General features: G+C 42.1%; 1 protein-coding gene and 1 long non-coding RNA gene across 3 annotated transcripts; both read right to left on the reverse strand.

Annotated features, from left to right (window-relative positions):
- Nucleotides 1–23,359: 23,359 nt before the first annotated feature.
- On the reverse strand, nucleotides 23,360–32,798 carry LOC122564820 (keratin, type I cytoskeletal 18-A). 2 transcript variants are annotated; one of them, XM_043720112.2, is made up of 8 exons: nucleotides 32,392–32,798; nucleotides 31,181–31,263; nucleotides 30,838–30,994; nucleotides 28,998–29,162; nucleotides 28,415–28,540; nucleotides 26,710–26,927; nucleotides 25,967–26,016; nucleotides 23,360–23,659 (listed from the first exon to the last, which is right to left on the reverse strand). In XM_043720112.2, the coding sequence occupies exons 1-8, from the start codon at nucleotides 32,773–32,775 to the stop codon at nucleotides 23,547–23,549; spliced, it is 1,296 nt and encodes a 431-aa protein (XP_043576047.2). In that variant the 5' UTR covers nucleotides 32,776–32,798; the 3' UTR covers nucleotides 23,360–23,546. The 2 variants fall into 2 exon arrangements, with proteins under 2 accessions (XP_043576047.2, XP_043576048.2); XM_043720113.2 differs by having other exon boundaries at nucleotides 25,967–26,013; nucleotides 32,392–32,795.
- A 3,288-nt stretch (nucleotides 32,799–36,086) lies between these two features.
- On the reverse strand, nucleotides 36,087–49,669 carry LOC148146115 (uncharacterized). Its single transcript, XR_015760719.1, has 3 exons — nucleotides 49,541–49,669; nucleotides 49,248–49,323; nucleotides 36,087–36,278 (listed from the first exon to the last, which is right to left on the reverse strand). It is a non-coding gene; the product is annotated as an uncharacterized LOC148146115 (long non-coding RNA).
- Between the last annotated feature and the right edge of the window lie 22,420 nt (nucleotides 49,670–72,089).

Below are 72,089 nucleotides of genomic sequence, written 5' to 3' on the forward strand. Positions count from 1 at the left end.
TACATGTGAACATCTGCCCCCAGTCAGCTTTTGAAAGTTCTTGCCTAATACCGTCAAAATTGGCCTTTCTTCAATTTAGAACTTCAACTTTTAGATCTGGTCTATCCTTTTCCATCACTATTTTAAAATGAATAGAATTATGGTCGCTGGCCCCAAAGTGCTCTCCCACTGACACCTCAGTCACCTGCCCTGCCTTATTTTCCAAGAGTAGGTCAAGTTTTGTACCTTCTCTAATAGGTACATCCACATACTGAAACAGAAAATTGTCTTGTACGCACTTAAGAAATTCCTCTCCATCTAAACCTTTAACACTATGGCAGTCCCAGTCGATGTTTGGAAAGTTAAAATCCCCTACCATAAGATTAGATTACTTAGTGTGGAAACAGGCCCTTCGGCCCAACAAGTCCACAGCAACCCGCCGAAGCGCAACCCACCCATACCCCTACATTTACCCCTTACCTAACACTACGGGAAATTTAGCATGGCCAATTCACCTGACCTGCACATTTTTGGACTGTGGGAGGAAACCGGAGCGCCCAGAGGAAACCCACGCAGACACGGGGAGAATGTGCAAACTCCACACAGACAGTCGCCTGAGGCGGGAATTGAACCCAGGTCGCTGGCGCTGTGAGGCAGCAGTGCTAACCACTGTGCCACCGTGCCGCCCTAACTACCCTATTATTCTTACAGATAGCTGAGATCTCGTTACAAGTTTGTTTCTCAATTTCCCTCTGACTATTAGGGGGTCTATAATACAATCCCAATAAGGTGATCATCCCTTTCTTATTTCTCAGTTCCACTCAAATAACTTCCCTGGATCTATTTCCGGGAATATCCTCCCTCAGCACAGCTGTAATGCTCCCTTATCAAAAATGCCACTCCCCCAACTCTCTTGCCTCCCTTTCTATCCTTCCTGTAGCATTTGTATCCTGGAACATTAAGCTGCCAGTCCTGCCCATCCCTGAGCCATGTTTCCATAATTGCTATGATATCCCAGTTCCATGTTCCTAAACATGCCCTGCGTTCATCTGCCTTTCCTGTTAGGCCCCTTGCTTTGAAATAAATGCAGTTTAACTTATTAGTCCTATCTTGTCCCTGCCTGCCCTGACTGTTTGACTCACTTCTGTTCTCAACTGTACCAGTCTCAGATCGATCTCTTTCCTCCCTGGGACCCACCCCCACAACATACTAGTTTAAATCCTCCCAAACAATTCTAGCAAATTTCCCTGCCAGTATATTAGTCCCCTTCCAATTTAGATGCAATCCGTCCTTCTTGTACAGGTCACTTCTATCCCAAAAGAGATTCCAATGATCCAAAAATGTGAATCCTTCTCCCATACACCAGCTCCTCAGCCATGCATTCATCTGCTCTCTCCTTCTATTCCTGCCCTCACTAGCCCGTAGCACTGGGAGTAATCCAGATATTACTACCCTTGAGGACCTCCTTTTTAAATTTCTGCCTAACTCTCTGTAATCCCCCTTCAGAGTCTCAACCTTTTCCCTTCCTATATCATTGGTTCCAATGTGGACAATGACCTCTTGCTGGCCCCTCTCACCCGTGAGAACATCCTGCACCCCCTCTGAGACATCCTTGGTCCTGTCACCAGGGAAACAACACACTATTCTGTTTTTTCGCTGCTGGCCACAGAAACGTCTGTCTGCACCTCTGACTACAGAATCCCCTAACACAATTGATCTCTTGGAAGCCGACATACCCCTCATTGCATTAGAGCCAGTCTCAATACCGGAAACTTCGCTGTTCATGCTACATTCCCCTGAGAATCCATCACACCCTACATTTTCCAAAACAGCATACCTGTTTGAAATGGGTATATCCACAAAAGACTCCTGAACTAGGTGCCTACCTCGCTTACCCTTCCTGGAGTTAACCCATCTATGTATCTGAGGCTTCATTACCCTGGTTTTATTTTTTTCTTTTTCCTTTCGATGCTCATCCATTTCCATTTCAGACTCTGCTGCAATAAAAAGGTTGGATGCCATGACAATCTTTTTATGATTTAAATTTTTAGTCTGAGGAAATTGAAAATTCTGAGTAGTACAAATTTGGTGGAGGCCCATTCATCCAAGATGCATCTCCATCCACTGAACTTTAAAAATGACTTTATTGAGAACAAACATTAACTAAATATATTATTATTTATCCTTTCTTTAAAGGAAAGGATACACCTCTGGCAATGACACTATAGTACCTAATCTTAAATGCTTAATTTTAACCGTAGCTCCCAAAGTACAAGTCTTCCTCAATCTAACGTAAAATGCCCACAACAAAAAAAAATGCAGAAAACATTCCTTGTTCCTTGACATTTAAACAAATTTGTGGAAATGATTAACTGCCAAAACGCATTATTTTTTCTATAGATTGTTTTGAAATGTAATCTGGAAAATTAATCATGCAATAAGAGATTCTCTGAGGGCATATTGAGGATTGTCTCAGAATCGCTGTTGTAATCTGTTCAGGGCTGAAGCCTCACGTCAAGTAGGAGACATTGAATAATTATTACTTCCCCTTATGTGAATCTCAGCCCAACCCAGCCCAGCCCAGCCTCTCTCACACCTAGACATGAAACTCTAGCCTCTCCCTGAGGCATATGTGATGTAATACTAATTATCACCTGATTTGTGGGGGTCGATTGTCTGGTTATGTCTCAGTGAAATGCCATTTGAAGCTATCACTAAGTTAAATAATTTACATAAATTCAGACGTTGTCTTTTCATTAGCTCTTTAGTTTTCATTTATCTTAACCTTAAGTTAAACCAGTAAAACCTAAAATAGATATGATAATGAAAATATTCAAAATATTTAAGACTCTGAAAAGGAAAATGCTGATTTCTTTAAAATATATGTCACAATTGTAACTGATCTCATCTTCTATATTTATATTCAATCTGTCCCATGTTTTACATTGTATTATTTTGAAAAGGTTGATGGAGGAAACTAGCAGTGAAGTGTGCTTTTACACTACTTAATGCATGTTTGGTAATGTTGGGGTTAAAGAAATTTCTAAGTTCAGATGATGTGGAGTTGCCACTATTGGACTAGCTTGGACAAGGTCAAAAATCACACAACGCTAGGTTATAGTCCAACAGGTTTATTTGAAGGTGAAGGAGCAGCACTTGAAAGCTAATGTTTTCAAATGGACTATAATCTGGTGTCATGCAATTTTTTAACCTAATTTCAGATGCTTTGTGCTGATGCAAGTCTTTTTTGCTCTTGCAAGTTTAGAAAGCTTATCTTTCACAACTTGTTTCTTCTCTAACTGAACGTTTGCGATGGTTCCAACTCTACTGCCAAGTTAGTCATTCCAATCTACCCAAAAGAAACTCATTACTCTTTGGTTACATAAATTTCACTCTACATTACCATTTAAAATTATAATAGGGAGTGGATTTTTTAGTGCAATTGACAAATCCGATATACTCTTTGCTGAATCTGCAAAACTTCATCAGAAGAGCAAAGCTGATGGAGCTGTGGAACCATACAATCTTATACAGGAGGGAACTATTCATTATATGCCATGAGTTCCTACTTTCCTAATCTTTATATGGCACCTTGTCAAATGTTTTCTGGAAAGTACAGTTTGTTAGTGAGCTTGCCTTTACCCACAGTGCATGTCACTCGTTCAAAGAGTTAACATGATTGTCCTTTCATAAAGCCATAACAAGCCTTCCTGATTATCTTGAAGTTTTCTAAGTACACAACAAAGCTTTCTTCATGATCAATTCTAACGCTTGCCCCACAGTAGCATTGATTGATTGCTCCATGGATTCCTGTTTTCTGGCTTCTTTCCTTTTTGAATAGAGGGGTATTTGCTACTTTCCAGTTTGATGGAACCTTTCCAGACTCTCACAAATTTTGGATACTTAACACCAACACATCTATTAGCTCATGAACCACCTCTTTCGAGGCTCAAAGATGAAATTCATCTGTACCCAGAAACATGTCAGCCTGCAACTTCAGTGATTTGCTCAGTGCCACTTTCCTGGAAATTGTAATTTCACCAACTTCTTCTTTTTCATCTCTAGATTTACAGTTATTACCGGGATGTTTTTGTATCCTTTATGATGAAGATTGAAGTAAAATGTTTATTCATTTCATCTGTCATTTCCTTCTTATCCATTATTAACTCTCACTCTTGGAAGGGCAAGCATTCACTTTAAACGAGTTTCTCCTTTTAAGAAGCCTATGGAAATGTATGCTTTCGATTTGTATGTTTCATGCTAGCTTCGTCTCATACTCTAAATTCTTTGGTCTAATTAACTTTTAATCCTTCTCCATCATTCTTTACATTCTGACCAATTATCTAACTTATTCCACTCCATTGAACAATTACATGCTTTTTCTTCAAGTTTAATATTTCCTCAAATTCTTTCATTAACCAGTGATTGTTCATCCTTACTTTGGATTTTTTTTATGGAAGGAATATATTTATGCTGAGTATTCTAAAATATCCCCTTAAATGTCTGCTTACTATTTACTATTTAGTCTATTCCCCTTTAGTTTATTATCTCAGTTTACTTCAACCAGCTCAACTTTTATTCCGACATAGTTGCTTTCATTCAAGTTTTTAAAAATGCTACTCTTAGACTCATTCTTCTCCCTTTCAAATTGGATGCAAATTTCAAAATCATATTGTGGCCACTGCTGCCTAGAGGTGACAAATGCTGAAAACTGAATATTAAAGGATGTTTCATATTTAGGACGGATAGAGATAAAAGCAAAAGGAGGTGGGGTAAATATCACCTGGCTAAACCCATCTGGCTAATGACCATGGATAGCTATCCATGATACCAGGATGACTATTGCGTGTTCCCCCCACCCCCAGCTCCGCCTCCATCAGAGGGTTAGTCTATCATTCTTTCAAAGAACAAAATGGTGTTCTTAGAGTATATTTGGCATCAGATAAATTGCTGATACTAGCTTAATGGGGCATCATGACCTCAGTGCCTCTTGTAAATCTTGCCATTTATTTTCATATGCTAGAAGTTTGGAAAGTGAATTACTGCTGTGATAGCGGCTAAGTGGAATCTGACTCTCGACATTAAATACTGGGAAAATTCAGCCTTTAAGGGATTTCAAATGCAATTTCAAATCTGTATTGTCAAAGATTTCCCCAATGACCTTTGCTTAATAAGAATCTATCCACCTCTAATTTAAAAATATTCAGGACTCTGCTGCCATCACCTTTTCAGGAAGAGTTCCAAAGACAAAGTGTGAGAAGCGACATGATTGAAAGATATAACATCTCGAAGGCTTTTGACAGGATTGGTGTGGCAATGTCATTTTCTCTTATGGAAGAATCTAGAACAAGGCACTACTATTTAAAAATCAGGTGTCACACTTTTAAAAATAAGACATTAAGAAAACTGCATGCAATTCTGGTCTCCTTCCTATCGGAAGGATGTTGTGAAACTTGAAAGGGTTCAGAAAGATTTACAAGGATGTTGCCAGGGTTGGAGGGTTTGAGCTATAGGGAGATGCTGAACAGGCTGGGGCTGTTTTCCCTGGAGCGGGGCTGAGGGGTGACCTTATAGAGGTTTATAAAATCACAAAAGGCATAGATAGAATGAATAGACAAGGTCTTTTCCCTGAGGTGGGGGAGTCCAAAACTAGAAGGCATATGCTTAAAGTGAGAGAGAAAAGATTTAAAAGGGACCTAAGGAGGAACGTTTTCACCCATGTATTGAATGAGCTGCCTGAGGAAGTGGTGGAGGCTGGTACAATTACAACACTTAAAAGGCATTTGGATGGGTATGTGAATAGGAAGGGTTTGGAGGGATATAGACCAAATGTTGGCAGGTGGGACTAGATTAAATTTGGATATCTGATTGGGATGAACTATTTGGACTGAATGGTCTGTTTCCCTGTTATACATCTCTATGACTCTATAACTTGTTCTCTTAGAGGGTGATGAGTCTTTGGAACTCTTCCTGAAAAGGTGATGGCAGCAGAGCCCTGAATATTTTTATATTGGAGGTGGCTAGAATCTTGTTAAGCAAAGGTCATTGAGAAAATCTTTGAAAATGCAGATTTGAAATTGCAACCTGATCGGCAATGATCTTATTGAGCGGTATAACAGGTTTATTGTATTGAATAGCATACTCTTGATCTTAATTTATATGTTCATATGTTTGTGTAGAGGAACAAACTGTAATTATAGTTATCTTGGAGATGCATCTATCTAATGTGTGCTTCGGTAAATAAACTGCATATACCCATTCTAGATTAGATTCACTACAGTGTGGAAACAGGCCCTTCGGCCCAACAAGTCCACACCAACCCTCCAAAGAATAATCGTCCCAGACCCATTTCCCTCTGACTAATGCACTTAACACTGTGGACAATTTAGCATGGGCAATCCACTTGACCTGCACATCTTTGGACTGTCTATCCTTCACTACATGCAAGTTCAATTATTAAGTATTCAATACAGAAATTAGTAAGTTTCTGGGCTCTAATGACGTAGAAATATTCTTGAAAAAACTCATCTGGTTGAAGGTTTTCATCTGACACGCATAATGCTCTGTGAACTGTGTAGTTTTCTTACATGATTGCTCACAGTATGAAGTGTTTAGTCTTTCTGAGTTTCTTTAATAGTCAGCTGATTTCTGATCAAGCATTCCTGATCTAGAAGTTTCACAAGCTAAACTTTTACACCAAGATAACTGAACTTTCCCTGCATTTCCTATACTCCTTTCCAGGAGGAAATACATATTTGCTTCTGACCTCAGTCAGGTATCAAAAGCCTTCAGGTTCTGGCTTTTTTTCGAAGTTAAAATCAATCATTGATAATTCTGAATCAAAAGTGAGTTAATAGCTTTCAATATTTAGAGTGTAAACATACTTCTATTAACACTTCGGGGAGTATGCAATCACCTGATCTCTGACATGTCCTGGATTAAGTTACCAGAGAGGACGATCTGACCTTTTTTTTTGAGCCCTTCACAGAACCAACACAATTGGCCCCTAGCTTCAAATCCAAACTCTAAACATTATGTATTATGGATATAAATTACACACCTTTCATCACACCATGTGACAGCTAATGCTTTTTCCTCTGTCACTGCACATCTCAGTTCATTCCGTCAAGTGAACAGCATGTGCAGGAAATTGGTCTACACTCTTCACCTGTCTATATCTGAAAGAATTTGGCTCCCAGTCTTGCAGAAGATATATTTGAGCAATGATTAAAAAGCAATTCTGGGTCTTAGTGTGCTAAAATATCAGGCAATATCAGTATTCATTGATTTTTTTTCTCAAAAACTTTTCTGTAGTTGCTCCTGAGTATCGTCTTGTCATAGCAGCTGGTTCGATAGCTCATTGATGATAGATAGGGCAAGAATTTTTTGGCTTGGCTTACCATTCCCATGAATCTTTGGATCTCAGTCACATTACTAGGAGCTTGTAAGTCTTGTTTCCTGGAAGTGTTGCAGCACAGCTTGCTAATTAGATAAGTGGCACTGACAGGATGCCAAAGGGTAATCTATCAAAACAAAACATTTCAAACAGAGTAATGAAGGTTGTGAGCAACTTAAGAATCTTTATTAAGGGAAAGCTGCCAAAAAACATTATTTGTATATAGCTGCATACAGATTGAACTCTTTCCCAATTTTGCCAAGCTCTTGCCTGCAGAAGATAAAGGATGAATTTTGTGTTCAGTTTCTTTGTTCAGCTGGATATGGTCTATACAGATTCTGGTAAATCCATTGAGCTTTGGTATGGGCTCCATTACAACACTTTGCTTTGACAATCAGTTTTCTTCTTTACCATTGGCAAGCGTGGTTGAGGATATTTTCTGGGTGCAAAGAGACACACTGGCTTTGTTTCAGGATATAGAGTAATGTGTTAGGCTGTATTAAGGTTTCATAGAGCTGGGAACAGAATTCGAATCCCGACTGTGTGGAACAGGCCCTTCGGGCCAACAAGTCCACACCGAACCTCCGAACAGTCTCCCACCCAAACCCATTCCCATACAATTTTACCCATGACTCATGCACCTAACCTGTACATCCCTGAACACTATGGGCAATTTAGCACTGCCAATTCTCCTAACCTGATCATCTTTGGATTGTAGGAGAAAACCCACTCAGGCACTGGGAGAATGTGAAAATTCCACACAGACAGTCGCCCAAGGCTGGAGTTGAACCTGGGTCCCTGATGCTGTGAGGCAGCAGTGTTAACCACTGAGCCACCGTTCTGCCCCATCAGCTGTGGAAATTCACTCTGAAGTTTCCAATTCCTCTACTCTGTACATTATATGTTTAAGCATGAAGACTTCTGTTTAAGGATCACACATCAGGTTCTAGTAATTTTTATATTGAAAAGTTGCATTCTATTATATTATGACCCAGAGTACAATACCGACTTGCCCATATATTTTTATGTTTGACGGCTGACGAAAATATTTCTCCAACCACAGTTCAATATCAGAAATAACTGCAAGTGCTGCACCTATATTCAACTTTAAGTATATTTCATTTTCCTCTATCGAGGATGTGAACAGCCCAGTAGTTTCTGTACAGTTCCTTCACCTCATCATGGTAAGGCATGTCATTGATATTTATTATTTCATAGATCTCACCATCCTCTGAGAGCTTCTCTTTTGAACTATTCTGTAAAACCCTCTTGCTACTGTTGTGGAGAAAATATAGAGAATCACCAGGAGACGCAGAGAGTTCTTCAAAAAGTAGGTCTTTTATTTGCAAACAAAAAACCATGACACTGAGAAAGCAGATTCTCAAATGCCCTCGAACCTCAGGATCTGTGGTTTTTTAATATCTTTTTTTAATCATGTTTCTGTTAGCTTATCAGCATGTCCAACTATATTAATCAAAGTACCTCACTCTAGCTACACAATGAACCAGTGATGCTAGTTCCCATTATCTCTTTAGTTGTACATTCTACTTAATGTTATTCTAATGTCACAGTTAGATATTTATTGCTAACTCTGCTACAGTGAACCTCCATTCCAGACTAACCTGTCATGATAAATACTTAGCTATTCCATCTCTTACAATAGTCTCCTGTCTCAAGCTGACTCTACTAACTATTAATTAGATATTCTAATGTCATGTCCCAAATATTTATGATCCCAATCCTGTCATAATAACAATTAACAGAGAAACTTGCTTTCTTACTTGTGTTACCTCATCTCGCCATAGTTACCTTTCAGCCTTAACCTCACTCTGCTAATTGGTGTAAGAGCATTCCACTATTCGTAATGCATCCTGCCTTCCACAGACCACATATTGCCAGTGGTCTTCATGCTTTAACCCCTCCCATGCTTTCATGTTCTTTATTTTCCATATTCCCCCCCTTTGAGACCTACTGGTCTCACCTAGAGAAAGAGGACAATAAGCTCAGCCTCTCTTGTGCCCAATACAAACAATGTAGGTCCCAACATGGACTAAATATTGTTTGACATCTGAGACTTAAAGGGTTCTTCCTCCTTTCCTGCGGTCCCTCGGGCCAAAAACTTGTCCTCCAATAATCAGAATAAGAAAAAAGACCCAAGATCCCTCACAATCTAGGACCCACACGTTCTTCAGAAGTATCATCAATGTCCCCATGTGGACATATTTCTTGCACCGTGGTGGTTGTCAGATCATAATAATAGAGTGGTGGGTTTCCGTCAGAGGAGTAAGCACTTCCTGGGGTAGCTGAAATGACCACAAGTTGCCGCAGAGTGATGCGAACTAAAAAGGATTTAATGAAAGGTAAAGCACAGCAAAAGACGAAAGCGACCAACAAGCAAAACCGCACCTACAATAAGACCAATCTTGACAAACCATGCTCCCCAAGACCCTAATATATTATTCAGCCAATCAAAAGCCTGATGACCAAACCCCGCATTGTCTTTTAGCTCCCGTTTTAGATTCTTTAGTTTTTCCATGCTTTAGTAAAAGATCCCCCAGACTAGTGTTGTTAGGTATAAAGGTACAGCAATGTTCCCCAAACATCATACAAACCCTGCCTTTTTCTGCCAGTATCCAATCTAAAGCCTGTCTGTTGTGCTATGTCATTTTGGTAGTAGCATCCAATTGGTCTCCCAAGGCCACAAGGGCATCGTCAGTATAAATGATAAATCTCTGCTGGTTGTAATAAATGTAATTAATCCATTCAGCATTCTTGCTAACCCCTTTCACTGGGATAAAAGCCTCCCAACCCGCAGCAATCTCATTGCGGGCCTTAAACTCATTAGGAATACCTCTTGGCTGTCCTATGCTATCAATCCAAATTGTCAGATCAGGGACATACCTTTTCTTAGTTTGGCGCAAAGCTGACTGTAACGTAGCATCAAGTCGGGTGTGTGGCGATATAACTACCTCGTGTAGGAACATTATACAGGCACAGCTGCCACTCCAATCAGTAGGCAGCGTCGGGCGCAACCCTCCATTCTTACCACACAGCCACCAAGTATCTGCCAGTGGGACACGTTGAGAATTTAAGACAGCCCCAAATGTGGTGTCCACCTCTAGTTCAATCGTATTCCTGCAAAGACCCTTAAAATAACCTACTGATGTGGAGCCATTTCGCTTAAAGCATTCAAAACTCAACCCTCCCCGTATCCTGAAAGCAGCCACGGGGAAAGTGTAATTAGTCTTACTGGTGGACCAAGGGTACTATAGCCACACCATCGTTGGAGTTGCTGCCTGCCCATGTCACCGTGAAGTAGGAGGCAACAAAATGGGCAATGGGATTGCCTGTAAGTTGATTAATCATCCGGGTTAAGAGATCAGCTAGAGTGTTGCAAATACCATTGAGTATAGGTGGTCGAGTAAGGCATAGGGACAACATAGTATGAGGGGGTTGCCTTAGTTCACAAGAAACAGCCTTGTCTAGCCATCATTACAGCTGTATAGTTTGCCTATTGATACCAGTGATTGTCACGGGTGTGTTCCCATGTTAGGGCAGCAAGGTCTGCACTTCTAATACGTCTTTGCCTCCTAGCCTGAATGACCCTAGCATTACCAGTCCAGGTCTGCCAAGTTAATGGTCTCCAAGTCTGAGTATGCAGGCCTGGCATCAGAGAGGGGGGTATCAGGGGCATTCCCCATGTCTTCCCCATCCCCGCTGCCAGGAGAACTATGCTCCATATTTTCATCACAATCATTTCTGGAATGATCAGTATCCCCAAGAATTTCACCTGTACCTTATTCGGAACCCTACTGAGGGGTACCAGCCTCCTGTGTGCCCTGCCCGTGTCCAAGTTCCTCAGCATCAGCTCCACTTACCTCAGTGTTAGTGTTAGTTTGTGCGGGTGGGAGAGCTTTAGTACAATGATTAAGGTGGTACTATATGTGTTGTACTTCCACTTAGATGGCGGTAGGTGATGCCTTAGTCACTACGAAAGGCCCCTCTGTCCTTAGCTTATTCCAGCATCTCCAAAAAGCCCTACATCTAGCCAATCCCCAGGTTTAATAGGTCCTTCCTCATTGACAGGTGTCGGTTCCCTTTGTAGTTCCTGCAGGTGGATAATCTCATGTATCATAGTTAGCTGCTGCATATATTGCTTAAGTTCTAAGCTTAACCATTCCAAGCTAGGCCCTTTGTATGGGCCTCTTCACCTGGGCACTGGCATAGGTCTACCTGTGAGCATCTCGTGGTGTTAAGTTGGTCATGCGATTAATCTGCATGCGATAACTCATTAATGCCAGTGGCAGTGCATCAACCCAATTAAGGTTGGTGCTTGCGCAGATCTTGGCTAATTTGGCTTTCAATGTCCCATTAATCCTTTCCACCATACCCTGTGACTGGGGATGATACACACACCCAAACCTCTGTTTGATTCTCAAAGACTGCAGCACTAACTTAACTACTTTCTGAATGAAGGCAGACCCATTGTCTAAACTAATTTCCGGCGTTTTACCAAACCTTAGGATAACTTCATTCGTTAGAAATTTCACTACTGTCCCAGCTTCTGGTTTCAACCTTATTTTAGCTGATTTCACTCTCCCCAGATCTGTACCATGCTGTGACCACAAAGTGGCTGGTAATGCATCCAATCACTCATTACCATATTGATCATCTTCCTCCACTGTCACTGGCATGCTCCGCTGGGGTGTTACCTTGACTTCCTTCGGATTTCCTGTTGAGTTGCAGCATGCTAGGATTTTAATATAGCTGCCATCCCCAGATTCTCAAACCCCTGTCATGAGCATATGCCATTCCCTGACTGTTTCTAAATGCCTGGCCATCGGTCCTATGTCTTTAGATTGATATCCCTTATTTACCAGTAAGGTTACATGTGGTACGGTGCCTGATACATTATACCACTTTTCCAGGAATGCGTTTCTCTCTATTTGCAGGATCATGCCCTGCTCCCCTAATACTATTGCTTCACTTCTCAAATGTTGTGGAGCAGTGACTTCCTGCTGCCACTGCCTCTCTAACACCTCATCCTGACACTCATCAAATATCACTGTACAGTGCAGCTCAGACTTAGGTGGTCTTGCTTTAGCCAACATCGTCAACACTTCTGCTTCCCATATCTCCCAAATGTCTTGAATATCACTTGCTGTATCCCCTATCCAATAAACATTAACATATTTAACTTCTTGCATCACTAATTGTGTATTGGCCTTTTCTGCGACCAAGCCTTGCTGTGTGCACTCCAATCTTACCTCTAACTGTAGTAACGCATCCCTACCTAACAAATTAATTAGTGTCTTTAGACACTAATATTGGCAGAAGTATCTCCCTACCTTCTATTTCTAATCTTACTGGAGCTGAAATCGAGTTAACTGTGATTTCCCTGAGAACACTACAGTTTTAACAAATTTACTTGACATGGGAAGGTGAGAGGCATACCATGGCTGTACACAAGAGTATGTAGCTCCAGTATCTATCATCACCAGTGTCTGCCGCCCTTCTATATTAACTTGTATTACTGGTTCTTGATCAGCCTTCCATGCTACTACAGGGTAGTGCCCCTTCCCACCCACATTCTCAAGGCATCCCAAACACAATGTTTGTGAGAAGATTTGTAGCTCGGGTGCTCGTTGCTGTGGTTCTGTTCGACGAGCTGGAAGTTTTTGTTGCAAAAATTTCGTCCCCTGTCTAGGTGACATCCTCAGTGCTTGGGAGCCTCCTGTGAAGCGCTTCTGTGGTGTTTCCTCTGGCATTTATAGTGGCCTGTCCCTGCCGCTTCCGGTTGTCAGTTTCAGCTGTCCGCTGTAGTGGCCGGTATATTGGGTCCAGGTCGATGTGTTTGTTGCTAAACACATTGTTTGTTCTATGAGAAACAAAGAACAGCCAGGGAATTCCTAGAAGCATGACACTCATCCACAAACTCCATCAACAAACACATAGACCTAGACCCAATATACCGGCCACTACAGCGGACAGCTGAAACTGACAACCGGAAGCGGCAGGGACAGGCCACTATAAATGCTGGAGGAAACACCACAGAAGCGCTTCACAGGAGGCTCCCAAGCACTGAGGATGTCACCTAGACAGGGGACGAAACGTTTGCAACAAAAACTTCCAGCTCGGCGAACAGAACCACAGCATCCCTAACACATCCCATACAAGTTAACAGGTCCTGCTGGGCCTGTAGGTGTCTGGGAAGTGGCTGTTGGGGATTCCCACTGTCCAGGCTCGCTGTAGGACAGAGAGGACCCAGTCCAATAAGGGTAATTCCTCCTAACGTGGCCTGGTTGATGGCATCCCCAGCATCTCATTTCTGATCCCCCATTGAGCCTGATTATTTATCATGTACCTTAGTCCCCCAATCCTACATCCTTGTCCTTGGGGACTCCAGTTCTGTTTAGGCTGTTATTTAAATCTGCCCTGCCCCGGATCTGTCACCTGCGGGAAAGCTTCTCTAAACACCTCCATTGCTGGCATGGGACTTCCTGGGCCCCGTCTGGCTACCTGATAGGACCCTCCCCTTGCACTGGCACTTGGTTCACACCAGTGTTGATTACTGTGTCGGTTCTTAGCCTTCTCTTTTTCTTTCTTTTTTAAGCACGTTGAGCTGTATTTGTGCCAGCTTCCTTTGCACCTCCTCCTGCTGTTCAGACAGTTTCTCTTTGTCTTTTCGAAACCTTTCAACTGCATGAGCTACATGATCTCTAAATTTCTGTGGCTCATTGATGATGTCAGACCCACCACCTCCTCCAGCCTTGACCTGACTTGGGAGGGCATTGCCTCAATGATGGAATTTCTGAACATTGTGGTCAGCAACTGATTAGTCTCTATGTCTTGCTCTGTTTCTAGCCTCCATTTCTTTAACTGTTTCTCCAAGCAGGCAGCTGGGTTTTCACTTTCTCCCAGTGGATCCCCTCTCAGGGCCTGGGGGTCCATTTTGGGTGGATAACAGTCTTTTAAGGCCTGCCATACATTCTATCTCACTCAATCAAACCCGACCCCATCAATCAATGGATTGTCTGCTACATTTTTCAAACGGGCTCAGACCATTATTTCCTTTAACTTCGGGAGTCCTAAAAACCTCACCAGCAGTGTCTTCAAGTCTCCTACAGCCAGCAATCAGGTTTCATCTTCAAAAGCCCTGATCCACTTTCCCGCTCCCTCATGTAAACTGGGCAGCGCATTCTTCAGCCCTTCCAGATCCTGAGTTCCCCAAGGAATGTATTGTGGGTTTCTCCCCTTTTTTATAGGGAGTGGTAGCAACCTTCCCCGTTGGCCCTTTTTTCCCTTTGCCGACACAACTTCTCAATAATTTCCCCTCGGACTTTGAGTCCGATGCTATTTCTAATTCCTCCCATTCTTTAGGTACTGGGGCCTTTTTATTTCCTTACCTCTCATCATCCCTTTCTGCTTGCTCTGCATCACTTTCACTGCTTTTCTCTTCAGCCCTTCTTTCATATTGCAATGAGTATTCCTCAATTGCTTTTTGCTCCCTTAGCCCACGCAGCACACTAATCTCATGTTTCAGCTTTTCTTGCTCTTTTTATACAGCTTCTATTTGCTCCTATCTGTCCCTTTTCTCTCTTTCTCTTCTTTCTCTCAGTTCATTTTTGTTTTCCGCACTTCCATTCCCATTCTAACTGTCCCTCTATTTCTACTGTTTCTTTTATTACTAAACACTGCTTCAATGTCTTTTTATTCAAGTAGGGAGGAGGTCTATTCAACTCCTCCACGTCTGGGTGTGTGGGGGGTGGGGGGAGGGGGGGAGGTGGGTGCTGATTCCTGCTTTTCTGTTTCCCCTAACTGCTCAGCTTGTTCTTTTACAGCTTTCCTAGTCACCACTGGTGCCTGACAAGCTACTTTCAGTTCCTCACCCTCTTTCCTGAAAAGTTTCAGTATTTCCATGTCCTGATCCCTCTTTTGGTTTCTATTTTTAGATTTATCTTTCGGCTTATAGTCCTTCCATCTCATAGCACAAATGTATATTAAAGGTATCTTCTTTTGGCCATTTAGTCAATAAATCCTTAGTTCTTTTTTCCCATTTCTTAGAAATTTTTACAATATCATTTCTTGCCACTAGAAATTTCATTTCCAAAAGTCCTATTATCCTACAGGCCTTATCTAAAACATTTAACAGTCTAGTAACACTATAACACTATGACTATCCTCTGGTATTTTACTTTTAATCATTCACTACCAATTTGCTGGCTTTCTAAACAGGTCTATCAGCTCTTCCAGTAAAACAATTTCCCCTTATTTATTCTGCCCTATGTATCTATAGGGTCTTATAAGACAATTTCATAGAAGATAGAACATTACAGCGCAGTACAGGCCCTTCGGCCCTCTAGTAACTATAGGCCGGTGAGTCTCACTTCTGTTGTGGGCAAAGTCTTAGAGAGAATTGTAAGGGATAGGATTTATGCACATCTGGATAGGAATAATGTGATCAAGGATAGTCAGCATGATTTTGTGAAGGGCAGGTCGTGCCTCACAAACCTTATTGAATTCTTTGAAAAGGTGACGAAGGAGGTTGATGAGGGGAAAGCGGTAGATGTGGTATATATGGATTTTAGTAAGGCGTTTGATAAGGTTCCCCATGGTAGGCTACTGCAGAAAATACGGAGATATGGCATTGAGGGTGAGTTGGAGGTTTGGATTAGGAATTGGCTGGATGGAAGAAGACAGAGGGTAGTAGTTGATGGCAAAGTTTCTTCATGGAGTGCCGTCACTAGCGGTGTTCCGCAAGGATCTGTTTTGGGACCATTGCTGTTTGTCATTTTTATAAATGACCTGGAAGAGGGGTTAGAAGGTTGGGTGAGCAAGTTTGCGGATGATACGAAAGTCGGAGGAGTTGTTGACAGTGAGGAAGGATGTGGCAGGTTACAGCAGGATATAGAGAAGCTGCAGAGCTGGGCAGAAAGGTGGCAAATGGAATTCAATGTAGCTAAGTGTGAGGTGATTCACTTTGGGAAGAATAACAAAAAGATGGGGTACTGGGCTAATGGTCGGATACTTGGTAGTGTGGATGAGCAGAGGGATCTTGGTGTCCATGTACACAGATCTCTGAAAGTTGCCACCCAGGTAAATAGTGCGGTGAGGAAGGCATATGGCGTACAGGATTTTATTGGTAGAGGAATTGAGTTCCGGAGTCCTGAGGTCATGATGCAGTTGTATAAGACTCTGGTGCGGCCGCATCTGGAATATTGTGTGCAGTTTTGGTCGCCATACTATAGGAAGGATGTGGAGGCACTGGAACGGGTGCAGAGGAGGTTTACCAGGATGTTGCCTGGTATGGAAGGAAGATCGTATGAGGAAAGACTGAGACACTTGGGGCTGTTTTCATTAGAGAAAAGAAGGTTTAGGGGTGACTTGATTGAGGTGTACAAGATGATTAGGGGGTTAGATAGGGTTGACAGTGTGAACCTTTTCCTGCGTATGGAGTCGGGTATTACAAGGGGGCATAGCTTTAAATTAAGGGGGGGTAGATATAGGACTGAAGTTAGGGGTAGGTTCTTCACTCAGCGAGTCGTAAGTTCATGGAATGCCCTGCCAGTAGCCGTGGTGGACTCTCCCTCTTTATGGGCATTTAAGCGGGCATTGGATAGGTATATGGAGGATAGTGGGTTAGTATAGGTTAGGTGGGCTTGGATCGGCGCAACATCGAGGGCCAAAGGGCCTGTACTGCGCTGTATTCTTCTATGTTCTATGTTCTATGTTGCGCCAACCTGTCATACCAATCTGAAGCCCATCTAACCTACACTATTCCATGTACATCCATATGCTTGTCCAATGACGACTTAAATGTACTTAAAGCTGGCGAATCTACTACCGTTGCAGACAAAGCATTCCATACCCTTACTACTCTCTGAGTAAAGAAACTACATCTGGCATCTGTCCTATATCTATCACCCCTCAATTTAAAGCTATGCCCCTTCATTCTCGCCGTCACCATTCTTAGAAAAAGACTCTCCCTCTGATTATCTTATATGTCTCTATTCAGTCACCTCTCAACCTTCTTTCTAATGAAAACAGCCTCAAGTCCCTCAGCCTTTCCTCGTAAGACCTTTCCTCCATACTAGGCAACATCCTAGTAAATCTCCTCTGCACCCTTTCCAAAGCTTCCACATCCTTCTTATAATGCAGTGACCAGAACTGTACACAATACTCCAAAGTGCAGCTGCACTAGAGTTTTGTACAGCCGTAGCATAACCTCATGGTTCCGGAACTCGATCCCTCTGTTAATAAAAGCTAAAACACTGTATGTCTTCTTAACAACCCTGTCAACCTGGGTGGCAACTTTCAAGGATCTGTGTACCTGGACACCGAGATCTCTCTGCTCATCTACACTACCAAGAATCTTACTATTAGCCCAGTACTTTGCATTCTGGTTACTCCGACCAAAGTGAATCACCTCACACTTGTCCGCATTAAACTCCATTTGCCACCTCTCAGCCCAGCTCTGCAGCTTATCTATGTCTCTCTGTAACCTACAACATCCTTTGTCACTATTCACAACTCCACCGACCTTAGTGTCATCTGCAAATTTACTAACCCACCCTTCTATGCCCTCATCTAGGTCGTTTATAAAAATGACGAACAGCAGTGGACCCAACACCGACCCATGCGGTACACCACTGGTAACTGGACTCCAGGATGAACATTTCCCATCAACCACCACCCTCTGTCTTCTTTCAGCAAGCCAATTACTGATCCAAACCGCTATATCTCCCACAATCCCATTCCTCTGCATTTTGTACAATAGCCTACTGTGGGGAACCTTATCGAATGCCTTGTTGAAATCCATATGCACCACATCAACCGGTTTACTCTCATCTACCTGTTTGGTCACCTTCTCAAAGAACTCAATAAGGTTTGTAAGGCACGACCAACCCTTCACAAAACCGTGTTGATCATCCCTAATCAAATTATTCTTTTCTAGATGATTTTAAATCCTATCTCTTATAACCTTTTCCAATACTTTTCCAACAACTGAAGTGAGGCTCACTGGTCTATAATTACCAGGGTTGTCTCTATTCCCCTTCTTGAACAGGGGAAACACATTTGCTATCCTCCAGTCTTCTGGCACTATTCTTGTAGACAATGACGATATAAAGATCAATGCCAAAGGCTCGGCAATCTCTTCCCTGGCTTCCCAGAGGATCCTAGGATAAATCCCATCCGGCCCAGGGGACTTATCTATTTTCACACTCTGCAGGATTTCTAATACCTCCTCCTTGTGAACCTCAATCACACCTAGTCTAGTAGCCTGTATCTCAGTAATCTCCTCGTCAACATTGTCATTTTCTAGACTGAATACTGTTGAAAACTATTCATTTAGTGCTTCCCCTATCTCCTCTGACTCCACACACAACTTCCCACTACTATCCTTGATTGGCCTTAATCTTATTCTTGTCATTCTTTTATTCCTTAAACACCTATAGAAAGCCTTAGGATTTACCCTGATCCTATCCACCAACAACTTCTCATGTCTCCTCCTGGCTCTTCTGAGCTCTGTCTTTAGGTCTTTCCTGGCTATCTTGTAACCCTCAAGCACCCTAACTCAGCCTTCACATCTCATCCTAACATAAGCCTGCTTCTTCCTCTTGACCAGAGATTCCACTTCCTTCGTAAACCACGGCTCCCACACTGTACAGCTTCCTCCCGGCCTGACAGGTACATACTTATCTAGGACACACAGTAGCTTTTCCTTGAATAAGCTCCACATTTCTAATGTGCCCATCCCCTGCAGTTTCCTTCTCCATCCTAAATCTTGCCTAATCGCATCATAATTGCCTTTCCCCCAGCTGTAACTCTTGCCCAGTGGTATACACCTATCCCTTTCTATCACTAAAGTAAACATAAATGAATTGTGATCGCTATCACCAAAGTGCTCACCTACTTCCAAGTCTAACACCTGGCTGGGCTCATTACCCAGTGCCAAATCTAAAGTAGCCTCGCCCCTTGTTGGCCTGTCTACATACTGTGTCAGGAAGCCCTCCTGCACACACTGGACAAAAACTGACCCATCTATAGTACTCATACTATAGTGTTCCCAGTCAATGTTTGGAAAGTTGAAGTCTCCCATGACAACTACCCTGTCTCTCTCACTCTGATTGAGAATCATCTTTGCTATCCTTTCCTCTACATCTCTGGAACTATTCGGAGGCCTATAGAAAGCTCCCAACAGGGTGACCTCTCCTTTCCTGTTTCTAACTTCAGCTCATACTACCTCAGTTGATGAGTCCCCAAACATCCTTTCTGCAACTGCAATACTGTCCTTGACCAACAATGCCACACCTCCTCCTCTCTTACCATCTTCTCTGTTCTTACTGAAACATCTAAATCCTGGAACCCAACAACCACTCCTGTCCCTGCTCTATCCATGTCTCCGAAATGGCCACAACATCGAAGTCCCAGGTACCAACCCATGCTGCAAATTCACCCACCTTATTCCGGATGCTCCTGGCGTTGGAGTAGACACACTTCAAACCAACTTCTTGCTTGCTGGTGCCATCTTGCGTCCCTGAAATTTGATTTTGGACCTCCCTACTCTCAACCTTTTCTATACTTGAACTACAATTTTGGTTCCCACCCCCCTGCTGGATTAGTTTAAACCCACCCCAATAGCCTTAGCGAATTTCCCCCCCGGAATATTGGTACCCCTCTGGATCAGATGAAGACCATCCTGCTTGTAGAGGTCCCACCAACCCCAGAAAGAGCCCCAATTATCCAAGAATCCAAAACCCTCCCTCCTGCACCATCCCTGTAGCCACGCGTTCAACTCCCCTCTCTCCCTATTCCTTACCTCACTAGTACGTGGCACGGGCAACAAACCAGAGACAACAACTCTGTTCGTCCTACCTCTAAGCTTCCATCCTAGCTCCCTGAATTTCTGCCTTAAATCCCCATCTCTCTTCCTACCTATGTCGTTGGTGCCTATGTGGACCATGACTTGGGGCTGCTCCCCCTCCCCCTTAAGGATCCCCAAAACACGATCAGAGACATCACAAACTCTGGCACCTGGGAGGCAACACACCAACCGTGAGTCTCTCTCGTTCCCCACAGAACCTCCTATCTGTCCCCCTAACTATGGAGTTCTCAATGACTACTGCTCTGCTCCTCTTCCCCTTTCCATTCTGAGCAGCAGGGACAGACTCTGTGCCAGAGCCCTGTACCCCACTGCTTTCCCCTGGTAAGTCCCCCCCACACCACAGCATCCAAAATGGTATACTTATTGTTGAGGAGAATGGCCACAAGGGATCCCTGCACTGCCAGCCGGTTCTCTTTCCGTCTCCTGACTGTAACCCATTTGCCTTTTTCTTGTACCTGAGGAGTGACTACCTCCCTGTAATTCCTCTCAATAACCCCCTCTGCCTCCCGAATGATCCGAAGTTCATCCAGCTCCAGCACCATTTCCCTAATGCAGTTTTCGAGAAGCTGGAGTTGGGTGCACTTCCCGCAGATGTAGTCAGCAGGGACACTAGTGGTGACCCTTAACTCCCACATTCTGCAGGAGGAACTTTCAACTGCCCTAACTGCCATTCCCGCTATTCTAAATTCCCAAAGAGATTGATGAAAAAATAAGGAATTTAAAAAAAACTCATTACCTTACCAATCTGGTGCACAGGTCCTTTTGTTTGGGTTAGAGAAGAAGGATGGGTGGGAGACACTACCCAAGTAGTGTTTCTGGTAATGCAACCACACAAATAAATGTCTTCCCAGAAGTCCTTCGCTCCTCCCTCGCCTCTTTGGCAAAATGGAGGCCCAACTCCCGAGGTAAGTCCCTTTTAATGCTGGAAAACTCACCCTTCCCGGCAATGCTCGCTTCACCTCTCCTTCTCTCCATGCCGCTCTGGCACAATTTCCCCTTCTTTATTCTGCCCTATCTATAGGGTCTTATATACACCACCATGGATTTTTTACTCAGACAATTGCTATGTTCTGTTCTTACTCACCCTTTACCCCCCTACGCAGTTTTCTTGACTAATTCTCCATGTCTCCTTCAGCAGCAATTTACCCCTCACCTTTGGATCTTGGATCGGAGAGACCCTCCGGCAGGTTCCCACACCTCTGAGTGCCCAAGGACCACTCCAAGCCAACAGAATATAGTCCGAATTCACAGCAAAAATGCTAACTTTTTTTTGTTGGGTACCCTTATTCTGTCAGTCTCGGGAGTACCCCCGGTGGACCAAGAAGCGCCCTGTTACTGCTGCCCTCTGTCCGGGTGGATCTCTGCATGACCCTGCTCGCAGTGCCAAATTTGTTGTGGAGAAAATATAGAGAATCACCAGGAGACGCAGAGAGTTCTTCAAGAAGTAGGTCGTTTATTTGCAAACAAAAAACCATGACACTGAGAAAGCAGATTCTCGAATGCCCTCGAACCTCAGGATCTGTGGTTTTTTTTATATCTTTTTTTAATCATGTTTCTGTTAGCTTATCAGCATGTCCAACTATATTAATCAAAGTACCTCACTCTAGCTACACAATAAACCAGTGATGTTAGTTCCCATTATCTCTTTAGTTGTACATTCTACTTAATGTTATTCTAATGTCACGGTTAGATATTTATTGCTAACTCTGCTGCAGTGATCCTCCATTCCAGACTAACCTGTCATGATAGATATTTAGCTATTCCATCAATTACATTAGTCTCCTGTCTCAAGCTGACTCTACTAACTATCAATTAGATATTTTATTGTCATGTCCCAAATATTTATGGTCCCAATCCTGTCATAATAACACTTAACAGAGAAACTTGCTTTCTTACTTGTGTTACCTCATCTCGCCATAGTTACCTTTCAGCCTTAACCTTACTCTGCTAATTAGTGTGCACTCCACTATTCGTATCCCATCCTGCCTTCCATAGACCACAGATTGCCAGTGGTCTTCATACTTTAACCCTTCTCATGCTTTCATGTTCTTTATTTTCCATACTACAACAAATGATAATTCCAAAAATGGCATTCAACACCTCTGACAGGACTTTTGCATTGGCATTATTTTCAAACTACTCCAATATAAATTAGCTGGATCAGCCAATGCACTCTCCTTTGCCTCCCCTGTTTTTGTACAGCCACCTCTATGCTTTTAACTTACCATGCTCTGCTGGCTTGGTCATTTCTGCGATCTGGCACTTCATCACTCTTTTGACCAGATTATTGTTTTCTGACCTTAGCTTGGCTGTTTAATTTGCCTTTGTTTACATTAATCATCCCTCAACTATACATTATCAATGTTTAATATAAAACTTTTGTTTGTACCAGTTCTCTCCCTGATTTGTTTTCCCTTTAAGCTGACATATTCACAGTTCTCTGCATCTCTGTACAGATCAGTAATAAAATTATCAATACTTGTCCTTTGTCATTAGGTAAATTTATTCAATTTAGCCCGTTCAGCATTTTCACATATTGATATAGCCATAGAGTGCCTTCATTATTTCTTCAAAAGTAGTTTTATCTTTGTTGACCTTTTGGGATAAGATTTGTACAGCCACACATTGCATGCAATTATATATTGGCTTGGTCAATGCTCGACTGTGCAGTGAGACCAGATGTAGTGAGATGTCTTTTTAAATCTTCAGCAGTAATTCAACCAAGCTTCTGCTTGATTGGGACTTGCAATGTGCTTGAACCTTTCCAGTAAGTGAAAGACCCATCTGCACTGATGTTTCCTGTTTAGCTTTGTGTGAGCTTTTGTCCGATTAAATTTTTGTGAAGAACCTTGAGACATTTTGTTTATATTAAAAGGTGCTACATCAATGCAAGTAATTGTACATAAAATAATCAATCACCAATCCTGTAAGTGAGGCAATATTGTTTTCAGTAAAAATGTAAACTTACTATGGAATCAATATGCAACCTAAAGGAGCATCTAGTATGTTGGATATGAAGGTCTTTCCTTTGAGTATGTTCATGAAATTTTGTTGCTTGAATGGCTGTAAGAGGAATGATTTGTACACCAATGCAAATGGACATGAAATATGATCTTTATTAGACATTATATAATTGAATATAACTGTTGAAGTAGAAACTTCAAATTCTTTATACAAGGTTACTATAGTAGTTCATTATTTCAGATACCCATTATACCCAGTAACAGTTTCCTTATGATGCATAACACTTCACAAGTTCATTGATTTTACATGTTAGAGCATTTTCTATGCATGCTTTTTCTCACTAATTTCTTCAACTTCACTCGATTCATCAACCACCTTGCCATCAACTAATGTAGTTGTGATGACTTTGACAATTTTCCTTGTTGTGACTTCAGCTGTTAAGATAAAAGGAAATTTGATATTGTCATTTAACTCTTAAGACTATGGACATGTATGACTAACTTGATAGATTAGATCATAAACACAGTCATGATGATGATATAGCTTGAAGGTAATACATTTTTATTCAGTCACAGAATCAAACTGATAGGATTTAAAGAGATGGAGAAGCAAGCAATGTGTGAGCGATTTGTACATATTTCAGGAGATCAGAATGGACAAAGAAGTTAATGATACAGCAGTAATTGGAAAGGTTGCAGATGATCGAGAACAAGTGTTTTGAAAAATGATATTAATGTAGGAAGAATGAATCCTGCAAAAAGAAGGCTCATTGGTTAGCACTGCTACCTCACAGCACCAAGGGACCTGGGTTCGATTCCAGGCTCAGGTGAATGTCTGTATGGAGTTTGTATGTTCTCCCTGTGCTTGGATGAGTTTGCTCCAGTTTCCTCCTACAGTTGAAAGATATGCAGAAACGGTGGATAGGCCATGCTAAATTGTCCATATTGTCCAGGGATGTGCAGGCTAGATGGAGTAATCATGGGAAATGCAAGAATAGGGTAGGGAGTGTATCTGGGAGGGATGCTGTTCGGAGTGCCAGTGTGGACCCAATGGGCCAAATGGCCCGTAGCCATACTGCAGTCAGTGGACAATATGTGAGCATTGGGCCTGGAAGACAGAGTTGTGTAGGTAGGATTTATTGTTAGACGTGACTAAAATATGTCTGATGAAGTCAAGGGGGATGCTGGTGAAGAGGTAACTGAATGTTATGAGATGGAGACTGGGATTTCTTTGACAATAAAGAGTGAATGCAACTTCTAAGCAAAAGGTAATATTTATTGATGGGCTTGCAATTAGTGGTAATGCAACAGGGATTCAGTATTATGACCACAATTATTTACAGTGTGTATAGTAATAGCTCGTATGAGGAAAATGAATGTACAATAGCAAAGTTTGCAGATGGTACACATAGGTGGAAAGGCAAGAGGTGTGGATGTCACAGTCTGTAAAGGGATACACACTGGTTCAAGTAAGTGGGAAAAAAGCTTGGAAACTAATGTGGGAAAACGTGAGATTATGAACTTGGGAAGCAATAGAGGAACTAAATATTATGGAGAACTCATCCAAGCAGAAAGCTATAGTACAGAGGGATGTGGAAATCCTTGCACATAAATCACAAAAAGCGAGCATTCAAGTTTTGCAGGTAATAGAAAAGGCAAATGGACTGTTGGGCTTTATTTATAAAATTGGGGAATTCTTGCTGAAACTATACAAGGCACTAGTCAGACTACAGCTGGAATACTGAAGAACTGTGACCTTTTCTCGAAGGAAAGTTTTACTGGCATTAGAGGCAGCACAGAGAAGGTTCACTAGGATGATCCTGAGTTTGGAGGGTCTATTTTATGAGGAGGGGTTGATTATGTTGCGCCTGTACCTGTTGGAATTTAGAATAATGAGAAGTGACCTTAAAAGAACATTCAAGATTCTTAGGGGACTTGACAGAGTAGATGCTAAAACGTTGATTCCCTTTGTGGGAGAGGCTTGAACCAGAGGGCATAATCTCAGAATAAAGAGGTTGCCCTTTGAAACTGAAAGAGGAGGACTTTTCTCTCAGAAGGCACTGAATTTGTCAAATTCTTTACCATAGAGGGCTGTAGAGGCTGGGTTGTTATGCATAGTCAAAGCTGAGGTCGACAGATTTTAATCAATAAAAACAATTAAGGGCTATGGGGTAAAGGCAGAAAACTAGAGTTGAGCATGATTAATTAAGCTAGGATCTAATAAAATGATGGAGCAGACTCAATGGGCTGGATGGCCTACTTCTGATTCTATATCTTATGTATCTATGTCATGTATTTTCAAACATGATATATGCAATAAAAGAGTTAATAATCAGAGAATATTTAGATTTACTCTTGTCCACCTAACTTGGTAAATTTCAATAGTAATGATCAGATAGTTTATATTTGGGAAAAAACAGTGATTTTGCTTCTTATACACCTCCAGCTGTTTGAATGGTTGAAAAATTAATTCAATACTACACAATAAAGTGTGCCAGATATCCAATTAGATTAAAACTTGTGATTTCCAACCCACTGTATAGCTGAAAGGAGCACAAATAATAATGATATATCTGGCCATCATCAATTCCTTTCTGCAACCATCCATCTCACCACAGTGGCTTTCCTTTCAGATGACTAATACATTGTCTGTTTTTAAAACATCAAATATCAGACTGCTGAGATTGTTTGTCCATAGACAGAATCCTTACAGTGTGGAGGACACTACACAGGAATACTTACGAGGAGGAGGAGAGGGTGAACGTGGAGGAGGAACATGAATAACCTTTCTGCTATCAAGAAAAGAACAGTTATTTGTCACAAGTTCACATGCTCAGCAGTTAACAGCAAACTTTATATGTAAATTAAGTTAACACAATTAGCTTACTGTCTTGTTAAATAATATTTATCCTAAACTGAAACGTTTTAACTTAGGTTAACACTTCGTGCATTACTTTGTCCATCCCACCAACATATTTGTGTTGTGGGATTATATACAAGGTAGATGATGTCTGAGTTTATTGACTCAACTGAATAACAGCATGTTTTATAGTGGAACATCCCCCTCAATGGTAAATAATGTGTTCAACCTCGAGAGAGGGGCTTGAACCCAAAACGTCCAAATTGAAGGGAAGAAGTCTGCTAGGTGAGTGAAAACAGAAAGGCTTAGTTTGTGAAATTTTACATGGGCTCCACAACCTTTCTCTATATTTTGGAAAAATGCTGCAAATGGCCATATACATTTTACGAGGCTTTCTGTTGAAGTTAAGTAGAACTTACAGATTATCTTTCCCCAAAATAAAACAAAAAGTCAAAGAAATTTAGGACAGATTAATTAATGTCAGCATACACTTCTGGACTGTTTGTAACCAAATCTTTTCACACACCCAAAATTGCAGTCTTTGTTTTGGGGAGCTTTTTCCCTTTTTGAATTATTGCCATAAGTGTTCCTTTAATAACAGTCTTTAGCATTATATGTACTGTACCTTGTTTCCCCGTTAAGTAAACGCCTGTACTCAGCAAGCTCTGCATCCAGAGTCAGTTTGGCTTGCATAAGAGAATCATATTTTTCCTTGTTCAGCACTATATCATTCCGCACATTGAACAAATCAGTTTCCAACTTGGAGACAGTTGTGTGCATGTTACTGAAGTCCACTTTATATCTTTGCTCAGTGTCCAGCAATATATTTTCCAGTCCCATATTCTGCAAAGATAATGTGCAGTTATACCGATAAGCTAGAATGTCCAAGTTGGTTTACGGGGAAAAACCATTTCTGTACTAATGTGAATATAAATTAAGAACAAAAACAAAAATTGCTGGAAAAGCTCAATGGTTCTAGCAGGGTCAGTGGAGAAAAGCAGAGTTAACATTGTGGATCCAAAGGCTCTTCTTCAGAACTGAATGTAGCTAGGAAAAGGTTGGTATATATGCTGAAAATAGGTTGGAAGGAGAAGAAGTAAATCATAGGAGGAGAAGGATTGTGGAGAGAAAGAGAGAGAGAGAGAGAGAGAGAGAGGAAAAACACCATTTGGACAGACAAAGAAATGGATCAGTCTCAATAATATTAGGCCTGAGCACTTTGTCCCATGTCTTTATCCCAACGCCCACACTCCAGGTCTTGTCACCACATGGGCTGCTACTACAACCAATCCACTTTTACCTACCAATCATCCCCATAAACAGCTATTCATTCTCCCAGGCTGACCTTTACCCATTCCTTATCTGTCCAATTGCTGTTCTCTAACTCTCTAGGCTTCACCTCCACTCACTGTTTACTGCTCCCCCTCCCCATCTTCAGCATATATACACCAATCATTACCTCGCTGCAATCAGTTCTGAAGAAGAGTCACTGGACCCAAAGCATTAACTCTACTTTCTCTCCACAGATGCTGCCAGAGCTGCTAAAGTTTTCCAGCAATATTAGTTGTTGTTTCTGATTTCCAATATTCGCTGTTCTTTGGTTTTTATATTTCATGTCTAAATTAAGAAAGACTTTCAAGAAAAATCCAGAAATCATCAGATGCAAATGTATAATAATGAAGTTTGCTATTAAGCTACAGCTGAACTTTTTGTGATTCACTATCATTTTATATTCGTAATACTGCTTGTTCAGATTCTTTATAAATTCCAACCAGTATTTCTTTTATTGAAATGATAGAAATTTTAAACAACTATTTTGCACTTATAAGGTTTCATTCACTTCATGTTAGCAAAATTTTTAATGTCATTATTTTAATAAGTTATGAACAATGTATTTAAAACAACATCGTAACAATTTGTGGCCATGGCAGAGGAGAGGTAGTGCTAACCTTTACACAATTTTAAAGGATCTAGAGACTAACTGCCAACTAAACACTGGAATTCCTAACAGCCCAAAGCAAGATCTTGGCAAACACAGACACAGTGCTAATAAGCTGTCTGTAAAACCAGTTTATTCACTTTCTTGGTGGAAGCCAAATGATATTGACTAGAAGATGGCAGAATATTAAAGTAAGGCTTCCTAAAAAGGTTAAAGCTCGATCTGTATACAAGAGAATCCATACATATGCTACTACTTCAATTATTTTCCACCACATTGCATTTTAAAAGTTTCTCCATTATCCACTTTACATATTAAATAAGCTCGATCTTGTGCTGCTTCATTTTGCCTTAAGTGGTACAACTTTTAGAAATGTGAACAACATCCATACCTGTCCCCTAAGGATTTCAAGCTCTATCTCCAGGGATTGCAATATTTTTTGCTTATTCTGGAGTTCCACCTCAGCTCCCTCAATCTCTTTGTTGGTCTGCTTTACTGATTTGGTGATTGTTTCCATCTGTAGTAAAAACAAAGTGCTATAAATTCTGATTGAACAGATACATTATAACATGAAATTGATGAAGAAAATACATATGTAAGACCCCAGGTATGTAAATTTTTGAAAAAATGACAATGTGTATTGTAAATATAAATTATGTCAACAAACAAATCCATTATTCATATAGGGCTAGTCCTGTTGTTGCAATGTTATATTCATAATCATTCAAACAGTATTTAACAATTCACAATACTGTTACATTTTTCAAACCCATAATTATGATTCATTCAGTTTAGATATAGATTTTATTCATCGTTTGTATAAAATGGCCTGTTACATCTGTGATAATATGTAAATGTTTATTTGTATTCACAGTGTTACAGAAAAATATGGATACCAGGGGCTATTATGTAGAAAAAACTTCAAACCAAAAGATATTGATTGCAAATTTCACCTTCACTTTAAGGGAACTTACCTGGGATTCAAACCACAATTCTGCATCTTTTTTGTTTTGGTTCATCATTTCCTCATACTGCTTCCTCATCTCTTCAAGATGTTGAGTAAGGTCATCTTGCTTCACACAGTCCATCTCCACTGTGATATTATTATTATTAATCTGTGATTTGACACCTCTCAACTCCTATCAAAAAATGACAGTGAGATTTTGACATTTAAGTTATTACGCAACATTTAATTCTCATCATTCCAAGCTTCCCTCCCATAACACTGCAATTATTATCATTCATAGGAATGATCCATTTCCTTCCAGTACTTACAAATATCCTGTTTGGAAACAGCATTTTTACTTTAACTACACGAGTGGACAATCTAAGATGATAATATAGATTAAGATAGTCACAAACAAAACCAGAAAGGAATTTGCAAGGAACTTCTTTAGTTAGTGAATTGTGGATATTTGTTACTACAAATGGTTTTTTTTTTAAATGTGAATAACATAGGTGCACTTAAAGAGAAACAAAATAAAGGAGAATGTAATAGATGGATATACAGGAATGATTAATTAAAATAAGTGGGAAGATCTGAAACTGAGGCAAAGAACACTTGAGCTGTGTATGTCTGTTTCTGTGCTATAGAGCTACATTAATGATCTTCATTCTATAATGCAATGTGATGCCACCCTGAAGAAAATAACAATATTTAGATCAGAGTATCGCTGAGAAAACTATATATGTATTGGCAAAATATCTCACTGTGAACTCATCAGGACAATTTGAAAGAATACCAATTCAAAGGGACAATCAATGGTAAAACTGCATGTAAAACCAGTGCTGATTGTTGGCAAGTGAACTAATTTAGATGTTGTCATTTGCCAACTGGAAAAACAACATCAGGTACACCCATTAATATTGGTTTGTAGGTACTGGTGTTGGACAGGGGTGTACAAAGGTAAACATCTCACAACACCAGGTTATTGTCCAACAGATTTATTTGGAAGCACCGCTCCTTCATCAGGTGGTTGTTGAGTATAAGATCATAGGACACAGAATTTATAGCAAAAGTTTACAGTGTGATGTAACTTATATATTGAAAAAGACCTGGATTGTTTGTTAAGTCTCTCATCTTTTAGAATGGGCATTTTGGTTTCAGTTTTTTCATATGTAAATTCCAGAACTTTCTTGAAGTTACATTCTCAAGTGAACTTTAACAATAGGTGCCATGTTGACCCAGATAATGCATTGAAGGTGTGAGGTGCCCTGTGTGAGGCTGTCTGTGCCCCAATGTTCAGACTGATTCTAATCTAAAAAAGGGATTTACAGAATCTTACATGGAGTCTTGCAGTTTTTCAGCAAAATGCAATTCTGCAGTACAAATTCACCCCACAAACTTATAAGTTGCATGCATATGTGTGTGTATATGTGTGTGTGGGCGGGGGGAGGGGGTATGAGTGTCTGTGAGAGAGAGTGTGTGTGAGTATGAATGTAAAGGGTTATAAATCTGTGAGAGGATGCATGTGAGAGTGTGGGAGTGTATGTGTGAGCATATGAGAGAGGGTATGTGAGTGTGTGTCTGTAGGAGTGTCTGTGTGTGTGTGTGGTGCAATGGGGTCACCCTGTAGTGTGACATGAACCCAAGGTCCCGGTTGAGGCCATTACCCATGGGTAGCCAACTTGCTGGGCCACTTTGTGTTGTTGCCTGTCCCTAAGTCCACCTTGGAGGATGGTCAACCGAAGGTCCGAGGTCGAATGACCTCTCACAGACTTATATCCCTTTACACTCACACCCTCCCCCCCCCCACACACACACACTCATAATATTAATATTGACCCCTCCTGGCGCCAGCTCCCTGCTCTCACCTCCTGGTGATTCTTTTTCAGGAAGTGAAGTTCCTCGGTGAGCATCTCCCCTTCGTTTCTCAGGGTGATGCAACTGTCGTCGTATTCCATCTTGATGCGCCTCATGCGGTCGATATCGCTCTCCACAGTTTGACGAACGGAAGCTTCCGACTCCGCCCTAGACCAGAAACATTCGCTCAGATTAAAATACACAGGCGGGCAGATTCGCATCCCGTCAGGTTATAACATACCCGCTACCAATACGTATTATACGCGATGTATTAATATGACAAATCATCGAATTAAGAACGCAAAATAAGACAGGATTAAAAGGCAGAGTGAAATAGAAATGTTTAGTACAAACTTCATTTTAAAGTCTTCAGCGCTCAGTCTTGCATTGTCTATTTGTAGTACCAGAACAGCATTCTGCATTGTGAGATCCTGGATCTAAAGGGCATAAGATTGAGGCAAGCTTGGTATCAGATGTCCCTTTACAAAGCAACCAATTGTTTACTAGTTTAAGATTATTATATTAATTATATCCGGAAACGGCTCTCTCCCCATGTGAAACCCAACCTGCGCTCCTTCTCAATCTCCCCAGCAGTCGAGAGAGGCAGCCGGGGCTGCATCCACCTGACCCACTACCGTCTGACTAAAATACAATGAAGAACCGCGAACGCTATAAGGTCTGAAACAAAGTCAGAAATTGCTGGAGAAACTCAGCAGGGCTGGCAGAGAGAAAGCAGAGTTCACGTTTCGGGTCCAGTGACCGTCTGAAGGAGTCAAATCGGATTCGGATTGTTAACTCTACACCCTCCCCCCTCTATCTCCACAGACGCTATCGGACCTGTGGAGTTTCTCAGTCAATTTGCTTATGCTTGCTGTCTAATCCCGTTACCGAGCCGGCACCTCTGAAAGCAGTTGGCTTTCTGGACTTAAAACAGGAATACCAACAACCTGTGTCCTGTTACTGGACAAACATTTAGGGAGAGAATGTAAATGTAATTCTGCCCTGGTAATGACCTTTGTATGTTTTGTTTTGAAAATTCCTTCATCTGACAAAAAAATACACAGGCAAGACAAACTGGGTGGGTGACATTAAACAGCCGACCCGCTCGCGGGAAAATGATCTGACATTGTCAGGGATGGTGCAAGCAGCAAACTTTCACCCGCTTCCCCGCGAACACGTTTACCGGTCCCGCGTAAACCATGAATAACAATGTCCAAAGGTTAAACAGGGGAGAAGAGTTGACAGGTTCTGCATCCAGCTAGTGTAAAAATCTCTCTCTAAACGAGATTACTGACCAAACGAGTATTGCAAGGTAATTGATGGTAGTAGGATCTCTTTGGTGACCTTTTTTTTAGAGCTTATTAGAACTAATTACACAGTCTTAAATCACAGGGATTGTACCGCATAGAGTCATAGAGATGTACAGCATGGAAACAGACCGTTCGGTCCAACCCGTCCATGCCGACCAGATATCCCAACCCAACCTAGTCCCGCCTGCAAAGCTGCTACAAAACTGTTACTGAATTATTGATATATAAAAAAAATGACTGGAGGGTAAGCTGTACCTGTTTATTCAGGGCATGTGCCTGTGCTAACATTGGGTTGATGTCCCTGGAAACAGGTTTTCTCTCTTCGAGCAAAGCTTTGATCTTGAGCTCCAGCTCCCGGTTGCTGTTCTCCAGGGAGCTGACATTCTCCAGGTAGATGGCCAGGCGGGAATTAAGACCCTGCAGGGTCTGCTTCTCGCTGGAGCCCATCGTGCCGCCGGGCAGCACGGGGCTGGAGGCAGTGGCCGCTCTCAGGGAGCTGCCCAAGAGGCTCACCGAGCTCCTGGAGCTAGTAGGGCCCCGAGTCCAGGAGTTGCTCTGGACTGATCTGCTGGAGAAGCTGGGCACCGCCCGGGTGGAAATCCGGCGCTGAGACGAACTGCTGCTGGTGATGCTGGGCATGGTGGCGAGTCGCTGTGGCAAATGGATCAAGTGCACTGCAACAGCGTGACCTCACATTTATATAGATGGAGAGTGATGGAGATGGAGGTGGGGAAGGTGTGAAATCCCGCAGAACCACACCCAGCTGGGAGCTGCACCCAGCAGCCGCGGGCATTGTTAGATAGTTGGTGTAGCTAAAACATCCACTTCTTATCACATATTAACGTTAGGTGGAAAACCCATGAACCTCCCTTGGTTTTACATATAGACTTTCCAATATAGACAAGGTTTCCAGTCAATTACAGAGACCTTTAACTTGGCATAATGTTTAAACTGTTCTTTAAGCGATGAGGCAATAACATGTACAATTCGATCTCAAATAGAGAGGCGATCAGTAATTGTGCGATCATTCTTACAATAACCTGAAAGGGCTCTTGCGGTGCAGTGGTCGTGTCCCTATCTCTGAGCTAGAAACTTTGGGTTTAAGAGTTATCTGTCCTGTCGGTGTTCGATGACAGGTTGATTCTGTATGTGTGAGTGAGGTATTTTATTTTGGATAGAGTCAAACAGTTTGACTCTACTGTACAGCACAGAACTGCGTTTGGGACTAGGTATAGATACAGGTTTTTATATATAGAGTATACTTCTGGAAATAAAAAGGTTGATTTTTTTAAAAACAAAATAATTCTGTTGACATAACCGGCCACTTTAATGGAAGGCGCTTTATTGACGAGGGAATGGCATCCGAAACACAGAAACACCTGAACCCGAGAGCAACGCGATGTGCGGATAAACTAGTGTCTAGTTCACTCACTCTGACTGTGCTGGAGCAGAGCCGGCCGCTCCAGAAGCAAATGTTTCTGATACCATGTGTGGTATGTTTTGTGCCCCCCTGTTTGAGGTTGGAGTTGGGGGCGTTGCGCTGGATATTGGAGGATCCTCGATGACTTTGGACGGAGGGAGCCTTGTTGCCTGTCCAGAGACGACCACAACCGCGCACCGCCGGATTATAGCGGAGGGGTTCGCCCGCCGAACTGCCCAAACCGATATCTTTTACATGACAATCTTCTTTGATAAATGATGTAACTCTTGCCGTTTAATCGTTTCCCGCAACACTCTGTGAATTAAATGCTTGTTTAAACAAACAACATAAGCTATGGACTTGGGTTGTCCTTAACAGGCATAAATTAAAAAAATCACACCACACCAGGCTACAGTCCAATTGGTGTATTTGAAAGCACAGGCTTGTACTTTGTCCACCCCGATCCAACACCGGCAAACTCTACATCTTAGCATTGTTGCTGTATGAAGAACGTAGGTTTTTTTGTCTGGTTTCAGTCAAATTTATCGAAGCCACGCACCGCACGCTGACCAGCCAGATTAAGGTAAATCGTAACAATTAAAACCGCAGTTAATTCCGGCGAACAATTTCTAGTAATGTAATGGGAGTGTTCAAACTTTGTCCTTGTAGTTCATATGGTCACTCGAGTCTGTTGCTTAATTCACTGTTCCTCTTCCAACAATTCTGTGTGCCCTGTGCTAATATCCTATTTCGGTTACACTGCAGCTAGAGTCATATTACTACCCAGAGTATCTTGTGTATCTGTTGTTCTGTGCAGTATCACTGTAGCTCGCTCCTCATAGAGCAGTCTACCTTACACTGTGTATAGTATCCTCTGCTTTAATCTGTGAACCAGCCTGAATATCTTACAGTGATGGTATATTTTTCACTCATTCACTGATGGTAAAATAATGTCACCGTGCAATCGTGTTTATAAATCTATCTCACAACCTAATAACCCTTGTAGCTATCCTTGGCGAAAGTGATGACTGAAGATACTGGAGATTAGAGTCGAGAGTGTAGTGCTGGAAAAGCACAGCAGGTCAGGCAGCATCCGAGGAGCAGGAGAATTGACGTTTCTGGTAAAATCACTTCCTCAGAAAGGGCTTGTTGATACCCTGCCAATCTATAATGTTTTGGTTTAAGAAGATGCACACCAGATAATGATTAAAATAAGATGAACAACGTGTTTTCAAGTAAAATTGATTTGTATAAAAATATGTAGTAGCAAGTTAAAAAGGAATAGTTTAATTTCACGATTGTGCTGATTCAAATGCCTTCAGCGTTGCTCAATAGGTTTACGTCACCACCAGAACTGCTTATTTGACTTGCAGCCTTGTTTGAATCATCGATTTCCCCACATGTAATTTATTTCATTACGTCTCTAAAAGGAGTGGGAAAAACTCAACAAGTTCGAGCTAGTGAAGAGACTGAAACACTCATCGATAATATTCCAGAAATGCTTGTTAAAACATTTTTCAGAAGGGATTAGATTTTAATTGGCTGTATGCCTGTTCAAGGTCAAAAATCAAACGACTGCAGATTATAGTCCAACAGGTTTCAAATTTACCTGTGTCGTGTTACGTTTGATCTTGTCCACCTCAGTCCAACACAGCACCTCCATATCTTGGCTGCATGCTGATCATCAGTTAGATCGTGCATTCAAAGTAATGTCGAGGCTAAATCTGTTTGTCCTTACGAACACAAATACTGCAGATGATGGATTAACGTGAATATCCCACAGCTTCTGCCCAAGTCCTGCTACTTCCTCTTTAGTTTTCTGACAACAGCATTTTGCTAAAATGCAGGAGGTTCAGGATTATCATTTCTTTAATAGATCTTACTTTAGAAAGAATTTGCTTTAAAAAGCAGGGGCACTATCTTGAAGAACTTAGATTTAGCAAGCCATGTTGTACAACAAGAAATGCCCAGATCTGCGAAGTTTCATGGAAGGAGCCACAAAGGAAACTGAAATTAATAGCTTATACACAAGTTGGCTTGGGGCTTTAATACTTAGCAATATTATCAAGCAGAAATTAACAGATTAAAATTTTAATATAGAACATATAGAACATTACAGCGCAGTACAGGCCCTTCGGCCCTCGATGTTGCGCCGACCTGTCATACCAATCTGAAGCCCATCTAACCTACACTATTCCATGTACGTCCATATGCTTATCCAATGATGACTTAAATGTACTTAAAGTTGGCAAATCTACTACCACTGCAGTAATATTTCTCTAATGTTATAGAGAAATATAAGGAAAAGAGACTATTGTCAATTTTAAAAAAATCACACACCAGGTGATTGGAATTGGAATTGGAAGCACTAGCTTTAAACCTGTTGGACTATAACCTGGTGTTGGACTATAACCTGTTGGACTATAACTTTGTACACCCCAGTCCAACACCGGCATCTCCAAATCATGATTGTCAATTTCAGGTGTGTTGACAATTTCATAAAGAAGGACATTGCACCAAATAAAGATAATCTGCTTTTATAATATACATTATCACATTATAATAGAACAATGTTCTTCCATTGTCAGTTTGTCTCAGTTGGTGACACCTTTGCTTCTGTCGGAAAGTTACAGATTCATGCTGTGCTCTCGAACTTGAGCCAACAGTTGCAGGTGGCATCTTAAAATGAGAAATGTTGGCGTGCCACATTATCTCATCTATCCTGCTCAGAAGGATACACAAAAATGAGCAAACAATTTTCCTATTGGTCTAGTCAAAACCTTTTCTCTACTAAATGCAAAAACAGATTAATTAGTCATTCATTGCATCTACTATCTGTGTGACTTTATCACTGCAATTTGATGACCGTGTTCCCAACTTAATAACAGGCTTTGGGGATTAGCAATCATTGAAACATTTTTCCTAGAAGGTCATATCTCTTTATATCCCTAAGGTATCCTTCTTCTCTAAATCCATTATTATTAATTTTAATTGTTTTTAAAGTTAACATTTATTTTTCTTGCTTCAGTATTCTATAACTGTTGGTTCTTAGTGATCTAAAACTGGAAAGGGAAAGTGAATGTCTCTTTGTAGAAATTGGTTTTCTACCCCATTTAAGAAGCAATGTTAAAAAAACATCAAAGGTTGCCTGATCATCTTTTGTAATTCCAGTGCAGTACTCTGGCAAAAGGGACACATGGATCAACATATTCAAAAATAATTGATCTTAATAGCTTTGAAGAGCAACCTCAAGTTGGAGAAGGACAATGTTACCAAATGCTTTCAATGTCTGGATCTGCCAAATTTCAAGGGAGGAGCCACATAAGGAGACAGATATTAAAAGATTACAGTCAAGCTGGTTTAGAATTAGAGTTAGAATTAGAATTAGATTTTATTGTCACGCGTACATAAGTACCGAAATACAGGAGTACAGTGAAAAGTGTACAAAGTCGCCATTCTCTGGCACCATCTTGGTTACAAAAAACAGAAGTTTAAAAAAGCAACAGCCGAAATAAAAGAAACAAAAGGAAAGGAAAATGTCCAATCTAAAAGAAAGAAAAATGTCCATATCTTAAAGTCCCACCTCTATAAAGGTGTATGGAACACTCAGCCTTTGAGACACCCGGGCCGAACTGCAATATTATCACACAGAACGCAACAGATTCAAATTTGAATGTTGTACAGAAATATAGAGAAAAGGAACTAAGATCAGCTGTTATGGTCCACAGTGGATTGTATTTTGGTTTTATAGAGACTTCAAACTATTCTCATAGAACATAGAACATAGAACAATACAGCACAGAACAGGCCCTTCGGCCCACGATGTTGTGCCGAACATTTGTCCTAGCTTAAGCACCCATCCATGTACCTATCCAATTGCCACTTAAAGGTCACCAAAGATTCTGACTCTACCACTCCCACGGGCAACGCATTCCATGCCCCCACCACTCTCTGGGTAAAGAACCCACCCCTGACATCTCCCCTATACCTTCCACCCTTCACCTTAAATTTATGTCCCCTTGTAACACTCTGTTGTACCCGGGGAAAAAGTTTCTGACTGTCTACTCTATCTATTCCTCTGATCATCTTATAAACCTCTATCAAGTCACCCCTCATCCTTCGCCGTTCCAACGAGAAAAGGCCTAGCACTCTCAACCTATCCTCGTATGACCTATTCTCCATTCCAGGCAACATCCTGGTAAATCTTCTCTGCACCCTCTCCAAAGCTTCCACATCTTTCCTAAAGTGAGGCGACCAGAACTGCACACAGTACTCCAAATGTGGCCTAACCAAAGTCCTGTACAGTTGCAACATCACTTCACGACTCTTGAATTCAATCCCTCTGCTAATGAACGCTAATACACCATAGGCTTTCTTACAAGCTCTATCCACCTGAGTGGCAACTTTCAAAGATCTATGAACATAGACCCCAAGATCCCTCTGTTCCTCCACCTCACTAAGAACCCTACCGTTAACCCTGTATTCTGCATTCTTATTTGTCTTTCCAAAATGGACAAACTCACACTTGGCAGGGTTGAACTCCATCTGCCTCTCCTCAGCCCAGCTCTGCATCATATCTAAGTCCCTTTGCAGCCGACAACAGCCCTCCTCACTATCCACAACTCCACCAATCTTTGTATCATCTGCAAATTTACTGACCCACCCTTCGACTCCCTCATCCAAGTCATTAATAAAAATTACAAACAGCAGAGGACCCAGAACTGATCCCTGCGGAACTCCACTTGTAACTGGGCTCCAGGCTGAATATTTACCATCTACCACCACTCTCTGACTTCGACCGGTTAACCAGTTTTCTAGGAGAAAGTGAGGTCTGCAGATGCTGGAGATCAAAGTTGAAACTTTATTGCTGGAACAGCACAGCAGGTCAGGCAGCATCCAGGGAACAGGAGATTCGACGTTTCGGGCACAGGCCCTTCTTCAGGAATGAGCAGAGAGTGTTCAGCAGGAGAAGATAAAAGGTAGGGAGGAGGGACTTGGAGGAGGGGAGTTGGAAATGTGATAGGTGGAAAGAGGTCAAGGTGAGGGTGATAGGTCGGAGTAGGGTGGAGGCGGAGAGGTCAAGAAGAAGACTGCAGGTCAGGAAGGCGGTGCCGGGCTGGAAGGATCCGGCTGAGACAAGGTGGGGGGAGGGGGGATGAAGAAACTGGTGAAGTCGAAGTTCATCCCCTGCGGTTGGAGGGTTCCCAGTCGGAAGATAAGACGCTCCTCCTCCGACCGTCGCGTTGTTGTGGTTTGGCGGTGGATGAGTCCAATGACCTGCATATCCTCGGTGGAGTGGGAGGGGGAGTTGAAATGCTGTGCCACAGGTTGGTTGGGTTGGTTCGTCCGGGTGGCCCAGAGGTGCTCCCTGAATCGCTCCGCAAGTAGGCGGCCTGTCTCCCCAATATAGAGGAGGCCACACCGGCTGCAGCGGATGCAGTAGATGATGTGGGTAGAGGTGCAGGTGAATCTGTGGCGGATATGGAAGTTTCCCTTGGGGCCTTGGAGAGAAGTGAGGGGGGAGGTGTGGGCGCAAGTGTTGCACCTCCTGCGGTTGCAAGGGAAGGTGCCGGGAGTGGTGGTTGGGTCGGTGGGGGGTGTGGATCTGACAAGGGAGTCGCGGAGGGAGTGGTCTCTACGGAAAGCTGATAGGGGAGGGGAGGGAAATATATCCTTGGTGCTGGGGTCTGTTTGGAGGTGGCGGAAGTGACGGCGGATGATGCGCTGTACATGGAGATTGGTGGGGTGGTAGGTGAGGACCAGTGGGGTTCTGTCCTGGTGGCGGTTGGAGGGGCGGGTTTTCTATCCAACTGGTCAAATTTCCCTCTATCCCATGCCTCCTGACTTTCCACATAAGCCTACCATGGGGAAACTTATCAAATGCCTTACTAAAATCCATGTATACTACATCCACTGCTCTCCCTCACCCACATGCTTGGTTACCTCCTCAAAGAATTCAATAAGACTTGTAAGGCAAGACCTACCCTTCACAAATCCGTGCTGGCTGTCCCTAATCAAGCAGTGTCTTTCCAGATATTCATAAATCCTATCCCTCAGTACCCTTTCCATTACTTTACCTACCACCGAAGTAAGACTAACTGGCCTGTAATTCCCGGGGTTATCCCTATTCCCTTTTTTGAACAGGGGCACAACATTCGCCACTCTCCAGTCCCCTGGTACCACCCCCATTGACAGTGAAGACGAAAAGATCATTGCCAATGGTACTGCAATTTCCTCTCTTGCTTCCCACATAATCCTAGGATATAACCCATCAGGCCTGGGGGACTTGTCTATCCTCAAGTTGTTCAAAATGTCCAACACATCTTCCTTCCTAACAAGTATCTCCTCTAGCTTACCAGTCCGTTTCACACTCTCCTCTTCAACAATACGGTCCCTCTCATTCGTAAATACTGAAGAAAAGTACTCATTCAAGACCTCTCCTATCCCTTCCGACTCAATACACAGTCTCCCACTACTGTCCTTGATCGGACCTACCCTCGTTCTCGTCATTCTCATGTTTCTCACATACGCATAAAATGCCTTTGGGTTATCCTTGATCCTATCCGCCAAAGATTTTTCATGCCCTCTCTTAGCTCTCTTAATCCCTTTCTTCAGGTCCCTTCTGGCTATCCTGTATCCCTCCACTGCTCTGTCTGAACCCTGTTTCCTCAACCTTATGTAAGCCTCCTTCTTCCTCTTTACAAGACATTCAACCTCCCTCGTCAACTAAGGTTCCCTCACATGACCATTTCTTTCCTGCCTGACAGGTACATACATATCAAGGACACGTCATATCTGTTCCTTGAAAAAGTTCCACATTTCCACGACATCCTTCCCTGACAGCCTATGCTCCCAACTTATGCTCCTCAGATCCTGTCTTACAGCATCGTAATTACCCTTCCCCCGATTGTAAAACCTACCCTGTTGCACGCACCTATCTCTCTCCATTACCAAGGTGAAAGTCACAGAATTGTGGTCACCATCACCAAAATGTTCACCCACTAACAAGCCCATCACTTGTCCCGGTTCATTACCGAGTACCAAATCCAATATGGCCTCCCCTCTGGTCGGACAATCTACATACTGAGTTAGAAAAGCTTCCTGGACACACTGCACAAACACCGCCCCATCCAATCTACTTGATCTAAAGAGCTTCCAATCAATATTTGGGAAGTTGAAATCGCCCATGACTACTACCCTGTGGCGTCTGCACCTTTCCAAAATCTGTTTCCCAATCTGTTTCTCCACATCTCTGCTGCTATTGGGGGGCCTATAGTAAACACCCAACAAGGTGACTGCACCTTTCCTATTTCTGACTTCAGCCCATACTACCTCCAAAGGCAGATCCCCCTCGAACTGCCTTTCTGCAGCCGTTATACCATTTCTAATTAGCAACGCCACCTCCCCTCCTTTTTTTACCACCGTCCCTAATCTTACTAAGTCTCAATTGAAGAGACTCTAAATTTTTTCCAAATTCAGAAGAGCTTTGGTTTAAACAAAAGATTACCAGAAATAACAAAACATGCAACATGCAAAAGCATTGATAATTGTTCTATTGAAAACAATTTCTCTGAGTGTGGTGAAGATATGTGATAGTATTCAGTGAAGGTAGTTTTATTTAATTATACAGATGATTTTTTTAATGGAGTTCAAGCTGGTTAACAAATTCACAGACATCTCCATTCAAAATGGCTGCTTGTGCTTCCCTTGGGGACTTGAAGAACACTGTGAGCAGATGCTGACTCACTCAAATGGCATTTGCGTATATCCGAAAGGACTTGACTCCAAAAATATTTACCCCAATATTGGAGAGGAAAATCCAAACATTAAGGTAAATGGAGGGAAAAATTAAATTTTGAGTCAAAATTGACACAAAGCTGGGCAGTCACTGCTCGGCATCGTGGTTTATGCCATTTAATTGTTACTGGCGAGCTGTGGTGCTGATTAGGTTCCTATCTGTAGTTACACGGGCAGGGAAAGTAGGAGATCTGCAGATGGTAGAATTAAATGATAATATTAGTATCTGGGGAAAGAGGGAGTAATCCATTGGACCTCAAATACAATGGCAAAAGATACTAGCACTTGCTGCTATTCCTGAGCCAAAGGAAATAAATACAGTTTCAATGGTATTCATCCATCACCCTTGAATAAAGGGGGTTTGGGAGTGGTGGATACAGTGTGTGGTTAAGGAATGGTATTGGAATCCTAATCCAATGCCAGTTTAGGGGATTTAAACATCTGGCCATATCCAACATACAAATCCCTGATAGTTAAGACTGCCTAATGAGTATATAGAAACAGCAAATAAAATACAAGACATGCCACTTAAAGTTAAAAAAAATCTTTATCACCTGGAACGTTGATAGTTGTTCTTCAAAATGCTTGCCATAATTGTAGATTTACTGTTTTGAAAATTAACTTATACACAGTGCACTTTTTAGGTGGTTATTTATTGAGCTAGAATGTTAACCATAGAAGGAGATATTTGTGGGCATTAATATTATGTGACTACATGTTGAGATGCCAATGAATACTAATGGAATAGTGCCTTGAAGAAGTATACTGCTCTAATTTAAGAATTTTTTAAAGCGATAAATAATTTAAACAGATAGAATTGTATTGCTGTTGAGAGTTGTTATTTTAACAATTTATCTTATTCAGTAACACCATACATTTGTACTTTAATTTTCTAACAAAATATAGATATATAATCAACAGGTTTTGCCATTATGTTATATATGGACCAAAATTGAACTTATAAATGAAGTTAAGAGGAAGCACACGAGGAAGTTAAGGAAGCAAATTGTCTACTAAAGACAAGCATTTATTTCAGAGTTTTCCATTAAAGGTTCATTTTCCACAATCCATCATTGTCCTGGCATGTACTTTGTTTACACTTTATGCGCTGTGCCTTTGTTTAAAAATGCAAGGCAACTCATACTTTTTTTGAGGAATCATGTTACACTGAGAAGAAACATTGATTGATTGTTTGTGTCAGTACTGCAGTCTTATTGGAGGTCAGTGACATTACAGCTTGGTTTGAGTATCTGATTTATATAGAAGACCTTGTAAAATGATACCAGAATAGAAAGCAATAGGGAGGAATGGTGCCAGGAAAAAGAGACAAAGAAAGAACAACATAACAGGAACAACATGGAGGTCACAGTTGGACTTCCAGCTAGAAGTTGTGGAAAATGTGTAGTTGTGCTATGAAGCAGTTATACCAGGGGTAATCAAATGGGGAAAAAGTTTCATGGTCTGGAGCTAATGTTGAGTTGTGAAGACTGTTAAGTACCAAAGTGGAGAATAAGGTGTTGTTCCTCCCGAAGCAAGACTAGAAAGTGCAGGAGAAACTCAGCATGTGGCAGCACCTGTAGAGACAAACACATTGAAGGTAGGAGCAGGAGTAGGCCATTTGACCCCTCGAGTCTGCTCCACCATTCAATATGACCACTCAAACTGACCATCGAGCTCAATCCTAATCCTACCTTCTCCCATATTCCTAAATCCCTTTAGCCAGAAGTGCTATATCTACCTCCTTCTTGAAACCATATAATGTTTTGTCTTCAACCACCTGCTGTGTAGGGAATTTTGCAGGTTTCCCATTCGCTGGGTGTAGATATTTCTCCTCAACTCAATCCTAAAGGGTTTACACCTTATCCTTAAACTATGACCTCTGGTTCCGAACTCCCCTACTATCTGAAACATCCTTCCTGCATCCTGTCTTATTATATTAGAATTCTACAGCAGGAACATCCTTCCTCAGATAAGGAGACCAAAACTGCGTACAATATTTCAGGTGTGGTCTAACCAATGCCCTGTATAATTTTAGCAAGATCTCCTTGTTCATATACTTGAATCTTTTCACTGTGAAGGCCAACATAAAGTTTGCTTTCTTTATTGCCTGCTTAGCCTGCACGTTTACTTTCACTGACAGTGGGGATGAGGACACCCAGGTCTCTTTGAAAATTCTTCTCTCTACAGCCATTCAAATAATAAAATGCCTTCCTATTTTTGCCATAAAAGTGGATAACCTCACATTTATCCACATTATACTGCATCTGCAATACATTTGCCCACTCACTCAGCCCGTCTAAATCACACTGCAACTTCTCCTCACAAGTCATCCTTCCAACCACTTCTGTGTCATTTGCAAATTTTAAGATATCACGTTTAGTTCTCTCACTTAATATGTTGTAAATAGATTGTGTCCTAGTACTGATTCCTACAGCATCTCACTAGTCACTGCTTACCATTAGAAAAAGACTCATTTATTCCTACTCTTTATTTCCTGTTTGCTAACCAATTTTCTATCCATCTTAATGGCTGAACAGGCTGGGGCTGTTTTCCCTGGAGCGTCAGAGGCTGAAGGGTGATCTTATAGAGGTTTACAAAATTATGAGGGGCATGGATAGGATAAATAGACAAAGTCTTTTCCCTGGAGTTGGGGAGTCCAGAACAAGAGGGCATAGGTTTAGGGTGAGAGGGAAAAGATATAAAAGGGACCTAAGGGGCAACCTTTTCACGCTCACCCTGCAGCTCATTGCCTCCAACCCTGGCAACATCCTTGTAAATCTTTTCTGAACTCTTTTAAGTTTCACAACATCTTTCTGAAAGGAAGAACAGAATTGCACACAATATTCCAACGGTGACCTAACCAATGTCCTGTACAGCTGCAACATGACCTCCCAACTCCTGTACTCAATACTCTGACCAATAAAGGAAAGCATACCAAACGCCTTCTTCACTATCCTACCTACCTGTGACTCCACTTTCAAGGAGCTATGAACCTGCACTCCAAGGTCTCTTTGTTCAGCAACACTCCCTAGGACCTTATCATTAAGTGTATAAGTCCTGCTAAGGTTTGCTTTCCCAAAATGCAGCACCTCGCATTTATCTGAATTAAACTGCATCTGCCATGTCTCAGCCCATTGGCCCATCTGGTCCAGATCCTATTGTAATCTGAGGTAACCCTCTTCACTATCCACTACACCTCCAATTTTGGTGTCATCTGCAAACTTACTAACTGTACCTCTTATGCTTGCATCCAAATCATTTATGTAAATGACAAAAAGTAGAGGACCCAGCACTGATCCTTGAGGCACACCACTGGTCACAGGCCTCCAGTCTGAAAAACAACCCTCCACCACCACCCTCTGTCTTCTACCTTTGAGCCAGTTCTCTATCCAAATGGCTAGTTCTCCCTGTATTCCATGAGATCAAACCTTGCTAATCAGTCTCCCATGAGGAAACTTGTCGAACGCCTTACTGAAGTCCATATAGATCACATCTACTGATTAGATTAGATTAGATTAGATTAGATTACTTACAGTGTGGAAACAGGCCCTTCGGCCCAACAAGTCCACACCGACCCGCCGAAGCGCAACCCACCCATACCCCTACATTTACCCATTTTAATCTAACACTACGGGCAATTTAGCATGGCCAATTCACCTGACCCGCACATCTTTGTGACTGTGGGAGGAAACCGGAGCACCCGGAGGAAACCCACGCAGACACGGGGAGAATGTGCAAACTCCACACAGTCAGTCGCCTGAGTCGGGAATTGAACCCGGGTCTCTGGCGCTGTGAGGCAGCAGTGCTAACCACTGTGCCACTGCTCTGCCCTCATCAATTCTCTTTGTTACTTCCTCAAAAAACTCAATCAAGTTTGTGAGACATGTTTTCCATTAGCCATGTTGACTATCCCTAATCAGTCCTTACCTTTCCAAATACATGTACATCCTGTCCCTCAGGATTCCCTCCAAAAACTTGCCCACCACTGAGGTCAGGCTCACTGGTCTATAGTTCCCTGGCTTGTCTTTACCACCCTTCTTAAACAGTGGCACCATGTTTGCCAACCTCCAGTCTTCCGGCACCTTACCTGTGACTATCGATGATACAAATATCTCAGCAAGAGGCCCAGCAATGACTCTCTGGCTTCCCACAGAGTTCTCGGGTACACCTGATCAGGTCCTGGGGATTTACCCACCTTTAACCGTTTCAAGATATCCAGCACTTCTTCATCTGTAATCTGGACATTTTGCAAGATGTCACCATCTATTTCCCTACAGTCTATATCTTCCATATCCTTTTCCATATTAAATACTGATACAAAACATTCATTTAGTATCTCCCCCATTTTCTGAGGTTCCACACAAAAGCCGCCTTGCTGATTTTTGAGAGGCCCTATTCTCTTTTGTCCTTAATGTATTTGTAAAAACCCCTTGGATTCTCCTTAATTCTATTTGCCAAAGCTATCCCATGTCCCCTTTTTGCCCTCCTGATTTCCCTCTTAAGTATACTCCTACTTCTTTTATACTCTTCTAAGGATTCACTCGATCTATCCTCTCTATATCTGACATATGCTTCCTTCTTTTTCTTCACCAAACCCTCAATTTCTTCAGTCATCCAGCATTCCCTATACCTACCAGCCTTTCCTTTCACCCTGACAGGAATGTACTTTATCTGGATTCTTGTTATCTCATTTCTGAAGGCTTCCCATTTTCCAGCCGTCCCTTCACCTGCGAACATCTGCCCCCAATCAGCTTTCGAAAGTTCTTGTCTAATACTGTCAAAATTGGCCTGTCTTCAATTTAGAACTTCAACTTTTAGATCTGGTCTATCCTTTTCCATCACAAAATGAATAGAATTATGGTCGCTGGCCCCAAAGTGCTCTCCCACTGACACCTCCATCACCTACCCTGCCTTATTTCCCAAGAGTAGGTCAAGTTTAGCACCTTCTCTCGTAGGTACATCCACATACTGAATCAGAAAGTGTCTTGTGCGCACTTAAGAAATTCCTCTCCATCTAAACCTTTAACACTATCGCAGTCCCAGTCGATGTTTGGAAAGTTAAAATCCCCTACCATAATACCCTATTATTCTTACAGATAGCTGAGATCTCCTTACAAGTTTGTTTCTCAATTTCCCTCTGACTATTAGGGTTCTATAATACAATCCCAATAAGGTGATCATCCCTTTCTCATTTCTCAGTTCCACCCAAATAACTTCCCTGGGTGTGTTTCAGGGAATGCCCTCCCTCAGCACAGCTGTAATGCTATCCCTTATCAAAGATGCCACTCCCCCTCCTCTCTTGCCTCCCTTTCTATCCTTCCTGTAGCATTTGTATCCTGGAACATTAAGCTGCCAGCCCTGCTCATCCCTGAGCCATGTTTCTGTAATTGCTATGATATCCCAGTCCCATGTTCCTAACCATGCCTGAGTTCATCTGCCTTCACTGTTAGGCCCCTTGAATTGAAGTAAATGCAGTTTAATTTATTAGTCCTACCTTGTCCCTGCCTACCTTGACTGTTTGACTCACTTCTGTTCTCAACTCTACCTGTCTCAGACCGATCTCTTTCCTCACTATCTCCCTGGGTCCCACCACCCCCACCTTACTAAATTAAAGCCTCCCAAGCAGTTCTAGCAATTTTTCCTGTTAGTATATTAGTCCCCTTTCAATTTAGGTGCAATCCGTCCTTCTTGTAGAGGTCACTTCTACCCCAAAAGAGACTCCAATGATCCAAAAATGTGAATCCTTCTCCCATACACCAGCTCCTCAGCCATGCTCTGTCTCTGTCCTCATATTCCTGCCTCACTAGCTCGTAGCACTGGGAGTAATCCAGATATTACTACCCTTGAGGACCTCGTTTTTAAATTTATGCCTAACGCTCTGTGATCTCCCTTCAGAATCTCATCCTTTTCCCTTCCAATGTCGTTGGTTCCAGCGTGGACAATGACCTCTTGCTGGCCCCTCTCCCCCGTGAGAACATCCTGCACCCTCTCTGAGACATCCTTGATCCTGGCACCAGGGAAACAACACACCATTCTGCTTTTTCTCTGCTGGCCATAGAAACGTCTGTGTGTACCTCGGACTACAGAATCCCCTAACACAATTGATCTCTTGGAAGCCGACATACCCCTCATTGCATTAGAGTCAGTCTCAATACCAGAAACTTGGCTGTTTGTGCTACGTTTCCCTGAGAATCCATCACCTCCTACATTTTCCAAAACAGCATACCTGTTTGAAATGGGTATATCCACAAAAGACTCCTGCCCTATGTGCCTACCTCTCTTACCCTTCCTGGAGCTAACCCATCTATGTGACTGTATCTGAGACTTCCCCCTTCCTGTAACTGCCATCCACCACATACTGTTGCTGTTGAGAATTCCTCATTGCTTCTATCTGTCCCTCTACCGATCCACTCGATCTGACAAGATTCGCATCCAACAGCATTTATGGCAGATATAATCCTCAGTAACCCCTAAACTCTCTTTAAACTCCCACTTCTGACAAGCAGTACATATCACTGCAAAGGCCATTTTTGCTCCTTCACAATCTACAGACCCAGAAAAGAACACTGTCTTATTCCTCTACAAAAAAAAGCACCAGGTTAAATTAATAGCTATGGCTTAGATTTTAAGTTTAATCAAGAGATTTATCTCCAAATACAATCAAGAAAGAACCCACTGCACTCATTAATACAGCCTTTGTCTTGGACAGACTTAAAACAACAATTAATATATCTGATTCTGTGTTGTGAACTTCGCCCAAACTGGTTCCTCCAAGATTAGTTGTGAAATTCACTGTTTGTTAATTTTCCAAGATGCACTCCGACGTCCAGCGGCACATGAATTCAAAAACAACAAAGGCGGTAACTGTGCAGGTTCTCTCTCTCTCGCTCTCTCTCTCCTGCACTGTCCTCATCATGTGCTTCCTTTGTCTGCTCTTCTCCCTTTTAAACTGCTGTTGTTTTGACTTTTTTTTCCAAAGTTCCAAAACAATGCAACAGCATATAACACAGTAACTGCTGCTCCTGGAATTCGAGGAAATCACCTCCAACACCTAACTTACCTCAAAAAAAGAGCAGCTGTTACAGCCAGAAATTTTTCTCGTCCTCCATCTTGGATTACCCAGAAGTCATGGGCATATGTGAGTATAAGTGTTGGGGAATGGGTCTGGGTGGGATACCCTTTGGAGGGATGGTGTGAACTTGTTGAGCCAAATGGCCTGTTTCCACACTGTAGGGATTCTATAATTCTAAGATTCTATGAATGTCTTATGAAAGTCCAAATAGACCACAACCACTGGCTCCCCTTCATCAACTCTATAACCCGTTCTGATAAAGGGTCACTGAATTTGACTAGCGTTAACTCTGCTTCTCTCTGCAGATGTTGGTGGACCTGCTGAGCAATTTCTGGTTTTGTTTCAGACCTGCATCATCTTTGCTTTATTTTGCTGTTCTTCTAGCCTTTGTTGGACTTCACTGGAACACTGCAGCAGGCCTAGGTCAGTAACTTTTACCATGAAAGCAAGATGGTGCATTGAAATGATGAATGACCAGAAGGTCAGGATCATTTGTGTAGTCAGTTGCTCAGCAAAGCCTGGTCTGCATTTGGTCTTAAACAAGAGCAGAAATCACGGTAAAAGCTCAGCAAGTCTGGCAACTTTTATAAAGAGTAGTCAGAGTTAATGTTTTGGGTCAGGTGACCCTGGCCAATGTAAAGAAGATTGCATTGTGAGCAGTGACTACAGTAGACTAGATTGAAAGAAGGACAAATAAACCACTGCTCCACCTGGTAGGTGTGTTTGGGACCTTGACCAGTGAGGAGGTAAAGATGATTTGCTGAGTTTTTCTGCACTTTTCAAAACTTCAGATCTCCATCATCTGCAGTCCTGTGCTTTTACCTTAAATCGGTTATGATCACAATCTTTAGGCCAATGGAAACATTCAATCTTTCAATACCTTGAAGACTTTGACCACCTGCATCAGAAACAAAATAAAAACACAGTGCCTTTAAACGTAGTAAACTATCCAATAAACTTCACAGAAATGTTAATCAATTTAACAAAGCCAAATATAGAGGAATTAGGTCTGATGACCAACATTTCATCAAAGATATGGGTTTAAAGCAGTGTTTTTGCAAGGAGGAAGAGAGACAGGTTTGGCGAAGTGAGTTCAGAGTTAAATATCCCCGAACCTTCCCTGTTTAAAGGAGAGCAGCCCAGTTTCTCAGCATAGATAGAGCAAATTACTGTAGATGCTGGAATCTGTACTGAAAACAGCAAATGCTGAGGAAGAATCATCCAGACTTGAAACGTTAGCTTGCTCTCTCTCCTTGGATGCTGTCTGACCTGCTGTGATCTCCAACATTTGTTGTTTTCAGTTTTTCAGAATAACTGAAGTCTTTAATCCCTGTTACTATTCCAGTTCATCTCCGACTCATTCGCAAAGACCTTGACATTCTGCTTAATGTGTTTTTCAATTTGCCAGAAATGGGCCAATAGTATGATACAGGTTGTAGGTGGGTGAAGTCATGGAAACCCTTTGAATGTTGTACTTGACTATGCTTTAACTACAAAACATGGTTTGTTCAAACATATTTCTTGCATTAGTCAACAATTGCATGCAAGTTTATGTATTACAGTTACTTGAAAAATGAGAATGAAGTATTTAATTGCTCAAAACATAGATGGGTGTGGTATGATTTGTAAGTATCTGCCTCCCTGTTTATATCTGCAGGCATGACCCATAGAACATCACTACTGATGATCTCAGAGGGACTAATTGTTCGGTACATGAATAGGGTGTGATTGAATTCAATATGAAGGAATTCCTTTTTGTTAATGACCCACCTTTTGCCAGTTAACAGCATCAAAATAAGCCTTCACTAAAGCAAGCTCCATGAAGCCATATGAATTCCTACAATAATTTAACTTGCTTTTTCTCTTTGAGAATCCTGTCTTTAAGCTTTTGTATTTCTAGGTGCAGCTTTGAGATAAACATAAGCTTTTTTCCCAGGAAAATATGCAATTAAACCTTTATGGGTATCTGGGAAGTTGTTCTAAAGATAAGTTGCTGTTAATAAATTATAGCAACACCCAGGTGTTTAGCACATTTTGTCCCAATTCTGATTCATTAATTGGACACAGGATTCAATCGCCATTCATGAGGCTTGGACCTCTTGGGAATTGAACTGGTGAGCTGTTCATTCGAATGGGGTATCATGATGCAACTCACCAGGTTTGGGCTGGATAATATTGGTTAGGCTAGATGCCAACCAGCTGCCAGCAAGGCAAGGCCTGAATGGGATTCAGCCTTGAATAGCGCATGACCTAAATTGCTTTTAGGGGTCTTGGAGGAACCCTTCTAGAGATCAGGTATGACATTGCCCTGTATTCAGAGTTCAACACCGATCCTAACAAAATCTGAAAGGGAAAAATAGCTACAGCTGAATTTGTGGAAACAGCATCTGAAGGGGGATTGTGTTATGAGTGGTTGACTCATCCATTCCTACTCCTTTTTCTTATTATGTTTTTAATGTTTCCACACTTGATAGATTGAGGGCAACTCCTCACTCCTTGCAACTCGAATTTCAGGATCATGAGCCTAAATATCAACAGAGGGGCATATTGGAGTGTGTCCAATATTGCCTAGGGAATCTGAAATTCATTGTCATTCATCGCTTCACCCTGCCATTACTTCACAGAATGTGGACATTCCTGGCTAAGCCTTTGTGAAGGCATTGGTGAACTGCTTTCTTGAATTGCGGCTGTCTTGGTGTTGTACAGACACTCATACTGCTGTTTGGAATAGAGTTTCAGGATTTTGACCAAGTGACAGTCAGAGAGTCATAGAGATGTACCGCAAAGAAACAGACCCTTCCATCCAACTCGTCCATGCCAACCAGATATCCTAACCTAATCTAGTCCCGATTTGGAGATGCCGGTGTTGGACTGGGGTATACAAAGTTAAAAATCACACAGGTTATAATCCAACAGGTTTAATTGGAAGCACTGGCTTTCGAAGCGCTGCTCCTTCATCAGGTGGTTGTGGAGTGCACGATTGTAAGACGCAGAATTTATAGCAAACATTTGCAGTGTGATGTAACTGAAATCATACATTGAAAAATACCTTCATTGTTTGTTAAGTCTCTCATCTGTTAGAATTATTAATGTTATAACCAACATTATACACCAGGTACATTGACGATATTTTCTTCCTCTGGACCTATGATGTGGAGTCACTGATAAAACTACGCAATGATATCAACAAATTTCATCCCACCATCAAACTCACCATGGACTACTCTCTACTATCTGTCTCATTCTTGGACACATTCATCACCATCAAGGATGGACACCTCAGCACCACACTCTACCACAGCCCACAGACAACTTCACAATGCTACACTTCTCCAGCTTCCACCCAAAACATATTAAAACAGCCATCCCCTATGGACAAGCCCTACACGTACGCTGGATCTGTTCAGATGGGGAGGAACATGATGGGCACCTGGGAATACTCAGGGATGCCCTCATAAGAACGGAGTACGACGCTCAACTCATCGACCGCCAGTTCCGACGTGCCACAGCAAGGAACCATAATGACCTCCTCAGGAGACAGACACGTGCTGCAACTGACAGGGTACCCTTCGTTGACCAGTACTTCCCAGGAGCCATGTTCTTCGTGACCTGCAACACATTATCAATGAGGATGAGCACCTCACCAAGAGCTTCCCCACACCTCCACTGCTCGCCTTTAAACAACCACCAAACCTCAAACAGATCATTGCTTGTATCAAATTGCGCGGCTCTCAGGACAACTCCATACAATACTGTCATGCTAGGCGCTGCAAGACACATCATTACGTATGGGGACACCTCCCACCATGTACGTGGCAGGTACTCATGCGACTCAGCCAACGTTGTCTATCTCATACTCTGCAGGAAAGAATGCCCCGAAGCATAGTACATTGGGGAAACCAAGCAGAGGCTACGGCAACGGACGAATGGGCACCGCATAACAATCAACAGACAGAAGTGTTCCCTCCCAGTTGGAGAACACTTCAGTAGTTCGGGACATTTGACCTCGGAACTTTGGGTGACCATTCTCCAAGGTGGACTTTGGGACAGGCAGCAGTGAAAAGTGGCCGAGCAGAGGCTGATAACTAAGTTCGGTACCCATAAGGAAGGCCTCAACCGGAACCTTGGGTTCATGTCACACTACAGGTGACCACCATTGCTCTATAAGCACACAGGCACTCCTATACACAAACATACACACACTCGAGACACACACACTCCCACACTCACACATGCACCCTCTCACAGACTTAGACCACTTTACACTCACACACACTCATATACACTCTCTTTCACAGACACTCACAATCCCCATCCCCCCCTCCACACACACACACACACATTTGTGGGGTGAATTGTACATTGTACATTGCTCAAAAACTGCATGAATCCATGTAAGAATCTGTTAACTCACTTTTCAGATTAGTATCAGCTTAAACATTATGGCACAGCCAGCAGCACACAGGGGGCTAACACCTTCAACATCTTAACATCATATCTGGGCTGACACGAATTGGTACAGTTAACTTGAGAATGTAACTTTTAAAAAAACTTTTGTGATTTACCTATGAAAGAAGGGAAAATATCATGGTCATTCTAACAGATGAGAGACTTAACAAACAATCAAGATATTTTTCAATGTATAATTTCAGTTACATCACCCTGTAAACTTTTGCTATAAATTCTGTGTCTTACAATCGTGTACTCCACAACCACCTGACGAAGGAGCGTCGCTCCGAAATCTAGTGCTTCCAATTAAACCTGTTGGACTATAACCTGATGTTGTATGATTTTTAACTTTGTACACCCCAGTTGAACACCGGCATCTCCAAATCTGTTAGAATGACCATGATAGTTTCACTTCTTTCATATGTAAATCACAAAACACTTTTAAAAAGTTACATTCTCAGGTTAGCTGCAACAATTGCTGTCAGCCAGATAAGATGTTGAAGGTGTTAGCCCCCTGTGTTCTATTGTCTGTACCATAATGTTTAGACTGATTCTAATCTAAAAAATGAGGTAGCAGAGCCTTATATGGATTCATGCAGTTTTTGAGCAAAGTACAATGTAACTCTGCATTACAGGCACAGAGTACATGAGCAATGAGATAATGTTGAAGTTGTACAAGACTTTAGTTCTGCTTCAGCTCAAGAACTGGGTCCATTTCTGGGGGGCCACACTTTGGAAAAGATGTGAAGAGATTGGAGAGTGTGCAGAAGGGATTCGTGAAAACTGTTCCAGGGATGAGAAACTTTAGTGTGGAAATATATCAGAAATTCAGAGAATTCCCTTAGAGAAAAGAAAGCTGAGAGGAGATCTGTTAGAGATATTCAAAATCATGAGGGTCAGGATAAAATAGATGGGGAGGAATTATTCTCCCTCATGAAAGGAGTGGGAATAAGAGACCACAGATATAACATTATTGACAAAAGTAACAAAGGAATGATGTGAGAAAAAGGTGTTTTGTGCCGCAAGTAGTTAGAGTCTGGAGTGCATCCCCTGGGAGTGTGGTGGAGGTTTTCTGGGATACTTGGCTTATTATATTGTCACAGCTGCTGCCCATGAAAGAGGCTGCTGCCATCATCCTCTTTAAACAGTGGGATCTCCAGGACCTTCTTGGTCTAGTCTGGAAGAGGAAAACCACTTCCTAGTCTAACCAGAAGGGTCTTTTGTAGTTTACAATGTTTTGTTTATTGTATGTCAACAACTACTACAGGCTGTTTTGCCCACAAATCCATATGATATCATTATAATAGGCAGTGCCTATGGTAATCCTGGCAAAGGAGCAGCGCTCCGAAAGCTAGTGCTTCCAAATAAACCTGTTGGATCATAACCTGGTGTTGTGTGATTTTTAACTTTGTCCACCCCAGTCCAACACCAGCTACTCCACATCGTATTTTAAAGTGGAGTTTGAATGCCTTGACTGAACCTGTCTGTGCTGTGTATGTGAAAGTATACTTTAAAATACGATGTGGAGTAGCTGGTGTTGGACTGGGGTGGACAAAGTTAAAAATCAGACAACACCAGATTATGGTCCAACAGGTTTATTTGGAAGCACTAGCTTTCAGAGGCGCTGCTCCTTTGCCAGGTAGCTGTTTGACGAATACCTGATGAAGCAGCAGTCCTCTGAAAGCTAGTAATTCCAAATAAACCTGTTAGATTATAACCTGTTGTTGTATGATTTTTTACTTTAAAATATGCAGTCAGTCACAAAACAAAACACCTTGGAATATTCTTGTGATGTAATTCAAACAGGCAGGCTAGTGGTCTTGGGACATGGGTCCAATCCCACCAAGGCAACTGGTGAAATTTAAATTTAATTATAAATCTGGAACATAAAGCTAGTCTCAGTAATGACAACCATCATTGATCATTTGTAAAAAGAAACATTAGGTTCTCCAGTTTCCTTTAGAGAATGTGATGAATTTCTGACTGTCTCTGAAATTGTTCAACAAGTCATTTAGAAACCTCATCACCTCAGGAGATTTCCCACCCACAGCTTCCAACCTCATAGTCCGGGAACCCCGCACTGCCCGGTTCTACCTCCTTCCCAAGATCCATAAGCCTGACCACCCTGGCTGACCCATTGTCTCAGCATGCCCCTGCCCCACTGAACTCATTTCTACCTACCTCGACACTGTCTTATCCCCCCTAGTCCCGGGACTCCCCACATACGTTCGAGACACAACCCACTCCCTCCACCTCCTCCAAGACTTCTGTTTCCCTGGCCCCCAACTCCTCATCTTCACTATGGATATCCAGTCCCTCTACACCTCCATCCGCCATAACCAGGGCCTCCAAGCCCTCCGTTTCTTCCTCTCCCGACGTCCCCAACAGTACCCTTCCACCGACACTCTCATTCGTTTGGCTGAACTGGTCCTCACCCTTAACAAGTTCTCCTTTGAATCCTCCCACTTCCTCCAGACCAAAGGGGTAGCCATGGGCACCCGTATGGGCCCCAGCTATGCCTGTCTCTTTGTTGGCTACGTAGAACAGTCCATCTTCTGTAATTACACCAGCACCACTCCCCACCTCTTCCCCTGCTACATTGATGACTGCATTGGCGCCACCTCGTGCTCCCGCGAGGAGGTTGAGCAATTCATCAACTTCACCAACACATTCCACCCTGACCTTAAATTTACCTGGATCATCTCTGATACCTCCCTCCCCTTCCTGGACCTCTCCATCTCCATTAATGATGACTGACTTGACACCGACATTTTTTACAAACCTACCGACTCCCAGAGTTACCTGGATTACACCTCTTCCCCACCTCCTGCAAAAATGCCATCCCGTATTCTCAATTCGTCCGCCTCCGCCGTATCTGCTCCCAGGAGGACCAGTTCCACCACAGGACACACCAGATGGCCTCCTTCTTTAGAGACCGCAATTTCCCTTCCCACGTGGTTAAAGATGCCCTCCAACGCATTTTGTTCACATCCCGCACCTCCGCCCTCAGACCCCACCCCTCCAACCGTAACAAGGACAGAATGCCCCTGGTGCTCACCTTCCACCCTACCAACTTTCGCATAAACCAAATCATCTGCCGACATTTCCGCCACCTCCAAACAGACCCCACCACCAGGGATATATTATCCTCCCCACCCCTTTCCGCCTTCCGTAAAGACTGTTCCCTCCATGACTACCTGGTCAGTTTCACGCCCCCCACCCTCCCATCCTGGCCCCTTGCCCTGCCACCACAGGCGTTGCAAAACCTGCACCCACACCTCCTCCCTCACTTCCATCCAAGGCCCTAAAGGAGCCTTCCACATCCATCAAAGTTTCACCTGCACATCCACCAATATCATTTATTGTATCCATTGCTCCCGATGCTGTCTCCTCTACATTGGGGAGAGTGGACGCCTCTAGCAGAGCGCTTTAGGGAACATCTCTGGGACACCCGCACCAATCAACCACACCGCCCCGTGGCCCAACATTTCAACTCCCCCTCCCACTAAGCCGAGGACATGGAGGTCCTGGCCCTCCTTCACCGCCGATCCCTCATCACCCGACACCTGGAGGAAGAACGCCTCATCTTCCGCCTCGGAACACTTCCACCCCAGGGAATCAATGTGAACTTCAACAGTTTCCTCATTTCCCCTTCCCCCCCCTCACCCTAGTTCCAAACTTCCAGCTCAGCACTGTCCCCATGACTTGTCCTACCTGCCCATCTTCTTTTCCACTTATTCACTCCACCCTCCTCCCTGGCCTATCACCTTCATCCCCTCCCCCACTCACCTATTGTACTCTATGCTACTTTCTCCTCTCCCCCATCCTCCTCTCATTTATCTCTCCACCCTTCAGGCACTCTGCCTGTATTCCTGATGAAGGGCTTTTGCCCGAAACATCGATTTTACTGCTCCTCGGATGCTGCCTGAACTGCTGTGCTTTTCCAGCACCACTAATCCAGCATTTAGAAATGGGCAATAGCCCCTACCCTACAGAGCAATTCAGAATGGTCATCAAATGTCAAGAATACCCACACCTCGTGAAACAAAATCCCTGTATGGGAGAAAAGTGAGGAGATTAACTTCACTTTTGTTATTTGACCACAACCTGAGTCATTACGGAATCTGTTTTGGAGACTCATCAGTGAGCACAGATTATTAGGTCGTGATAATATTGACAACTGGTGATGCAAGAGTTAGGTTTCTGTTGTTTGAGTAAGCAACTAAAAGCTTATCCGTGCTGATTGTTATATTGTTAATCATTTGTTTACCAAAACAGAGGTCAATCTGGCCTCCACAACTATATATTTGCATCCTATTATTCAATACAAACTTTAATCTTCGCTCTCCCCCACCCAATTTCTATGATCACAGAAAATTAGCCCTTTTTCAGGAAGAATGTGAAGATGTTGGAGAGGGTGCAGAAGATATTATGGGTAACAAAGATAGATTGGGGAAGTTAGGACTGATTCTCTTGGTCACACAATGAAACTAATTGTATGGGTTTCCCAAACACTTAATTTGGAGATTCCTAAGTATGGTGATAGGTTTGCAAACATGTCAGATCCAAATGATCAAACAAAAGCTCGCTCACTTATGGCACTAAATAAATGTTTGATTTGTATCATAAATTTGCATCAGAAAATGTACAAAATTTAAAAACCATAAAACAAGCATTAATTCTGACTGAAATATACTGAGGGAAGAATTTCCAACCATGCTTCCTATATTTTTAAAGTTCTAAAGTAAGTTCATTTCCATGTTGTTGTTTGCAAGAAAAAACAATCCTTTTTTATTCCTATAATTTTGACCAGTAATAATATTTGAATAAACCTGTAAGGCTTATGAGCTGAAAATGTGTTGCTGGAAAAGCGCAGCAGGTCAGGCAGCATCCAAGGAACAGGAGAATCGACGTTTCAGGCATAAGCCCTTCTTCAGGACTTTATGCCCGAAACGTCAATTCTCCTGTTCCTTGGATGCTGCCTGACCTGCTGCGCTTTTCCAGCAACACATTTTCAGCTCTGATCTCCAGCATCTGCAGTCCTCACTTTCTCCTGTAAGGCTTATGAAACAAGAAACAGTGTCTATGCTTCCAGTGCTCAGGGTGTAAAGTCAATTGAGTGTGAGGGATGCTGCATTCCAGAATTGGATTAGAACCATGGGTCGCAGGGCTAGATCATGAGCAGAAAGACTGGCTCATAAACTAGTACAGAACTAGAGAGGCTGAGTCCAAAGTTAGTCCAGAATTGGAGAGGCCTTTCCCAGGCCTGGCACAGGGTTTGAGAGATGGATATAAAGCTGTCCTAGGTTAGGAGAGGCTGGACTCAGATTTAATCATTTGGAGAAGATGGATCTAGCGCTGAGCTGGGTTGGGAGAGAATGGCTCCACAATCATGAACACACCATTTCATTGCTGTGGTCTGTGCCGGATACTATATCTCATGGTTTACACAATTCAAATAAACTCATTCAATAGTGGCAGTCAGTGCTTTAAAATAATTGAGTGGATACTGGTGAGATTAACTGGAATGGTTCCAGCAATGAGGGAATTTGCAATGTTAGGTTAGAGAGGCTGGGGTTGATCCTCTTGGGGCAAAGAAGATTTTATAGTGTTGTGTCAGATTTTAGTTAGATAATTAGATGTAGACCATAAGGAGCTTTAAGCATCAATCTCTATTGGAGAGAGACAGACGGTGTACCACTCCACATCAGTCAGAAGGTAAGGCAAGGAGATAATCCTAAACGGGTTTTCATAGTCAGTACAGGGATTGAACTGCTACTTTCAGCATCATTCTATATTGTACTTCAGCCAACTGAGCTAACCAGCCCCACTTTTGTTTGTGATAAATTTAGGTAAGGTAGACAAACAGAAGCTGTTCATGTCTGATGTGACTCCTTTGTTCTGAAGAAACATCATTTGGGACTCAGAACATTAACTCTGCTTCTCCCTTCACATACGCTGCTCAACCTGCTGAGTTTCTCCAGCATTTTCTGTTTGAATTTCAGATCTCCAGCATCCATGCTACTTTTATGAAATAAAGGCTATTCCCATTAGTTGATTTTGTAAGGCATTAAGGGACACAGATTCAAAGATTTGGGCAAGAGATGCAGGAGTTATTAAGAGAAAGTATCCTTTTACACAATGAGTGGTAATACCCTGGATTTTGCTTCCTGCAATTGGAGCCAATTAATGTGTTGGAAAGGAAAGTAGAGGAGCACTTGAAGAAGTAAAACTTGCAGCACCATTTTATCAGGTAGAGCACTTGGACTGATTGGTTGATGAGCTGAATGACCTCTGTAAATGATGACTTACTCCAGCGAGTGAAGAGCTGCTACAGAAGACACAGTATGGATTCCATCCATTTAGGGCACAATGGACATGATCTTCCAAGCAAGACAAGTCCAATAAAAATGCAAAGAGCAGCAGCAACCTCTATATATAGTCTTCTTTAATCTCATAAAGGCCTTTAATTGTGTCAATCAGAAAAGATTATGGAGTGCTCTCCTTAAATTTCACTGCATCCAAAACAGTTGCCACCAACCTCTCAGTCTGCAGCAGGACAACGTGAAATCCAGGATTCTCACTCATGGATCCACCAAAGGCTGGCAAAATGAACTCAAACAAGACATGTCATCAGCCCAATGCTTTTCTCCATCTTATTCGCTGCAACACTTCATCTGCATGACGCCCCCTGCTGGTGCCCAGCTTCTCTACAAAACAAATGGGAAACTGTTCAACCTTTGTCACCCAAACTCTGTCATCAAGCTACAATAGGCGGACAGCATTTGTGCATGTGCACATTCAGAGGTCAAGCTTCAAACCATCATCAACACATTCCCAGAAATGTATAAAGGAGTGCGCCTTAGGCTAAACATTCGAAAGACAAAGGTCTTTTTTTAGCTTGGTCTTGCCTTTAACATTATCCCCTAACTATTAAGATCCACAGTGATTCACTGCACAATGTGGATCAATCCCCATACCTTGGGAGCTTCCTCTCAGTGGACATAGACATCAATCATTAAAGTCAACATCACCTCATGAGTAATAGCACAGCGTTTGGCTATTAGAGGATCAGAGTGTTTCATGATAAAGACCTGAAACCCTGCACTATGCTCATGAGGTACAGAGCAGGAGTGTGACCTGTTCCTTCTGGATGTATTGGTTTCACAGACCATGCATAACAGGCACCCAAAATACTTAAACAAGTATCACCAGCGAGGCCCCTGCAAATCCACTGGCAGATGACCACTCCACTATTAATGCTCTCTCTCTCAGGTCAGCATCACCAGTATCAAGGTACAGCTTACTGCCATTCAACTGAGGTGGGTGGCCCACACTGGCAGCATGCCTGACACTAGACTTCCAAAGCAAGCTCTTTAGTCTGAGTTTCACCATGGCAAACATTTACCAGGAGGGCAGAAAAACAATTCCAGAACATCTTCAAAGCTTCCCTAACAAATCCACACCCCTACTGACTGATGCAAGTCTCTTGCTTGAGATTGCCCAAACTGCTGCAGAAACATCTGCAAAGGGGCCAACCACCTCCAGTATCTCCAGCAGCACCAGGAGAAGGCCAAGCACAAACAGTGGAAGGGAGGCATATAAAAATCTGAGAATCTCACTGATCCACTCACCTTTTCAGAGACCACCTACCCTACTTGCAGCAGGTTATGTGCATGCAGTTGAGTGGCACTGTTTAGCCACCTCAGGAGCCACAACTCCAAATGGAAGAAAGCAGCTCTCAGTCTACCGAGAGACTGGCTTAGAAAAAGAAGCTGACTGCTGCAACTGTAGGACTTCAAATAGTTTTTTGCACAGTTTAATGACACTGGAAACTTTGACAGTGAAAGTTACCTATTCTCTTTCCTGGTGTGTCTGGTATGTCCTTACCTTGTTTCCACTCACCACAGCCAATAATCACATCCTTCTCTGACCATATTACATTGTACTTAGCTATTGTATCAGTGTTGCCACACAACCAGTGTAGTTTGTACACAATTGAGTCGAGAGGCTGAGGGAGGATCTCATTGAATACTGAGAGGCCTGGATATAGTGGGCACGGAAAAGATGTTTCCACTTAAAGGAGGGATGAGGACCGGATGGCACAGCCTCGACCCGCTAGAACTGAGATGAGGAGGAATTTCTTCAGCCCTAGGACAGTCAATTTCATTGCTGCAGAAGGAACTGTTCACTACCAAAAGCTGTGGAGACCAAGTCAATGAGTGTATTTAAAGCAGAGATATATAGGCTCTTAATTGGTAAGGGCATCAAGGGAGAAGGCATGAGAATGGGACCAAGAAAAGTATCAGCCATGATCAAATGGCAGAGCAGGCTCAATGGGTCAAATGGCCTAATTCTGTTCCTATGTCTTATGGTCTGACATTCGTCTGTAATGTCTTAATGTAAGTGGGTAATGGAGAGTGAAAAGAGTGAGGACTGATAAAATAATATTCAACCATACTGCTCTTGGGAAGAAAAGGGGTGAAAATGATCTTTGCCAGTGCCACAAAATAGGTTATGGAACAGCAAAACAGTATCAGTGTAAAATTGGATCCAGTCTTGTGTGTTTCACACTTTGTCTGGTGTTATATGTAATTAGACCTCAGTGTGTCCTTTAGATTGCGTATCCCTGGATTATTCTCAGAAATGTATACATAAGCCCTTACTACTCAGTACTCCATTTGATGGGAGTGTTAAGGATAAGGTGGTAGACATTAGGAAATAACCTAACCAGTCCAACATTGCTGATCAGATTTTTTTGTGCCATAAAATATTGCAGATGAACAATTGAGATTTTGCTTTTGTAGTTAAAAACATATTTTTATGTGGCAGAAACACTAAACAAAAAGGCACATCAGTTTAGGGATTTTGAACAAAAATAGTTAAGATGATAACACTGCAGTTTCCTAAGATGCATTTTTGTGAACTGCAGCGTTACATTTGAAATGGAAGCAGCAAGCCTAAAATGGGATTCATTAGCTTTGGACAAAGCTAGCTGAAAGCAAAGACATAGACTGTTTCTCCAGAGAGAGAATTTGAACTTGAGAAGTCAGCAAAGTCAAGTTAACAGGATGGAGATTAAAAGAGAAGGTAATGATATATATAAATATGTCAATACTTTGCCACATTTTGATGAGAAAGATGTTGAAGCATTCTTTATTTCATTTGAAAAATTGACTAGGCAGATGGAGTGGTCTGAGGATTTATGGGTAATACTAGTTCAGACTAAACTGGTAGGCAGAGCGAGTGAGGTATCTGGGGTGCGAAGATGGGATGCCAAGAGATTATGATGAGGTTAAACAGGCTATTTTAAATGCTTATGAATTGGTACCAGAATCATATAGACAGTAGTTCAGGAACACAAAGGAGGAATCAGGTCAGACTTATGTTGAGTTCAAAAGAATTGAACATAGTCATTTTAATCAATGGGTGCATGCTTTGAAAATAGATAGGACATTTGAGGGTCTAAGAGGAATTATTCTGCTGGAGGAGTTTAAAATTCACGTGGAGGAACAGAAGGTTCAGGAAGTGAGAAAGGCAGCAAAATTAGCAGATGTATGAATGTTGGTGCATAAGACAAGTTTCTGGCCAGAATTTCGTCCTGTGAGCGATAGAAGTTGGGAGAAGGGGAGACCTATGCTATGGAACCAAGTGTAGAGAGCACTGGTAAGATTTTACCACAGGATAAAAAAGAAGCTCAAGAGGGTGGAAAGGAGGAGAAAGGCCTCAGGCGTTTCCACTGGGGTAAAGTGGGACACACAAAGACACAGTGCCGGTCATTAAAGAAAGTAACTATGGGAAAAGATGTGGTAAGAGCAGCTAAGCAGTGGCATTAGTGAAGAAAGTAAAGGAGATGAGCTGAGGAGCTGCAGGAGAGTGCACAGACTAGGCAGGGGCTGGGTATAGAGTTAGTACCTGATCTCTACAAAGAATTCATCTCTGTGGGTAAAGTTTACTCAGAAAGAACAGGGGGAGAAGGACAAGAAGTTATAATTTTGAGAGATACAGGATCTAACCAGTCGCTGATAGTAAGGGATGAGCGAATTTGCACTATTTCTGATCTGTTGCCTGAGAGTGTGGTAATTTGTGGGATAGATGAACAGAAATTTAACATTCCCCTCTGTAAGATCAGGGCGGAGTGCCAACTTAAGACTGGGGAAGTTACAGTGGGATTGATTGACAGAGTGTCAGTTCCAGGAATTCGGTTTGTTCCTGGGAATGACTTGGCAGGATCCAAGGTGAGAGTGACACCCCTTGTTGTGGAGAAGCCGAAGGAAAACCAAGAAACTGAGGAGTTAAAATAAAAATATCCTGTTATTTTCCCAGACTCTGTGGTAACTAGATCCCACTATCATAAGACACAGCATGAAGTGAAAAGTAAGGAGAAAGATGAAGGAGTTGAGGTTCAGCTTGCAGATACCCTGATTGACGTAATGCTGCAGGAAAACCTGAACAGGCAGAGGGTCAGATGAAAGTGTTTACTACTGAAAGACTAAGAAATTTACAACAGCAAGACAAGACAATAAAAGATATATATATATGTGGATGTGTATTCTGAAAAGGAGGCAGAGAATATTTCGGAGGGTTATTATCTGAAAGATAGAATCGTCTTACGGAAATGGAGACCATGGCAGGTTAGTGCAGAGGAGAAATGGTCCAAAGTGATTCAGATGGTATTGCTGGTAGCATACAGACAGGAAGTGTTATGGGTAGCACATGAACTACCTGTAGGAAGTCACCTAGGGTTACAAAAGATTCGAGCTAAGGTACAGAAACATTTATATTGGCCTGAAATGCACAAGGATGTGGTTAACTTTTGCCCTACGTGTCATACATACCAAATGGTAGGTAAGCCACAGGCTGTAATAAAACAAGCACCTTTGTTGCTGATTGCCACATTTGAAGAACCTTTCACATGGGTTATAATTGATTGTGCAGGTCCCCTCCAAGAAATAAAAGTGAGCACCAGTACTTGTTAACCATAATGGATGTGTCTACCAGATTTCCGGAGGCAATTCCATTTCAGAGTATCAAGGCAAAAAAGATAGTACAGGAGTTAGTAGCTTTCTTCTCAAGGTATGGGCTACCCAGAGAGATTCAGTCAGACCAAGGGTCAAAATTAACTGCTAGACTGTTTAAGGAGGTTATGGATACTTCAGGTAGACAGTACTTTAAATCCAGTGCATATATCCTGAATCCCAGAGAGCTTTAGAAAGGTGGCATCACACCTTGAAGACCATGTTGAGAGCATACCCGGGACTACCCAAATGATTGGGATAAAGTTATCCCATTTGTGTTGTTTGCCATTAGAGATGCCCCAAATGAATCTACTGGAAAAACAGGTGTTAGTTACTGCCCCGCAGAGCGAGGAATCAAATCCAGATAATGTGGATTTTGAGGTGCCTCAAAATAGATTAAAAAATGAAAAAGTCCTTAAAGCGTGGGATAGGTTAGGAAGCTATCTGTCTCAAGAGCATAGAACGGAGTTGAAAGATTTATTACTACAGTACATGGACATATGTAAGAATCAGATGGGAGGACTAATGCTATTGTACATGAAGTAGATGTAGGGAATACTGCTCTGATAAAACAGCACCCCTTTTGGCTTAATCCTCTCAAAACCCGATAGGTCCAGGTGGGGGTGGAGGCCATGCTTGATGAGAACATCATTGAACCAAGCCAGAGTGAGTGGAGTTCGCCGATCACCTTTGTTCCCAAACCAGAGAGGATTCAACGATTCTGTGTGGATTATAGGAAAGTCAACGCTGTTACAAAATCAGACTCAGATCCAATTCCTAGATTGAAGGACTGTTTCGAGAAAGTCAGACTAGCCAGTTACATCAACAAGTTGGATTTAATGCGTGGTTACTGGCAGGTACTTTTATCAGAGATGGTGAAAGGAATTTCTGCATTTGTAACCCCAATAGGCTATATCAGTTTAAAGTGATGCCCTTTGGAATGAAGAATGTGCTTGCCACATTCAAAAGACTCATGAACAGAGTTGTGGCTGGGTTAACAAACTGTGCAGTCTATTTGGACGATGTAGTGATCTTCAGTAAGCCTTGGAAAGATCACATGGTACAGAGCTCTTTAAACAATTACGGAAAGCAAAACTGGCGATAAACTTAAATAAAATGGAATTAGCGAAAGCAGAGGCGAGTTTCTTGGGACATAACATTGGACATGAAAGGTTGACCCCACGGAACGCAAAGGTGAAGGCTATCAAGGAATTTCCACAACCAACCTCAAAGAAAGATGTGCTTTGATTCTTAGGACTCATGGGATTCTATCAGAACTTTGTTCCAAACCTCGGCAGTGTAGTGGCACTGTTAAACGATTTGCTGAAGAAATTAGAGATAGTCAACATGGCTTTGTGCATGGGAAATCATGTCTCACAAACTTGATTGAGTTTTTTGAAGAAGTAACAAAGAGGATTGATGAGGGCAGAGCGGTAGATGTGATCTATATGGACTTCACTAAGGTGTTAACAAAGTTCCCCAGAGGAGACTGGTTAGCAGGATTAGATCTCATAGAATACAAGGAGAACTAGCCATATGGATACAGAACTGGCTCAAAGGTATAAGACAGAGGGTGGTGGTGGAGGGTTGTTTTTCAGACTGGAGGCTTGTGACCAGTGGAGTACCATAAGGATCGGTGCTGGGTTCATTACTTTTCATCATTTATATAAATGATTTAAATGTGAGCTTAAGAGGTATAGCTAGTAAGTTTGCTGATGAAACCAAAATTGGAGGTGTAGTGGACAGCAAAGAAGGTTACCTCAGATTATAACGGGATCTTGATGAGATGGGCCAATGGGCTGAGAAGTGGCACATGGAGTTTAATTCAGATGAAAGCAAATCGTAGCAGGACTTATACACTTAATGGTAAGGTCCTAGGGAGTGTTGCTCAACAAAGAGACCTTGGAGTGCAGGTTCATAGCTCCTTGAAAGTGGAGTCACAGGGAGATAGGATAATGAAGAAGGCGTTTGGTATGTTTTCCTTTATTGGTCAGAGTATTGAGTACAGGAGTTGGGAGGTCATGTTGTGACTGTACAGGACATTGGTTAGGCCACTGTTGGAATATTGCATGCAATTCTGGTCTCCTTCTTATCGGAAAGGTGTTGTGAAACTTGAAAGGGTTCAGAAAAGGATGTTGCCAAGGTTGGAGGATTTGAGCTATAGGGAGAGGTTGAATAGGCTGGGGCTGTTTTCTCTGGACCATCAGAGGCTGAGGGGTGACCTTATAGAGGTTTATAAAATCATGGGGGGCCTGGATAGGATAAGTAGGCAAAGCCTTTCCCCTGGGGGTGGGGAAATCCAGAACTAGAGGGCATAGGTTTAGGGTGAGAGGGGAAAGATATAAAAGATATTTGAGGGGCAACTTTTTCACACAGAGGGTGGTACGTGTATGGAATGAGCTGCCAGAGGAAGTGGTGGAGGTTAGTACAATTGCAACATTTAAAAGGTATCAGGATGGGTATATGAATAGGAAGGGTTTGGAGAGATATGGGCCGGGTGCTGGCAAGTGGGACTAGATTGGATTGGGCTGTCTGTTCGGCATGGACAAGTTGGACTGAAGGGTCTGTTTCCATGCTGTACATCTCTATGACTCTATGATTCTAAGAACACAACGTTTCAGTGGACAGAACCATGGCAGGAGGCATTCAACCATTTGAAATCGATATTAACCACTGAGCCAACTACACCAAACATGTCAAAATCTTTTAAAGTCACCATCAATGCTCGTGACATAGGAGTTGGAACTGTACGTCTCCAGGAAAATGAGATGGGATTGAACTGTCAGTTGGTTAATTTTTAAAGAAGATCAATATCCACAATCGAAAAGGAATATTGAGTTTGGTACTGGCCTTACTGCATTTTAATGTGTATGTCACAAACAATGTATCGGAGACAATTGTGTACATTGACCACAATCCGCTTATATTCTTAGAACATTTTAAAGATAAGAATATGAGACTATTTTGTTGGAGTCTTATGTTACAAACTTTAATTTAAAAATCATACATGTTGCGAGTCAGAAGAATGTAATCAATCGCAGACACATTATCGCGGATTTAACTAATAGAGTTTCAATGAAATTTGTCTTTATTTAATGTTTTTATACACAGGTATATAGGAAGACGTTAAGGAGAACTTATATTAAAGTTACCTGTATGTTAGGGTAACATATTTAAAAAGTAGAGTAAAAAGAAGAAGCCATCTTTTTGTTATGATAGTTCATTTTTTTCTTAAGGGGGGGGTGTTATGAAGATGTGGGTGTACCTTTAAGAGAGTTAAAAGCAGCAGAACTATCGGACACAGCGTCCAGTGTTCTCAATAAGGCAACAATGTATATAACACTGGCTGAACAACTTGAGTAGTTTGTTGCCTGGAGACAAAAACAAATTCGAATTCAGCCAATTAGTTTAAATCATACCCCAATAACAATACCAATTTCCAATCAGGTTTGAATTGAATATATTGACAATCTTAAAAGCCAATGACACAATCCGATGCTCTGGGATATAAGACCGGGGGAGAATTGAACAGTTGAGAAGAGAACTGTTAAGTTCTAACATCTAATAAACTGCTTAAAAAAAAATCTCTCTTAAAAGTACTTTTTCGATCAGTTACCTGTAACACAGAAATTCCTAACAAGGAGAAAAGAAGACACTGGAAGACACAACTGCCTGGTTTTGAGATAAGAAGTGTTTAGATTAGATTACTTACAGTGTGGAAACAGGTCTACACCGACCCGCCAAAGCGTAACCCACCCATACCCCTACTTTTGCCCCTTTTAACCTAACTCTATGGGCAATTTAGCATGGCCAATTCACCTGACCCGCACATCTTTGGACTGTGGGAGGAAACCGGAGCATCCGGAGGAAACCCACGCAGACACGGGGAGAATGTTCCAGCTCCACACAGTCAGTCGCCTGAGTCGGGAATTGAACCCGGGTCTCTGGTGCTGTGAGGCTGCAGTGCTAACCACTGTGCCACCGTGCCGCCCTACTGTGCCACCGGTTGTTTTGTAAATCTTAACTGGGGGTTTTATTGGACTAGTATTATAGAAGGGAAGGTAAAAGATAGATTAGAGAAATAAATTGTAAATAGTAGTTAGTTAATTATTCTCTGTTGTACCTTAAGAAATGAAGTTGTTAATTTTTACTTTACATAGTTCTTGGCCACTTGAATGTTTGCAGATTACTGCATGGGATAAATCTTCTTTGTGTTGCTGGTTCTTAAATTAAGCAGGAGAGTTTAACCCATGTTGTAACAATCAGCCATGGTCTAATTGAATGAAGTAGGAAGCTCAGAGGGCAAAACTGGTGGAGGCTGAATTTAGCTGCTAACCTGGTTCTTAGTTGAACACTGGCTCCTCCAATTTCCATGTGCAGATTGTTCCTTTGTAGATATCAGACAGCTGCCATCAAAAGGATACAGGGCTAAGGCTTCTTATTTGAAGGCTGTTGCAATCCTCAGCTTCAATGAATCTTTGGGAATTCAGGGCCATTCTTTCCATAACAATATTCAAGGAAGAGCATGGGGAACTCTTCTAGTCCCTTGCCAACATATATTTCTCAACTAATATAATGAGAGCCTTCCAATTGTCCCAATACCTCATTGCTGTTTCTGGACTTTGCTTAGCAATGAAGGTATCGAAATACTGAATTATTTAAGTAGAACTTTCTAACACTCAAAATAACTGCTGAGGTCCCGATAAAGAATGGCATTTGTATAATAACTGTCCAACAACAGCTTGCAATGTTTTGTATCCTTAACAAGATCCCTTGTACTATAGGTGTCTAACAAAATTTGACACCAAGCCACTGTAGAAGATAATATAATAGTTGATATAAGCTTGATAAAGGAGTTTGGTGTAATTGATGTTGCAAAGGAGGAAAGAGACGGAAAGACTAAGAAGTCTAAATAGGAGATTTTAGAGTTTAGTATTAAGGCAGCTGAAGGCACTGCCAACAGTGGTGGAGAGATTAAAATCATTCAACTTAAAACATATCTCTTTAATTCAGGAGTTTGTTTTATTTGTTCATGAGAATGTGGGTGCCAATGACTGAGCCAATATTTATTACCCATACCTAATGCTCCTGAGAAGTTGCTAGTGAGTCATTTTCTCTAACTACTGCAATTCCTGAGGTGTAGGTACACCCACAGTGCTCTGAAAAAGGGAGTCCCAGGATTTGTGTCTCAGTGATAGTGAAGGAAGTATATTCTTCACTATCTCTGCATCAAAAATCCTGAAGCTGTCTTCCTGGTGGCATGATATGGAAATGCCGGTGTTGGACTTGGGTGTACTCACACAACACCACGTTATAGTCCAACAGGTTTAATTGGAAGTACTAGCTTTCTGAGCACTGCTCCTTCATCAGCCACCTAGTGCCTCCAATTAAACCTGTTGAACTATAACCTGATGTTGTGTTGTGTGATTTTTAATTTCCTAGTGGCACTGTGGGTACCCCAAGTACTGCAGCAGTTCAAGAAGAGAGATCACTGCCTCCTTTTCTGGGATTTCTATTCATTCATTGTTGATTGTTTTTAAGATCTGAGCCTAACGCTCACATCTAAACAAAATGCTGCTTTTCCACATTCACAAGTTGTAACTTATTTGGTGTTTGATACCAGGGAGTGTCAAATATATCAGCTATGCCAAGAATGGATAATGTCACTGCCAAAATAATCTGCATGCGAGGAGTTATCTTCTACAATCTGGAGAGACACGTCACCAAAGAAAAAACTTGTAAGACTTGTAGTTAGTGGCTTTTGAAGTGCCATTCCTGTTGTAATCTGGAAAAATAGGGCAACTAATTTGCATGCAGCAAGGCCCCATAAGTAGCAGAGACGACTAAACAATTAAACAGATGTTAGTTAATGAACAAATATTGATCAGCTGTCCCAGAGAACTCTCCTGCTCTCCCTTGTACTATAGGACTCCTGAATTCTCCAGAGGCTTCTTGCAAGAGATTAAATAAGTGATGGAGTGCAGATATTTCCAAGGCCTATAGGGGCATAGAGGAGATACAAAGATGAGGATGGATGAGGCTATAGAGAGACTCAAAAACAAGGCTGTGAAGTTTAAGATTGAAGGGTTAAGAGCCAATGTAGGTCAGTGAGCATTAGGGTATTAGATAAATAGGACATGGTGTGAGCTAGAATACCGGAAGCAGAGTTTAGATGGTCTCAGGTCTACAGAGGTGAAGATGGAGTGGGCAGTCAGGAGACAATTGATATTTTCAAGTCTTTAGATAAAGAACTGCTCCCACAGATTGTTTGTTTGTAGAATTGCTTATTTAATTGAGCTTTTCATTTATCTATAGCAATGTCATCTTCATTAATCTCTGTCCGACTTCTCACAATTTGCTGTGATGTTATTTTCAGATTCCATAAAGTCCCTCACAAAAGTTCCATAAAGGAATGTTGATGCTATTCCTTTGTGGCTTCTGTTGATCTTCAAAAAGAGTGGGAGATTATGGATATACCACTCATACCTACCTTTCAGGACTCAATCAAACTGTACTTACTTCACTGTTGCTATGAAGATCTCCTACAAAGGTCTTCTACTGTGAAGAGGTCTCACTTCTGGACCCTCAACACCTCAGACTTGCAATGGTGAATCTTCAATTCATCATAGCCACTGGCCACTGAAACTCTTGATGGAGTTCATGTTGGGATAGGTGATAAGGTATCCTAGATCCTTTGCTTATTATTTAAATATTTGAAGGAAGGTGGAAATGAGGATCATGCTTGAATGTGTGATGCTCCTTGCCAGCTCTCATGCCATCACTCGTGGCTATTAGGGTTGTATAATCAGCTGTACAAACAAGGGGACTTGTTCAAGAATAAAACTGATCATTGAGAAACTTGAGTGTGATTAGATTAGATTACATTACATTACAGTGTGGAAACAGGCCCTTCAGCCCAACAAGTCCACACCGACCCGCCGAAGCGCAACCCACCCATACCCCTACATTTACCCCTTACCTAACACTACGGGCAATTTAGCATGGCCAATTCACCTGACCTGCACTTCTTTGGACTGTGGGAGGAAACTGGAGCACCCGGAGGAAACCCACGCAGACACGTGGAGAACGTGCAAACTCCACACAGTCAGTCGCCTGAGGCGGGAATTGAACCCAGGTCTCTGGCGCTGTGAGGCTGCAGTGCTAACCACTGTGCCACCGTGCCGCCCAAAACGGATACTACAGAAATGAAAACTGAAAATACTCAAAAGACCATCTGAAAGGTTATCGAACTGAAAGATGGGTGAGTATTTTTTTAAAAATATGACATAATATTGCCTGAACAAGACATGTAGTTAGCAACTGCTTAAAGCAAGGGTGAGATATTCCATGACTCAAGTTCTAGAGCAATTAGGGACACTAATTAAGCTCAAACTTAATCTCATTCATAACTACCTTTTCGCTCTCATGCAAGTTACAGTATTACCCATTAAACTCATCACAGAAAATTAATTCTTGTAAGGATCAGCATAAATGTTCTTTTAAGAATATGATAATCTTTACTGACTTTTGTAATGTATCTCCCAAGCTAGAAAGTGAACAATAATGGCATGTTGGAGCAAATTACTGCAGATGGTGGAATCTGTACTGAAAGCAAAAAATGCTGGAAATCAGCAGAGCTCTGGTGAAGAGTCAAGTACATTTGAAATGTTAGCTTCCTCTCTCTCCATGGATGCTGCGTGACCCGCTGTGATTTCCAACACTTTTTTGTTTCCAGTAACGGCATGTCATTCCTTCAGGTTGTGAATCAATTTAAGAGACTTCGGAAATGCCAACTTTTGCATTTTAGCTGTTTCTTTCTGCTTTTTTGGCCAAACCTTTCATTCTGTTTCCGTTTCCATATCTGATTTAATGTTGAACTTATCCATTCTAATTCACACTCCTTTTCCTGTTTATTTCTCAATTTTGAAATCTCATCGAATATGAAGAAGCAGTGTTGGTTATATTTACCAAATTGCCTCAGATGTTCAGCTGGTCCAGTTGTACCATCATCAATACTTAGAGTCACAGAGTCATACAGCACAGAAATAGACTCTTTGGTCCAACCAGTCATGCTGACAGTAATTCCAAACTAAACTAGTTGTCACCTGTCTGCACTTGGTCCATATCCCTCCAAACGTTTTTTATTCATATACTTACATAAGTGTTGTAACTGTAACCACATCCATCGCTTTCTCTG

Source organism: Chiloscyllium plagiosum, unplaced genomic scaffold, assembly GCF_037043375.1.
Source record: "Chiloscyllium plagiosum isolate Xiang-an unplaced genomic scaffold, Cpla_swu_hap1 HiC_scaffold_21, whole genome shotgun sequence".
NCBI lineage: Eukaryota > Metazoa > Chordata > Chondrichthyes > Orectolobiformes > Hemiscylliidae > Chiloscyllium > Chiloscyllium plagiosum.

Excerpts from the sequence above, each read along its gene's own strand:
- LOC122564820 (XM_043720112.2), bottom strand. The coding sequence starts at position 32,775 with ATGCCCAGCATCACCAGCAGCAGTTCGTCTCAGCGCCGGATTTCCACC. Across the intron at positions 29,163-30,837 it reads TGAAAAAGAATCACCAGGAG|GAGTTGAGAGGTGTCAAATC; the intron begins GTGAGAGCAGGG and ends ATTTTTTGATAG. Across the intron at positions 26,928-28,414 it reads TTGAAATCCTTAGGGGACAG|AATATGGGACTGGAAAATAT; the intron begins GTATGGATGTTG and ends TTATCTTTGCAG.